Raw genomic sequence first — 72,089 nt, 5'->3', positions numbered from 1 at the left:
CTGCATTTCTAACTTCTTCCATCCCAGGCAACACTTGTTTCTGTGATATATATTTAATCAGTCATTGAATAAAATATGGAGATGAGCACCGAGGTAAGCATCTAAGCATCTCAACACAGATCATTGAGACAAGTACTCTCATCTCTGGGCGACAAGCCCACCCTCTTCCAGTTTTGCTTCCTCTTCAGTCCTTTAGTGGACACTGGCCCGATTGCAACAGAAAAGTGCCAAGTCCAGAGCAGCCTCATGGTCCAGACCTTTAGGAAGTTGGAGACAGATTTGATTCACTGCAGCACCCAGCAAGGTACACGATTTCACAGCGATTGCACATGCTGTAGATGAGGTTTCTTAGCCAGCTGGCTATTACATGGTCAGCAGTAACAGCAACATGACCGAAAAACATAAGTTCTGTTGCAGAATAATTAGAAACATTATTTATGAGACATTATCCCTCAGGATAACGTTCTGGGTTATAGATCCAAGTAGAAAAGAGTATTTCTCTGATGTTCTGTGGGAACTGCATAATCCCTGCAGGGACATAAGTTTCTACACTCTTGCCACTTACATCTCTTAGAGTTACCTTTATGCACCCCCTGCCGTTATTAACAATTCTCTAGACCTATATCTGTTTCTAACCACAAATCACATTTGCATCTGATGCAAATCACATTTGTATCATAGAGCTGCTTTTGTTGGCCCTCTGCGATAGTGTCATGGAAATGCACAGGAAGTCTTCAAAATCCCACCAGCAGTAGTTTTGGATGAGTTACAATAGGAGTCTCGGAGTCTTCCCAACTGTAGAAGTAGGTGAAATAATAACCTTACCTTAACTGGTATAAAGAGCACTAGAATTGCAAGATCTTTTAGTACTGAGAGTACTTCTAAATCTAGCCAATTCAATATCAAAGTAATATAATTGAATGCATTGTAGAACTTGCCAGATAGTAAGCACACACTCACTTTAAAAAGCCCACACTCTATTGCCTTTGACCCTTTAAAAATAAGTAAATAAATTTCAGGCACAGATGCAGACATAAATTCAAGAGACCAATGACACTAAACTTTCACAGCATCAAAAAGAGAGAAGGGGTAAATTGAATTCAGATATCCTCTGAATGGAAAGAAAAAAATGTTCTCATTCAGGGCATATCTGCATTCAGTATTTTTTCAGAATAAAAACCCTAGCTAAGCATCATCATAAATAAAATAACAAAATATTCTAAAATAAACTGAACAGAAAGATCTCAGCACCAAAGGGGAGACACTTTTGATGCAATATTTGCAGAAAAATCCATAGTGTAGGAAAGGATTCAGTAAATTAATTATGTTTATATTTCATTTAGTTTTTCCCTTGACAAAGAGGCAAAAATGCAACTGTTGTGTGGTCATTAGACAAAACCAGCTAGTGCACATGAACACCTAGTTCATGCAGAGAACAAGACCTTCAGTTGCAGCAGGCATGGCAGTAAGATGCACATCACATTGCTATTCTAGGAACTATTACGATATAGCCTTCATGCCCTCCTTTGAAAGGAAATCAAGATGCGTAAAGACATGGTGCCCATGTAGCTCTCTTAACAGAATACTCCAGGAATAGTGCTAATGTATTTTTCTTGGCAGTCCAGCTTTGATATTCAGCATAGACTGCAAAGAATTTTTCAAAGAAAAGCATCAAAGAGAAATAACTGCCCAAGGTCAGTGGGCAATCAAATGGCAAAGCTTTCAGTACAACCCTGGGCTCCTAGCTCCACCTAATCAACAAATTTTGGGCCACTCTACTCTCCTTACATACTTGCTTCATGTGGATCATTTATCTTCTTGTCTCTCTTCTCAAACACCAAGCTGTTCAGTAGATGCTCATTTACTTTTCTGGCAGCTCATATGTTGCTCACACTTTTCCGTTGGAGTCATTCATCACTCCTTGCCTCCAGAGCAGAGCCAAGGACCTAACACGGCTTCAGCTAAAACAAACGGCAAAACCCATCCTGATCTTTGCCAGAATAGGAGCTGGATGCAAATTAGCAGACAGCTATTCTTCTGCTATAGTTCATCCCAAAGAAACTACATGAAAAATGGTACTGAACAGAAAAGAAACTAGGTCTTATAATACTGCTGTACTCTCAAGAGCGTAGTAAGGCACTCATGAATCAGAAGACGACCGATTGTAGCTATTTTTCTTTTCTCCTATCCCTCACAGACATCTTCTATCTATCCTTATAGCTGTTCACGAGGCTGAGGTGTAGAGTGCGGATTGGTGCCAAGGGTTAAGCAGGACACATAAGGTGGCACCTCTGAATCATCTCCAGGCTGTGCTTCATTAGCTCCTTAGCAGCACTGACAGCTGCCTTTGTATGCTGCTGCAAGTTCCCATGTTTCTTTTTCAAGTCCTTATTTACAGACAATTTTTCAGTCAATCAACTCAAGGAATGAAAGCTGTGAGAAGCATGTCACTTCAGCTGTAACAGCAGCATACTGTGCTATTTGTTTCCATTGGCCAACAATGACAGGGATAGAAATGAATTTAAATTTGGCTTATTTCTTAAACTACAAAAAGGTATTTTATTGTTGCTTCCACTTTAATTCGAAGTTTCCAAATCCTGCTTCCAGTATTTGTTGTTAGTTGTTTCTCTAACAAATCTTACACACCAAATTTCTGCAAGTAGTTGTGTTTGCACAGATTCCCACCCCACAAACTAAACACAAGTGATCATCTTTGCTGTTGAAATAAAGGCCAGTTCTAACAATGACTTTCATAACTTGTAGCCGTAGCATGGCAGAAACAGGATGAACAGCCACCATCATTTCATCACCTTGAAGGAAAAGAACTTCATGAAAGCATTCTTCAACTCCTCTTCTATCTTCAAACCAGGAAACTTTATCAATTATTTATACAACTGTGTATGGTTGCCATAGTTGGCAGTTTAGCGTGACTTCATTTGCATTTGTTACCAAATACTAAATATTATTTTTCGTGCTCTGTACTTTGACTCATTGCTCTTTTTCACTGCCTTCTGTTCCTCTCTAATTATGTATCTGTGGAAACAGACACCAGAAATGCAGCTCCCGTTTGATCCTGCGTTATTCTGTATTTAGCCTGTAGTGTGTGGCTTCAAATGCAAGACACAAAACCTTTTCTTTAAATACCACTGTGTCTTCTGAAATCTTGTATCTTGAATATGAAAGGGGCCAAAACCACTGCCAAAGCAATCAGTGATGGCTAAAAGTCTAAGGTACTGTTATCTTGACTGGACATATAAATGGATAGGTGCTAAACCAGCAAAGCAATTTTTTTTCAGAAATTTTGAAAGATTGTAGGTTCTACTACAAGTCCTTTAAAAATCACGATAATTTCTTATCAACTAAAATTATTTTTAATTCACTACACATTTAAAAATTTTACACCTAAAAAAGTGGTTTTATTTTAATTTCCTGCCATTTTCTGTGGATTAAATTAAGAACATCTTAAAGCCCTACAAATTCAGTGTCAAGCTTTTCATGGTCCAGAAATTAAGGTGGTTTAGTTTTCTTTCATGGTCTTTGTTTAGAGCAAACAGAAGTAAAAAACTAGACTTTGTAAAGCAATAGAGATAGAAATTGATTCAGACACAGATCTCATCCTCGGTATTTTATGCCTTTCATGTTAGTGTACGGAGAAGTGGAGAGAGGGCTGAGGAGAGAGAAAAGAATCGTAAAAGAATCAGTTCAAATACATTTTCTAAAAGCATTGCCACCAGCTTACATCAACCTGGAAAACACAGATCTTTCTGTCTAGTCTCCCAGTTGTATTCTAACACGAGGCTGTTCCAGGCAGCAATGGCAGAGGAAAGGTGAGCAAGGGGAAGTCAACTCTTTCGAACTGTCAAAAAAAAAGCCTATGTTGCTGGTTGAGCTGAGTACAAATAAGACAGAAAATGGCTTCAAAGGTAGTATCAAGACATATTTAGAAAACGGAGCTAAAAAGTTATTTAGGCTCAGGCTTGGATTTACCACAGAAAGTAGAGTATGAATTCAACCTCTGACTCACAGCCAGCAACTGCCTCTATGACAAAGCGTGCCAGTGACACCAAGTCAGAGGAGTGACTTCAGGCAAGCATGACGGTTGTTAGCACGTGCGCACAGAGACTCTTCCCTCTGCCCACAGCTCCCTGTGCCACACACCTGTACCTTCTGTTCAGTCCTGCAAGCCCAACAGCAATGCCCTGGGTGCTCACTGGTACTGTTGTGCTTGAGTGCAACAGGCAGCTGAGCATTCTATGCCAACACCATGAAGGGAAAAGACAGCTAGTGCTCTTGAAACACAAGCCTAAACCACAAACATTTTGCACGGTTTTGCCACACGGCTTAATTAATGCTACTTAACTTTCCTGTTTATGAATGCTAAAAAATGCTGGAGCTAAGAGACATCGGATTGCTGGCACGTTTATAAAGGAAAATGACTGTGTCTACTAAGAAAAGAGAAACAAATTACATAGCACAGTGATATATAGCAAACATCAATACAAAGTTGCTCTACATAACAGACAGGTAAAGTCAGAGAAGCACTCTGCTAGCTTTTAGTAGAACAAATACAGGAGATGTGAACACAGCAGTTTTGCACTTGCTGGTGACATCCATCAGAAAGCAACACATTACAAAATCTTCTTTGAAATACTATCTTCTGTAATGCAACACTGCGCTTACAACGCTTATTTAAGATTCTCAAACACTGTGGATGTGGGGTGATACGGAAAAATACATAAACAAGTAATGCCCAAGTGGGCTTATACTATCAATATCTGCTCCAGGCAGTGCGAATAAAATGTTTTAAGAACTTCGTATTTTCCTCTTTGCTAAAGTCAGTTACCTCAAATATTTCTCCATCCTTGTCCATTTTCAGTCACTCACCTCCTTCACTGAGAAAAGTTTTGGAGTATTAGTGTTTGAATTCCAACATATCTTAAAGGTTTCTTAAACCATGATGCTTAAGATGGTTCTGTGTTACAACCTGCTCTGTACTATTACAACAACTGGCGGAAGAGACAAGAAACAAAGCTCTGTTAGAGTACGTTTCCAAGGTAGTGAATATTTCTCACAACAGGAACAGCTGAGAAACGGGATTATACAGCCTCCATGTGCTATCCTTGAAACAGAGCTGAAAATGTAGAAAGGTAAGCAATTGTAACCAAAATTTGCAAATTGCAGGGATTTCTATTCACAGTCTGCCGAGAGGAGATGGCAGTCAAAGCTATTATTTCAGTACTCTGAAACAACCATGTGAACTAGCTGAAGAATTTACCTTTGAGTTCAGGGAGGACATGTTGTCCCCCCTAAGCTATTTATCTCTCCTCGAAAGACTGGGCTTTCAGCTTTATTTCCAAGCCAAGAATATTTTTTGCACCTTTTGAGCAAATAATACCTATAGGACTGGCTATTATACATAAAGAAAAAAGGCATGGCACTCCCATTAGAGTCTCTGTATATAATTATAATGTTGGGAAAGAATGTTTTCCTCCCTAAGTGACATGGAAAAGTCAACTACTTTGGCCTACTCATTAGCCTAGAGGAAATCCATCCTATCAAAAGCATTTTGGGAGCTGGACTGGGTCCATAACTGAGACAGATTATTATTGTTCTTAATACAATGAGTCATGTGTAATAATAATAGTGAGCATTTTCACAGTGTTTCTACTTACATTTTCCAAAAAGCTTTATAAACATTAGCTATTTAATTCACAAAACAACCATGCAAAGGGAGTGATTATCACGTAAATGCCTAAAGAACACAACCCAGAGATATTTTCTTTAACCTTGTCTCATGCTTTGATTTGCACATACTTCTAACATAAATCTCTGCTGGAAAATCATTTGGATAATTACTGTGAATTATTGTTTGCGAGTTTGTTTTTCTACTTCAGCTGCAGAAGTGAACCATTTAAAAGATAGCCTGTCTTACCGTATTTGAAAAGATCTCACTATAAACTAAGGTCTTTGCATTCAAACAGCATCAAAGGACAAGCAATGAGTGACCTTGTGAAAGGTGGCTATTCTTCATTCTGAATGCTGTTGCTGTCCTAGCTGGCCTGTACATTTCTGAGCACAGCCAATTAGACACCATGCTAGACCTTATTAACAGCAAATGAGCTGTTTCTGCTCTATGTTTCTCTCTGCTCTCAGCCAGCTAAATATCTTCATATCATTGTATTTGGGGAAAAAGATATTGCCAGTTTTTTCAAAAGGGAATAACCAGCTTGAATAACATTTAATAAAAGCTTAGTTTGACTAGTATAAATAAGAGCTTGTTGGGGGGGGGGGGGAGTCCTTCTTTGAAATTAATTCTGCTGCTTTTACAGAGGCTTGCTTTAGTGCACAGTACCTACACAGTGAGCTCTGCCCTTTGTGCTTCTATATATCCACTAGCTGCTTCTTCCTCAAGCCAAGCGCCTTTACATTTTCTCAGCTCTCCTCCTTCTCTTTAATTAGCACCAATCTTTCAGGTTTCTGCGAGGAGCTGAAGGTGCCTCCTTCAGCAAGGAGGCACCACACACAAGTCTTTATAAGAGCAATGATGAACCCTCTCAGACTGCACAACTTATTCATGGACTTCCATATCAGAGGGAGTCCAACAGCTCTGAAAGGAAGGACTGGGGTGTATTTCCCCAAGGCATAAAAACAGACTAACAAAACCAAAACATTTAATCGCCAAAAATGCAGCATTCTCTTCCAAGAAGTCCAATTCTGTACCTCAGTTTAGATGTTTTTGAGATTATTTGAATGACTGTCATCAAGTAACTGCTAATAATTTTGCTTTACTCCAGGCTCAGATGTGAACATCAGCTCCTAAGGAGTTCCTTACGCGGTTTTGTTAGCTTCCACTGGACTAGCTGGGCTGATAAAGGGATCACAGTTCTGCATCGGCCGCTCTAAATCAAAATTCAGACCCAAATGCCTTAAATGAATGCCATTATTGAACTGCAAATACTTTCATTCTCCTGAATGATAGTGTATGTGCTTAACTAAAAATCAAACCACTAACTCTTATTAATGTTTGCAAGTACGTAATTTCCTTTCTTCAATGTTTTCCATTGACTCCCACAACACCTCTTGCAAAATGTCAGCATTCTTCTTCTTCAGTGACAGTACGTATTTTGTTACAGTGTTTGATGTCTTATTGTTATACCATTTAATTTATTGTTTTCTAAAAAAGAAACTGTATTGACCTTTAAGAATTAGGTATGACAGACATAAATGTAAACAGCCTCCTGCCTTTCGGAAACAAATGCTAGTTTTCTCCCATGTCATTTAGGCTGTCTTCAGTTTTCTCTAATGTCAGTGTAATTCTCAGATGTTTTATCCCAAGAGAATGACATTCAGTTATGCAATCAAGGTGTTTCTGGCACAGACTTTGTTTTTCAGATACAAAGCAGATTAGAAGATCAAATTAATCAACAAGCTTGATTATGCCTAATGAGGGATTAAGTATATGTTCTGTCTCTTTTTTGATGCTAAATTTGCCAGATAAAAGGTACATTTATCCATTTCTAATCCATAGTCCTACCTGTTTGGAGATTTATTACTTAAAGCTCTTATTTGCTTTTCATCTACCATACTGCATATTCCTTATAGAGAGAATCTGTGCATTTTACGCATGATGATCATCTCCCTCTGGAAACTTTAAACCTACCAACATTATTCAATAGTTCTGCTCTACATTTCATGGGTTTTATAATTCTGAAAGGCACTGCTAAAAACTGTAGCTAAAGCCTACAAATAATTTCATTTAAAAATTCAAAATACCATCCCAACCAGAAAAATCATACAGGATTCAGAAGAAATCAACTCATTTTTATATGATGTAAAAAACAGGTAGCATGTAAAAGGGAATAGTATTTTTCTACAGGTTTTGAGAGTCTGTTGCTGTTCCAATTTATATTTTTTAAAAAGCCCCATAGGAATGCTTATATTTTCTCTTAACACTCCAGGAAAATATAAACAGGTAAAGTCATATTACTGCCTCAGATATAAATGCTTAACTCCTTGTACAATAAAAACCTGCCCCTTCAGATCTCATTAGCTGACACAAAGATAATTCTAAGCGAAATTCATTGACAGAAGCCCCAGCTTTCTTCCACCAGAGCAATACCCGTGTCTCATTTATTCTAATCTATGCCTTCCCCCACGGGGTGGCTGCTTCAAAAATTTCTATAGCCAGCCTGTCCTATCATTTATCTCTGGCCACCCATCCCTTCCAATTCTCTAACACGAGAACAGTCATCTCAAGGATCCAAAAATTAGGATTCTGTTCTCAGAAGGCAAAGCAGTCCACTGAAAATCCTCAGCTTGGGGGAGGAAGGCTCAAAATCTTCTGGGCCTTCTCATTTGCCTTCTGGTTTCTCAGGGTGTGTAATTTTTCAAATTCCCTTCTGCAACTAAGGGTTAGAGATTTTTTTAATTGAAGAAACTTAAAATCCTGTAATAACAACACTGCATGCATACAAAGATCTTTTACTACCGAATTAGTCAGTATTGACTCTCATGGAATAAAGAGCTTTTACTACATACCCCTGTGGCTATGGGCCCACCATGTTAGACTTTAACGGGCTGTCTTCACCCACAGAAAATATGGCAGAATCAATGTAGATATTCTCAGAAAGCATTGGCTCAGTAACAGCCAAAATTCAAATAGGATGTTATGAACGGTTAGAAAGGGTATAAAGAACAAAACACAATTGTACCACAGTATGAATCTATAATGCAGCTACAAACATTCAGAAAAAAAGATACAGGTAACTAGAAGTTTTGCAGAGAAAGGCAACGATATTTAACAGAAATGAGAGATATGCTGTAGTTTACACGAGAGGGTTTAAAAATCCTCTGCTTGCAAAAGAAACACATCTAATACATCATCACTGATTTGGAGAAATGAATAGAGAATAGTTATTTCTTGACTTTTAGAAATAAAGATATCAGAGAAAGTCCAAAGAAATTATCAGGCCACAAATTTAAGAGACAAGACAAAATACTTTTTGGCACAGGGTATTGTTTACTTGTGGATCATACAGCCAGATGACACATATACCAAAAGTATAAATAAAATCACTTTTCCTAGGTCTCAGAGTGGCTATTAAACATGCTACCCTAAATCTGATCTCCTCAGTAAGTTCCCAGGACATCACATAAAAAATAGTTGGATGGCACACCAGGGGAAAGACCATATTATACTTCTCTGGTTCTTTATGTTTCTGTCGTAGAAAGCTGCAGCTGATCATAGTCACGTAGGGGATTCAGCTTTATCCATCCTTGTACTGGAAAAGACCTGGTGCCCAGGTCTTCACCCAGAAGCTCATCTTTACAGAGTCGTTGCAGAGTCATCCTGTACTTACCTAGAACTACTGGGGCCTCTCTCATCAGATGAAAAAAATAGTAGGGGCATCATTCTTTATGCAAAACTCTCAGCAGCTGTTGAAAAACATTTCCATTGCAGTGGGAATTTGGGAGAGTAATTTACTTCACTGAGCTTCCTTTCTCTTAAAAGTTGAAGACTTTTATCTCTAAATCTAGTTTCACAGATTCTGTACTAACCAGGAAATACTCTGTGTAGACCTTAGAGTTAGAGCTTTTGGATCTGTGTGCTTTTCAAGACTTAACATCACAGGACTGAAGGAGGGATTTCCACTGGGCCGATTGCCCAGTGAAGTCAATGGTAAAGATAGACAAGCTTTAAAAAATATATGTGTGTAGTGGCACCTTTCCGTGGGATTTGGAGCTAGTGCTAGTAATGATTTATAATGCTAAAATGCATTCTAGATCTATCTAACAGCATATGATTCCACCATAGACAAAAGATGCAGAATGCATACAGCAGAAAAGATTATTTCAGTTTTCTGTGATGGGAAATAATTCCTGGGATTAATTGCATTAGCAAAGAGTCTTGCAAAAAACAAAGCCTGTAGGACGCAGAACATTCTGACAGGAAAGAGCTCAGCACAAAGGTGACAACATGCATTGATTAGCATATCAATATGGATTTGTCAGTCATATAAACCTGGAATGCCAGCTTGCACTTCACTTTAAAAAAAGAACAGTTTGCTCTTCTCAGATAAGTGACAGCAGTGAAAAACACAGTTGATTGCTGCAGACTGATGGCAGTTGGGGTAAGGGAGATGCAACTGGATAAGGAAAATCTTTAAGTGAAACATACTATTTTCTGTCCACAGTATCAAACCACTATTTTCTGACCTTAAGGCTTTGGGCTGCCTTTAAAAAGAGATGGCAGGAGCTGGATAGTATGCATAAAAGACAGCCTCCAGTGTACAGCCACGAGAAAATTCAATATGTATTTTGGTCCTGAATCAAGACAAAAAAATCAGCATAGAGCTTGAGATTAATTTTTTGCCAAGTGGAAATTCTCAAAAGTTTAGGTTTAGAAAAAAAAATACCGAATAAAATGCCTTGCCATGTTTCACAAAAGAAATAATTTCAACAGTCCACAAGTCAAACACTTTCATCTGAGGTTTGGAGACATGAGTAGCATCTAGACTCTGTGGTAATGGAGGCTGGATAAAATCCTGCCAATGAAAGACAGGGGTCTAAACAAAGCTGCTCTGTGTTGACAGATAAAACTGCAATATTTTTAGGTCTCACAATAGATGCCTGACAAAATGTATCATTGGACAAACATTAATATAACCACAGACCAAACAGTGTGTTTTTCAGTCTTCCTCCTCCTCCCCGCCCCAAACAACTTGGTTCAACTTCCAGTCCTCTTCAGTGTTCTCTTTCCAATCTTCTGTTTCCCTGCTACTTATTGATTTGTCTTTTTCCCTTTTGTCCTTCCTCTGGGTTTTTTCTCTTCAGTTTTCTGTCTTTTTATTCTGAATGGAAGTTGGTTTTAATGGCTGTTGTCCACTGCCCCAGCTCCGGACTCCAATTACCCTTTACTTTGCCTTCTTGGGCACCCCATGCACTACCTCAGTAAGAAACAAGAACATGAGGCAAAAACACTGCTCAGCAGCAGGGAACACTAGTTCATCTTTCTGGGATGAAATGATGTTTCATTAGGGCAATGCTAGAATTCACTCGAAGTGCACATGCCAGTCCCAGATTTCCCTGTCTCTATCATCCATAAAAGAAAATGTGTGCTGAAGGGCCCTTTCTCCGCCAGATTAATCTGGAAATAAATCCATTAGATAACACTCTGAACACATTAAGTCAGGCACAAGAAATTAGTTTCTTCAGCCTAGAAATGCTACCTCTACGCATATTCCTACCACTACAAATCCTACTTGACAAAATTAAATTATGTGAACAATTCAGTGAGACAACAAACATTTTATCAACACCCACCATCTGTATTGGTTTTAAAAGAGCAAAAGATTTATAAAACAGCTTCAATCCCAAGTGCTTGCTACATCTATGAGAACAAATTATTTTCAGACAATAGCCTGGAGGGAATATGGGATATTTAATCAAAAGACTTTTTTTTTCCTGCCTGCCTCAGGAAAGCTAAGGAAGACTCACATTTTAATTTTAAAAATACCAGATCTCTGAACTCTTTTTATAGTCCTTTTTGCAGATACTCTCTTATAAAAGCCATTTTATTGGGGAAGGGTAGTTGCCTCTGTTTTTTTCACAGTAAGGCTTAGTTTGTAAGTTCGTAATACCGCAGAACTCATTTTCATTTGTCACTTGTTGGAGTAATGATTCAACTACAAGGTACAACAATTGACTTTAGGACATCCATGTTTGTATCTGTTTATGTCTGTGAACCGAGGGGGGTGTGTGTGTGAAAATAATTCAGGCTGTGAGCCATTTCCTTTGTTGTTTACATAGACAGGAAAGGGTTTTCACTGTTATTTAAATAAAAAGTCCAGTAAAGCTAGAAGGCATTTTTAGCATGAGATCACTACCTGGTGCCAACCCTAAATGAATGGTATCCTTTAAAAAGAACAATGTTGTTGACAGATTAATATGGTTAGAGAAATTGCCAGATGATCAGCTATCATCATTGTGGATGCAATAACACATTACGGGTGTAGACACAGTGTCCATCCACCTGCATTGATTCTGTGATCAGGAAAGGCATAGCAGTGCTATCTACTCAGTTCTTTATCATTTCCACATAAAAGTTGTTTTCTTGTTCCAAAACCAGCAACAAGGATCAGAAGTGGTTTACTAGCTGCCAATTATGGAGCTGGCATAGCCCTTTCATCATTAAACTTGCCACAGTGTTTCAGTTTTGCTTCGGACTACCCTCTGTCCTAGGAAAAACAAGCTATCCAACAAATAGATTAGTCATAAGGCCAACTTAGGTCTACAAAAGTTGAAGTCAATTAGTTAAGGGAACTTAAATTATTGAGATCTGCAGTTGGGGGAAAACATCTCTAAGCCTGTGGCAGGGAAAAAAGTGATCTTGCATCAATTTACTGATTACTAAACTTGTTAAACTCCCAATTAACTGTAAATTCCTGAAGATGACTGGGATTTTAGGGCACATCTCTGTTCTCAACATCAGTCTCAGAGCAGAGATAGCCCTCATATGAAAAAAATCTCTTCTCTGAAATCTCCTTTTCTTGGCAATAGAATATCAAACCATATTAAGATATGGTTTTTGTGTTTTTTCAGTTTTCAAAAAATACAGCCTTTCTTTACTACTTAGTTTTATTGTACAGAATGGGAATATTTTAAACATTAATTTGAAAACCTACTTGCTGGATAAGAGTTTCTTTTCAAAAGACAAATGACATATACTTGCTCTTTATAAAGCAAAAAAACCCCTTTCATACCAGTATTTGAAACATTAAAAAAAAAAAAAGACAGTGACATTACTTTTCACAACTTGTTTTCTGGGGGAGTAACATCACTCATGCTAGCAAGACACAAGAAGCCAGATGCATCCACAGGTATGTGTTGGAAGGGAGGGATTGACAGATACTCTACTTTTTTGCAACTCACAATTTCTTGTGGGCAAGAAAGTAGCAGCAGGCTTCTTTTTTTGCCAAGAACACGCTTTTTACGATTGCTAGCCCCATCGTCATCAGAGAATGAAAGGACATATAATTTTATCTTCACATATTTTATTTTAAAAGAAAGGCAATCCCCTCCCCATCTTTCTTAAACTGTATCATCTAATTTTCTAGTCTTTTTAACACAGATGGCTATTGCCAGTGGTTAGAATATCTTCTTGATAGTAACTACTCATACTACAATACCAGAGATGAAAGGGAACAGTTCACAGAAAACAGTAAAAGTAATATCCCTGGGTGTCCCAAGATGCTTTTACTGAAACCTGAACACCCTTACTGAAAACTGGATCTGTTTATTGAAAATTAGATTTCTCTGACTAAATACATTCAAATTGCATAAAACTCAGGTCACTGCTGAATTATTTCTAATTTTTTTCAGATAAGCAGGAATGGGGGGTTTGTCAAAGCAGCAAGAAAGAAAAACCTCATATCATAAAGTGTAATGAGGAAATTCTCCAAATTTGGATTTCCCACTTCATTGGCTGTCTAGAGCTTGCCTAATCCCCTGCTTGCTTAATTTAAAGAATCAGTGACAAAACCAATAATCAATAATTGAATTACGTTTTGGGAAAACATTTTGGGAATGCATAGAAATGCAACAATGAAAATTTTCAGGGTCTTGACCATCTATCTTGGTATTCAGATTCTACCCAGTTGCCCAGATCACTTGCTACCCAGCTGTTTCTAAGCCATCTTGAAGAGAAATAGGAGAAATAAAGTGAACACTTTAGAGAAGATTGCACCATTATATCATAGCATTAAATGGATGGTATCATCTCCAAAATTTTATTTTCATCTTGAAAAACAGAAGATACTATGGAGATATTTGCAAACCTACCCAAGACAATTACTCCCATTGGGTTTTGATTGCCTGACTCCCATGGTCAGTATTTTGAAACTCCTGCTTTCTGCTATAAGAACCATTTATCTCTTGAAGACCTCTGTGTCCTTTCTTCATCTAAGGCCACGGAGATGGAACATCTCAGTGAAAAAATTCCTCATCTGCAATTGAGTTAAGAGACTTCCAAAAGGACTGTGAAAGGGTGTGTCTACGAGTGTAAGTCCTATCTTGGAAAATGTATGCAAACAAAAACTCACATGGGAGGATATTAAAAAAAAATATTTTTAGGATCCTGTGGATAGAGGTCAGTACTGGTTTTGGCTGGGGTAGAGTTAAATTTCTTCACAGTAGCTTGTATGGGGCTTTGTTTTGGATTAGCAATGAAAACAGTCTTGGTGATAACACAGATATGTTTTAGTTATTGCTGAGCAGTGCTTGCACAGTGCTTTTCTGCTTCTCAGACTGCCCTGACAGCAAGTAGGCTGGGGGTGTACAAGAAGTTAGGAGGGGACACGGCTGGGACAGCTGACCCCAACCCCAATATCCCAAAGGGCTATTCCACACCATGTGATGTCATGCTCAGCAATAAAAGCTGGGGGAAGAAGAAGGAAGTGAGGGACATGCAGAGTTACAGCATTTGTTTTCCCAAGTAACCATTACCATGATGGAGCCCTGCTTTCCTGGAGATGGCTGAACACCTGCCTGCCTGGGAAACAGTGAATGAATTCCCTATTTTGCTTTGCTTATACACGTAGCTTTTGCTTTACCTATTAAACTGTCTTTATTTGAACCTGTGAGTTTTCTCACTTTTTTCCTTTCAATTCTCTCCCCCACTGGGGGGGAGTGAGCAAGCAGCTGTATGGTGCTTAGCTGCCTATAGGGGTTAAACCACAACAAGCTCATAACTGGATGCTTATAAGGATCAGGTAACCTAGAGGAAAGAATAAATGCCAAGTATCCTCATGAAAAATTGCAGTTCATCTTTTCCAGGAATTCACGTCCAAAAAAAAAGAGAAGGCAAGCATGAAAACCTCTCCCAGATGATGGACAACAAATAAGAGACAAATGAGAGAATAGAGACATTGCTACTCAAGTAGTATGCAAGAAGCGGCGAGGCACAGGCAGCTCTACAGGCTGGAACGTGATACCCTGCAGGAGCTGCATTAGTAGCCAGTCGCCACAGTCCTTCCTCAGATGTAACCTTCCACTTAAACACATTAGACAACTTTCCTACCAACAGTATATTCAATTAATGTTCTATGTGTATGTGTGTGTTTTGTGTATGTGTATAACATTTATTACACACACACATGAACGCACAAAATTTATGGCAGAATGCTTTTCTGTTATGCCCTGAAGCCAGGCACTACAGAAGTGAGAAACTAGGAGCAAGGTGTATTTTTAATCCTTGTGGAGAGTTGTAACTGAAATAAATAGAAGAGCAAACAAATATTTTAAGGCAACTTACCACCCTATGCTGTCCCAAAAGCAACAGAAAAGTTGATGTTCTGAGGGGATCCAGCTTAGTATCTGCGAGTCCTTCCTTGAATTCTTGCTAATAGTCTAAAGCAAGTGAAACCTTTAAAGTAAGAATCTCTAGGTCCTGGCCTGGTACACTGATAAATTGATAGCAGCTTCTTAGTTGAGTTAATCCATCAGCTATGAGCATAACTAGTCATGCTCCTTAAAGATTTAAGAAGAGAAACCTGCTTTGACAGGAGAGTAGATCAGAGTCCACCTATGAAATGTGTGAGGTCACTCATTGAAAAATACATATAAACAAACAATTATGCATTTCAAAAGTGTAACTGAATTAATAAGCAATAGAAACTCTGTTACTATAAGAGACCAGTCAAAATATTAGTTTGAGACAGTTTGACAGAAATAGACATTCTAAGTGAGCAACTTTCATGTTTTTGTGGGAAATTTACACTGAAAATTTCAACTTTTTGCTAAGAAAAAAATTCAATTTTCAAGGGTTTTTTTACAAAATGAAGAGGGGAAAAAAAAGCAAATTTGTATAAAGGCAATTTTTCCACAGGAAAAAAATCTTCCTATTACTACAGAAAATAACAAAAGTTGTCTGACCAAATCATGCTCACACTCATGAAAATAATACAAGAAAGCATTTGCCATGCACAGTTTCTACTTTGCATTGTAATTTATGCCTACAAGCCCAGCCACTGAACATCAGTCAGTAACCTGGACAGGGTAAATGGAGAAATCAACCAGTGGTTAAGCAATATGGTAAGTACACCTCTCATAAATGAAAGATGATAGTTCCTCTAGAAAGAGCAGACAAGGAAAGTAATTTTGCCATCAACTCCTGTCAATATTAGCTATAGTATAGTACTGTATAGTACAGCATAGTTTAGTATATAGTACAGTACAGCAGAGCATACCACAGCTAAAGACCATGCAAGATCTGTCTTCACATAAAATAAACTGAGATTGAGTCTAGATCAGAAAAAAATATATGCCACATTGTTACTTGAGAATTGATTTTTTTAAAAAAAAGGACACAATGATAAAAATCTAAGTACCTTCCACAAAGTTCCAAAATAATTAGTCACCAAATGTGAATGCTAATGTTTAGAGCTTGTCTAAATAAATAAGATGCATTCTTTACAAATTATATTTAGTTATTACCTTTTGCTTTCCTGCTTCTTCCTCCCTCTTTGCTACTGGTTGTTCAAAACTCATCTGGTGATATATGTTGTATCCACAAAAAAGAAATTAGTCTAAATCATTTCACCTCAGAAAATTAACTGCCTTCCTCTCTGTTGTCTTCACAATGCCTCTGGAACGTGCTGAATTATTGAGAAAGGTCAGCTCATTTGCCACAAGATTCTTTTTCTGCCAGATAAGCCTGTCTGACACTAGAAATAGGAGAAAGGTTTTGTGATTTAGTACATAAAAAAGCAATCCAATTTTTTGCAAGGAGTGGCAAACACAGAAAAGCTTGGGACAAAATTGCTGCCATTTAGTTTCTAACCTTAACAGCAACACTTCATTGATGTAACTGGTAACCTCAGAGCACTTTACAAAGCAGATTAGGAGGACGGGAATTTTGAAATTGAGAGAGGAACTGATTTCTCTAAGTTGATTTGTGCCACAGCCAAACTAGAACGCAGGTCTCCACAAACCCAATTCAATGCTTTTAACACTCAGCAACCGATCTCCTTTTGCCTGCCACTGCTTTAGGAAAAACCATAAGATTAACTAAGAAAATGCTTTTCCTTACTTATTTTTTCAAGTAAATATAGCTCATTCCACATGTTCAAAACTAAAAACTGCTGGTTTTCAGCAGTGTCAAGAATACTGAACAGGGCTGATGTAGCACAAAAACATGTAGCAGCCAGGTGATTTAACAGGTCAGCTCAATTAAAAGAAAAGGCAATAGGAACACTATCCCATGCTAAGACAAAACTAGTACAACTTGGCTCTCTTTCTACAATTTACAGAATATGTCACCTGAAGGATCTGTGGCACTGCAGATCAGGCACAGACTAAGCAGTACCAGCATACATAAAATACTGTGTGCTAAAAGAAGCAAAAAGTGAGAAATACCCTCACTTTCCTCCTCTCCACAGCACAACTAAGGCTTATACAAAGCAGAAAAATTAAATATTTTCACCAAAAGCCCAAAACAAAACACTCAGGAAATAGTTTTGAAAATAATTTCTAATTAGAAGCTATTTTAGTCAATCTTCTACTCATTAGTTGCATGTTAGAAGCACAGAAGCTACTAAGAAAACACTTTCTTGAACTCTGCTAATCCTCTAGTAATACTTCATAAATGAGAGAACAACTTAGCCCAGAAAATACTTTTCTCTAGCGTATAGGAAGAGGAATCACTGCGAATAAGAGTTTGATAGATCAGACCCCCATAAGGGAGCTAGCACATCCTATTACATAAGAGGATCAAAGCAAGGAAAATCTATTCAGCACTACAAATTATTCCTAGAATTATGATGAAATCTGGGCCTGATTCGTATCTAAATTATACCTGCTCTTCCTGGATTATCTCCACCACAACTCATTTTTGGTGGGGAACTTTTAAGTATTTTAAATGATGGCTAAGATAAAAAGAGAAACTAAAACCTTACTTTTGGATGCAGAGTTAAAAGCTGACTTTGCTCTTTAGTTAGAAAGGCAGAAATTCAGAGCAACTCCCCAGAAATCAGAGTAATTCTGGGTCAACATCAGTGTAAGTGAGATCAGAAACTGTCATGAATACCTAACCTAGCATCAGCATGCCCTGTCATTCTTCCTTACAGCGACTTCTATGAAGAGTTTAGGCTGTACTGCTTTTTAAAGTAAAGATATTTTCTGTAATAATCCACTGTGCTATAGTACTTTTTAGTTTTATTATTACTACTACTTGTAATGTTCAATTCTTCCTGATTCCTTAATCTGCTGTGGTTAATCTGTTTGTTTCACAGAGGTTATGGATATTAAATGTGATGATTTTCTAAAAGCCTCAAAATGCAATTATTCTGCTTTTCCTTAAACTCTAAGCAATTTAAAAAAATGAGTGTAGCAGGAAGCTTCTTTGGCCTTGTGAATAAAGCTAGAATGTTTTAAAAATACAGTTTACTGAGCAGGCAGAAACAGAGTAGCAATTTACAGAACCATTTGCAGAAAACTTGTGGGAAAAAATATTTGTTGTCTGGAAGGCTTGGAGGAGGGAAATTACAATTATCATATTTCTAGAAAATCTGCCTTTAGAAAAACTAACAGAATTACCCTCTTTATTGCTCATCCTCTTTTTTTGCTTTTACTATCACAGCTTTTCGGGAGTCATAATGACCTAAAAAATTTCAAGTCAATTTGTAATCAATCAGTCGTATTTTCTCACATTTTTTGCACTCTAATGCAGCTTGCTGAATGTCAACCAAGTATGTGATCTTCAGCAGTCAATAAACAATTGGCCAGGCAACTTCAGAGTGTCATTCCTTGGGCTGGCTGCAGGAATGAGTCCTCTCATGCTGAAAAATTCTAATTCTGAATGATGAAAGACAAATGCCAAGTACTCTTGTTCTTACATAAATAATCTTCTTTCAACATGAATATAGGAAATCAAATTAATAAGAACTTTTTTGTAAATATATATCATAGCAGAAATAAGATGGTCCAATGGTTGCAGAAAAGGTGCAAGAGATTGACTGACTTCTTGAAGCCACAAATTGAATTTTGCTGATATGGTCATAGTTGTTTTTCCTTTCATTCCAGTTCCAAAGAAAGGAGAAAGATCACACAGCAGAGACCCAGAAACCAAGCATCAGGGAGAAGAGACAGGAAAAGAAAAAAAATTACGTTTGGCAACAGTGATTAACTTTCATTGAAAAATAATAGTTCTCAAGACATGATTATTTCAATAATGGGTTCCATAAAACTCTGCATAGGCAGATCATATTTTGGAACTTTGGAAAAAGAAATTAAATTATTATTTCTGCTGAAAACCAACTAACTAGCAGACCTTTTGGCTTAAGAAACTCTATACTTTAGAAATAGAATGTTTGTGATAAAATGTCATAAAAATACAATGATCCTTATGCATCAGTTTTGACAGTTGTTTCTTTTCCACTGACAGACACATAGGCAAACGCACAAAATATGACAAGGCATTGTCAGCATGTAGGCCATGGCAGTGGTTTACGCGGTGGAAAAGCCAAGTTCAGATCCCCTCTCCACCTGCACCTGAAGTATCTCAGATGAAAAACTGGATTCTGAAGCAGGCAGGGCACGAATCTTAGATTCCAAAATGCAGAACAGGAGAAAGCAAATATTTTCCCACATTTGAGAGAGAAGCTGAGAATGTTTTCTTTTTTATCTTTTACTTCCAATGCAAAAAGATACATTTCAAGACACAAAATTTGCTATGTTGCCAAAAGGCTCCCTCCTGTATTTGCTACACAATTTGCAGATACAGCTTTTCTACTAAGTTATTATATACTTCCCACATAAGCAATTACAAAATTCACTTGACTCTGATCTTGCTCTAGCACTCAGAATTTAAAATAATTTTTGGACAAAAGTCATAAGAACGTAGTAATATAATGTGTAGATTTACACCTTTTTTTTTTTTTTTACTTTTTTCCTTGTACAACAAAGACAAGAGTAACAAACTATTTCTATGCTGCCAGTATATGGTCTCATATAAGCATTCCAATTAGACAGTCTTCTAAAATGGATGAGATTATACTATTTTTTTAGAAATACTCTGTAGATAGTATTCTAAATCTGTGAATTGACTGGAATGCTTTATGAAGAACAACCCATAAAAATTATTTTTTAATGAAGGAAGAAAATAACATTGAATATTCTCTTGATACGACAGTGATAGCAAGATAATACGGAAACTGCTCATCAGATCAAGTCTGAAATTTTCATTCTTTCTTTAAAATGAACACCAGTAATACCTATTGAAGGCAAATTGATTCAGTCAGAGAACATTCTAACATCAGCATTATATAAGTCTTATGAAATTTCTATTTATCTCTTGCTTTTTTCCAAAACATTATTTCATATTGTAATTGATTTATGCTTTACCAAAATTCAAGAATGAAAAGGCAACTTTAGAGACCCCTATATATATACATCCCTGTTACAGCCATACTCAGAGCGCCACAGCTGGACAATTGAAATAAAAATAACACTTCATGCCAAATACTCTATGATTCAGCAGATTAAAGTGATTTCATTCTTTACATATAGAAGTGATCCTTACACCTTCTGATGCCATAGTGAATTTGTAGATTTTCCTATTGGTGTGAATACTTCTATGGACCTATGATAATAGCTTGGGAGCATCTCCTGTTATTAAAGAGCAAAGTCAAGAAGCCTCCTTGTTTTATTTTTCAGGTAACAGTGAAACACAGATGCATCACCAATGCTCTATGAATAACATGGATAAAGCTACCTGAAAATCTTATTTCCTAATTTCACTCAGCACCGAGTTACAATGATTCCATTCACGCCTCCTCACCTTGCTCAACACCTTAAAATATGCAGTTTATTATGTATGAAAATGTATGTATGTACATTTTATTATATCTAACATATATTCAGTAACTCCAGGAGACAGAAAAGTCACCAATAAAATCCCCCTTAATTTGGATGTTTGGAAGGAAACAAATTGCTGGAAAGAGCCCTGTAGGAGACAGAGGAAATTGTGTTGCCAGTAGGTGTCTTCTCTAGTGACTTTAGTGGACTTACAAACAGTCCTGCAGGATTTTCAGGTGGCAACAGCAGCTACCCATTAGTTTCAAGACTGTAGGTTCACAACCTGCAAGATCTAATAAAACACATTATTTTCATCTCTGTTTTATGTGACCTTATAATTCTGTTGTTAAATGTAACTTAAAAAAAAATTATTATTAAAGCAATTTAAAAGAAAAGAAGAATATGGGGAAACATGTATGAGTGCACGCATATATGTAAGTTGCTAGTTCATCTCACCTATGACATTAGACAGGCACTTGAGCAGTTGGAGACAGATGAAAAGGTAGAGGTGCCTGGAATTACAATTCCAAATAATTTGTCTCCCACTGGAGAAAATAAAGAATGTACAACGGTTAGAAGAAAAACATTTTAATTCAGTGAAGGTTTCACACTAATTTGTGTCAGGGACTGCAACAAAGAATGTAAAGAGGAAAAGAATAATAGCAGGAAAGAAGACTAACCACAATAGCCCCAGAAATGTTTATTATACCACGTCCCATTTCACTCTGCCTTTCCCTCCTCTCCAGATATGCTGCTGTCAGGTTGAAGAACCACTTGAATCAATCCACTTAATTTTTTCCAAAAAATTGCTAGTATCGCACTTTGTATAATGTATTTTCCTCTCAAAGCCCTAGCTGACCAGGAAAGCAAATGAATAAGAATTATTTTTCACAGAACAACTGTGCCCTACAAATTACATTTTGACACAGGCACCTCACTGTACCAGCTATTCAGCTCCTTCAGTCATGTCCTATGTGCAGCAGCTAAAAACCAGAGGGCTAAGCTATGCTGGTGACAACAGAAACGAAGTGTATTTAGCCTTTCAGGAGGATGAGAAGATCAAACTCTCAGTAGCTGAAGAAATCCTGCTGCTTCTTTCTTCATCAAAGAGGAATAAAAGTTTTCTCATATGAAATAATTTATGATTATCTATAATTCAGAATAGTCTTAATTTCTATTTAGTGTTAGTTAATTTCCCGTAACTCATCCCTAGACCTGCTGAGTTTTACTTTATTCTGAAAGTAGTTTCAGTGACATTGTACCTCAGCGTCATATTCCAGAAGAAAACTTGTCTCTAATCAGTTCTTTGGCTCTGACTGTCCCCACCCTTCTGGCCCCCTCTAGCTATGATGAAGAGCCCATACAATACTTCTGGTTTTGGCCTACCCCTTTGCTGCAACATCCTTACTCACATGCTTGTGGAGTTGCCCGATATCCTACTGAGTCATTTTCAGTTGGTGCCAGGAAGAAGACTTTTGCATTCATAAGCAATAATCAGAAACCAATTTCAAACTGAGTTTTCCAGCTGTGTTTTAAGCTACACAAATAAAAGCAAACTGTTCAAAATCTAGGTAGGCTGACATTGTCATGACAGCAGCACAATGCTAACAAGTAGCCATAATAAATAGGACAGTGTTGAGCATCCTTAAATTGCAAAAATTCTCCTGCCGTAGCTAAAGCTTTTCATGACTGACTGATGAACAGGAGATATCAAAGCTGAAGAAGAAATTTGGACCACCAAAGCTGCTGCTGAAGGATCATCTCTTCTAGGTGGGTGCTGGAGGAAGGAGGCAGGGAATTAAGTCATTAGGCTAAGCCTAATCAAGCAAGCAAATCCAAAACCAAAAGCAAATTTAGCAATGCCCTCAGTGCTACATACAAAAGAAAGGAACCACAGAGGACAAGTCTTGTGCAACAGAACTGCGGTATTTAACAATGATGCAGTTAGCACTCATGCTAAATAGATATGCTGTGCAGGCTGCTGTTTTGCTACAAATCCCTACTTGTGCACTACTGCTGATATTCTCTGCCTCTCTTTCCCATAGCGCACAGATGAATTTAGTGGAAGACTGACTTCAGATGAAAACTTCAAGTACACCAGAAGACCTGTAGAAGATTAAATCATAGTCTCATAAATAGCAAAGAAGAGAATAATTTCTAAATCTACCTTGTAGTCAAGATGCTAAGTCAAGATCTTGTCTTCCACTCTGGGCTCAGTAGGAAAGGTTTTGCTGGAACTGTGAAAAAATAGCTTCAAGCTATATAACACAAAGGAAGAACTACAAACAATTGCTGCTCCTTTCCTGATCACACTTCGGATATTTCTTTCACATTTCTAAGTATTTCTGTGAGGCTGGGAATGGGGAACTGCTAATAGCCGCAAGTTTAACCACAGCTGACTGTACAAGCACAAAGTAGTTAGCAGTGGAAGGGCAAAAGAGAACAGCAAATAGCAGATGACCAGAACGCAGTCATTCTAAGATTGAGTACAGTCATACCTAGAGGAAAATGAAACCTTCCCACTGTGAATATGCATAAGCTGGAATGGGCAAAAGTTAACATAAGAAATCATGTACCTGTAACAGTTTTAGGAGAAAACGCCAGAATGCTTACCCTCTACAACCACCTTATTTTTCTACAAGAGACTGAGAAAAACCACAGCTCCTTGTCTTTTGTACTGCTCCTTTGCATAAGTTTCACCACAGTCGGGCAGATTTTGCTACACGGAAGTTATTAATACAAATGTTTTCACCAAAGTTGCTGTGGAACTTATTTGAGAAACTGAATGCTGGTGACCTTCAGCTGACCAAATTTCAATCAGTACATGTACAATCAACACAAATTTTGATGGAGAAGCACAGCTGACCTTACTGTCCAAGTGCATTTCCTCTCTAGGCAAGAGCCAATTAGTGGCTGCCTACCCTCTTTCCTGAATTAGTTAAATAAAATGCTAGCAAGACAGGTGCTAAAGGGCAGGTCAACCTCCTTCTTTGCTGTAGTCTTTGGGATGTAGGAGGACCTAGTTTTGCTCCAATTGATTGTACCAGACTGCTCCTCTAGGGTTTCAATAAGAATGAAAGCTAGAGCACAGAGGAATTTATTCTAGCAAACTTTTACAGTCATCTCCGAAAGGAGTTGTAAATGTTCCCCGTGGGAGGCTGATCCAGTTGCCCAACATTTGCCTGTGCTGTTCAGTGTTCGGTTTCTCAAAACAAAACAGCTCCAGATACTCAGCCACCTCTTCTGCCAGATTTGGATACCTGCTGCCACACAACAGATAACATCCAGCTTACTGAGCAAGCGACTAATGACAAATGTAGGTTGTCCATTATGGAACTACGCTAATGGTACACCACAGTTTCTCTTCTCCTCATGCGTGGAGAAGAGGGGATGGGGAAGAGCACAGTGTATAAAAAGTTCCCTACAGGAGTGGCATATTTCCTCAGTTTCCTCAGGGTACCCCTGAAGAGGAAGGCAGGAATCAATGATACTTTCATTTCTGCACTCCAAAGCTGACACTTTTCTTCACATACGGTGTTGGTGGTCTGGCTGACATTTCACAAACACAGAATACAAACAGCTTCCTGATTTTTGTTTATAGTACGTCTCAAGGACTCAATTTACTGATCGCTTTGGTTGCATAATGAGGTGTTGATTTGTACTAACTTCTCACACCGTGACTAGGAATGTGTTGAGGGGAACAATTTCCCTCGGGGGCACTGTAGAGGCTTAGGGAAATACGTATGAGAATGGTCTCTCCAGAACAGGTGGTATGCAATGGCAAGCAATTTTCCAAGACAGAGAGCTAGAACAAGCTTCATTCCTGTGAGAAAAGAGGAACAAGAAATTAGACTCCTGCTCTCAAAGTCAAAATACAGCCCCTAGTTTGCAGCATTGGTGCAGAACTACTGCATATTGCACATTTTTTAGGGGAATTCACCACTGAGACAGAATTTGCACACAAGACCAGAATGTGACTCCATGAACTATGCAGAGCAAATAGTTCAAACTCAGATCCTTTATGTTTCTATACAGGGGAAGTTATTGCAGGCGCTATACTGCATGTTGTTCCTATAGGTTTGCACTCTGCTGCACGCCTAGCAGTACTGTGTGCAAGAAGTAAGGTCCCTGTGTCTCTGCTGAAACTGAGGAAAAGGAGTAATAGAGCTGAGGCTGGGAGAGCTGGGTGGAAGCAACAGAAGCACGTGGGACACAAGGACTTGGGCAGCTGGTGTGGGCCTATGGAAAACACATCAGCTTAGTAAAAGGATACAGTCTGGAGTTCCTAGTTTGGGCATAAAGGTGGAAAGGTATAAGGCACAGGGCTGGGCTTGTGCTTTCTGGCTTATAGCCATATGAAAATCTCGAGTGAAGCTTCTAGAGTTGAGTGTCCAAGTCTCTGCTATAACTAGTCAGTCCAGTATTCCTTGTTCATTGGAACCACCATTTGAATTCTTTCAACACTCAGACTCACAGAGATTTTCTTTACCATAGTTAATTCAATTTCTTACTTGGATTTTGCCTATGACAGATCATCTATTGCAAGTCAGATTTCTTTGTCCAGGTATGGGATTCTCTCAGCCTATCCCACTGGCCTATTTTGGACAATGATACAACAAGGAGCCCTAGCTACTAACGCTGTGGCCAGCACCCCACTGATTTTACCAGGCGAGTGCACCCGAATTACTCAACTGCTTGTTCTTCACTGCCTTCCCAAAGTCCCCTCTATACATGCCCAAAATGCAGAGAAATATATCCTACAGGTCACTGTAGTTTAAGCTAACTTAAAGAGTGGTTCAACCTGCTCAGCACTACTACAGTCTCTGCTGACTGTGCTTCTTACCACAGGATCTCTTGAGAACACCGCACAAAGCATACTGGGGAGACAGCATGTGAACTACTATTCCCTTCTTCAGACTCACCTCCAGGGAGAGGATGAAAGACGATGCGGAAGATGTGGGACTTGAAATGGAACTGTGGGATTAATTCCAGTGGTTTTCCTGTGATGAGGACCCACAGCATATGAGTAGGTTCTAGACATGCTGTAGCAAAGGGTGGTTTTCAGCAGAGCTTCTAAGCCTGGGGTGGGCTGCTGCTTGGGATTGTGTCAGCTGGTAAGACCTGAGAAGCCTATAGAAATGGCCACAATTGCAGTCATTCAAATTAAAACTGCAATGAAGACCTGACAATTAAAGTGCAGACACTACTTCCACTGGGTAAATACAGCAGGGAGGAAGTGGCACACAGGAATCTTTGATTTTTATATAAAGCTTTTGTTTAAAAAAGTGTAGAATGTGTCATTGCTGATAGGGGCATTGAATAGCTCCCACTACTGTGATACAGTTGAAATCTCTGCTGATGACAAGTAGTAGCTCTAAACTGTTGAAGCATGGAGCAGATCAGCACTAAAACACATTTTCTCCCTGAAGACTGCAGCCTATTGAATAACAAAGGTTTGTTAGTTGAAGTCCCTTGCAATGAACCCTTGCACAAAGCATGCATTCCCAATGCCAGCTGTTGTTAACATATTAACAAGAAAACTGATTTCTTGCTTGTGAAAACATCAGGTGTTAAATTTCCTCATTTACCCTTTTCTACCAGTATAGAAATCACTGCATATAAAAATATTGTTTGCTCAAAATAATAATAGTACTAAGTGTAGAATAAATGCAAATAAGTAAAAAGAACTAAAAAAATTTTTTTCAAAGATATAAAGAAAACAAACCCCTACCATTTCACCCATATTTAAGGACATCTGTCTTTAGGGCTGCATAGTGTTTCAACAAAAATCAGTGTCTGGTGAACATGCAAATGGCTTTACAGGCACCAAAGTTAGTGCTGTAAGAAAAAGATAGTCACATTTTAATTTTATCAATGTTTCTTGATGTCAATTACATATTACAGATTGAAGAGTGAAATTAGGGAGCAGCAGGATGTATTTCTTCATCTGAAAGAGGTCACGATTCCAAATCTGTAGTTAACAGAATGGTTAAAAGGAAAGCGTGTACTAAATGAAAAGACAGCAGCAAAAAAGCAGATCTGAATTCATCTGGAATAAATTCATAAATTCATCTGGAAACAGCTTTAATAAATAGCAGTCTCAGTCCTGGGATGTTCAAGTAAGCCAGCTAATTAGTCCTGCAAAGACAGGGCAAAAAGACTATTTAAAAAGGAAGCGCAATAATGAAACTTAAAGAAAGGCAATATAAAACAAATCCCTCGACAAAAACAAGACAATAATTCATTTTCCCGGTGGGGCTCTCCACAGCTCCTGAAAGTGCCTGCTGCTGGCAATGAATGAAATGAAAGGGGAGGAGGGAGAACAGAGAGAAGGAGGTGTTATCTTACCGCTCCACTCCCTTCATGACGCTGGGAACTCACAAGCCTATAAAACGTGCCTTGGCTCCCAGTCCCCTTCTCCTTCAGCAAAACCAAAATCAAGAGGTGGCCGTACAGAGGAGGAATGGGATGCTGTTCTACCCAGAGGTAGCTCTCCTGACTCAGCCAGTACAGCATTTGTAACAGTTTGAACACCGTAGCCAAAGCTTTTTCTGACAGATCTCTCCTTCCCAGTACCTGCTGTGCTGCCTTATTTCCTTTTTTCTTTCTTTCCTCTTCTTATCTGTTAGTGGGGATTTTGGAGGGCTGGGAGAGGGAGGTGGGAGAGGCACATCATTCCTGGAAGAGAGGAGAGGAACATCCGAGATGACTTCTGTCCCCACAGCCAACTGGAACGTGAGCATGAGCAGCAGGTGGAACATGAGCCTTGCTGCAGCGGGCGATCCCTGGGGACAGGTGCTGGGAGCACCAGCTGGAAATGCTTCTCCCCCTGTAGCATCCTCAGCCACCAACTTCTCCAATCAGTTTGTGCAACCCTCTTGGCGCATTGCCCTGTGGTCTCTGGCTTATGGTGGTGTGGTGGCAGTGGCCATTTTTGGAAATCTCATTGTCATCTGGATTATCCTGGCTCACAAGCGCATGAGGACGGTGACCAATTACTTCCTGGTGAACCTGGCCTTCTCCGATGCCTCCATGGCTGCTTTCAATACTCTCATCAACTTCATCTACGCGCTGCACAGTGAGTGGTACTTTGGAGAGGCTTACTGCCGCTTCCACAACTTCTTCCCAATCACAGCTGTCTTCGCCAGCATCTACTCCATGACAGCGATAGCTGTGGACAGGTGAGAAAAGAGAGGAAAAATTCAGGGGTGAGAGATTGAGATCAGATTCTCTGCTGAAATAAAAATACAGAGATAACAATGGTTAAGTGATGAGAGGCAGAGCCCTCAATAGTTCATCGATTGTGCTCCTCTGTACTTCTTTAAGATCTCTCACTAACACACGTTTTCTCCCTGTCTTTGGTCTTTCTCCTTCAGCCTTTCATTGGTTTTACTCTCCTGCTTTCTTTTACAACAAACACTTCCTCTCTCTGTTTGACTTCAGCTGCCCTCTGTGCTCCATCTTTTAATACTAATCCTGTAACAGCAGCCATTGCTCAGGGTTTTGCTTCCCCACCTGTGAAAACAGTATCTGTCCCTCAGTCAATGTCATCTAATTCATACTGATAAGGAGTTGTAGAGATTGTGTGTGAAGGGAGAGGATTTCAAATTTCCCTCCTCTTTGTATTTCTGCAGCTGGCAGAGGCATTTTCCGCCTCCTCAGAAATCACTTCAGACTCTGTTTTTAATGGCTCTTCTCACAGACAGCTCTGAGCTGCTTGGTTCCTCCTGATTTTAACTAATGAGACTATTTACATTGCCATCTGTGCATATCCAGAGGTCTGGTAAGAACATGGTTTCAAAGTGCTTGATTTTTTTCTGATTACTGGCAGCAAAATAAATCTTTGTGACTGTGAAAGAAAACAGGACAGGGAAAAACTTTACCTTTGTGCTCTTGACAACAATGGAATAGGACAGCTGCAGTCTCCATAGAGTAAAGGGGAGATGTAGTTGTCAGATTTCCAACAGCAATGCTTTGACAGACCATCTTTCTCAGAAGGTGCTGTGAGTCTCCCCTAGGAAATATTCCTTTCTTTATCATAATTTTCACATTTGCTGTGCTGGAGAGATAACTTACCCGATGCTTTAGAAATCCAATAAATTCCTGAATTTTCCTTCAGAAAAACAGATTGCTTTGTACTTCAGATCTTTTATTCCTTTTAGCAATGCACTGACATTATTCACAAAACTCCTTTCTACATATTCAAATCATGTTATGCATCCTGCCTGAATTGACTTGGCAGAACTGCAGCACTTTCTGGTGATGGTAGTTAAGACTTTATAAGGTTTAATCCATCTTCTGAAACATTATTTGTCATTTCCAGGTGCAAAGATTGGGAAACATGTTGTTGTACCTTTTGTCTGTGCTGTGGACAAGTTCATAATAATGCTTTTCTGTTGTTGCAAATTTTAGGTGGCATTCTCAGCCAGATGCATTTCTGTTCCATAAAGCTAAAAATGAAAGAGAAAATTAGATTCTTAGCAACTCTTCTACCTCTCTGCTCCGAGGATGGGTGAAGACAGGAGGAAATCAGTACACTTTCCTCCTGGCAGTGATGCGATTGTGATTTGGGAACAATCTTGTTCCCAACTGTTACTTCTCATTAATAATGGAGGAGATAGTTTAAAGCCAGTGATACTATCTTTAACCAGGCAAAGATTTCTTCCATTGTCAATTTGGGTTTAGCTTAAGATTCTCATCTATCTTGAGGTTTTCAGAAAGATAAAATGTTTTTAGTTGATGCTGAGGATTTAACTTGTATTGCTGCAGATGATCATGTCATTAGCGGAGCAGTTACTAGGATGGTCTGAGTAAGGTTTTTCATTTTTCTGACAAAAACATCCACAGATATGTAGTACCTACTACCTTGAAAGTTCCTAAATTTATGCTAGGAAACTGGAAACGAAGGTGAATACAGTTCCTTGGGAATCCAAAGGGTTTTGGATTTCTGCAGTGAGTAAAGAATAGCTCTGCTCCACACGGACTGAAGTGCAATGGTCAGATACAAATATACTGGAAATGTTTTCCTTCGTTTAGCAGTGTGAGACACCGGTGTCAGAAGTGAGTCAATTACTACTGTTATTCACTCTGATCTATTTCTTGTCTGAAAACCCCCTGAAGAAATCACAATTTCCACCCCACCACATCTTCCAAGCTCTCCTGCCCCCAAAGACAAATAAAAATCTTCCCTTGGGGGGAGCACAGTGAACAATGCCACAGCTGTGTTTAGGTGAGCTCTCTGTAGTACCAAGAAGCATCATGTAAAACAAACAGAAGAGCAGTCTATCCCTCCTTCCCCATTCACACTGCTATTCCTTTTCCTTTTACACCACATCACACCTGATGCGTTCAGTACCTTTAACCATTTCCTGGCTACCTCTGCAGAACACTTCTGCAGAGTCAAGAGGAAAACTGAGGGTCAAAGTGAATCCCAAGGAACGTCCTTGGATCTGCAGACTGCCCTATTCCAGGGCACAGGAATAGGGCCCTGGGTGGACATAGTTTAAAACTTTGGTTCCCATTTGCCTTCTGTAAAAGTTCAGCCAGTGCTTCAGACAAGACACTCTGCTTTAGTTTTGCCCCAGTAAGCTCATCCTTACACATTCATGTTCATTAAAAAATTAAACCAAAAAAAGCTACAAATTAGGATAAAGCTACTGAGGGAACTGAAATGATGGGATCGTATCAGATGATTTTCCAGTAGAAATTGTTAACATCCCAAAATACTGAAAGGTCATGGGTTGCAACTCACTAAAAAGTATGTCGTGATATGTTCCATTGATCATTTTAGAACATCCAAATATTCACAGAGTATGAATTGTTGTGTGCACCGTGAAATTATTGGACTGACACAGACTTCTGTGGAGCAGGCAGTTCCTGCAGTGGGGTGTGAGCATGAAAGTATCCAAGACTGCTGTATGACCACCTGGTCATTAAACACAGACTCAAATTTATGTGGGTTTATTCACACTTCTGGCCACCCCTTCCAGGTGGTCTTCTTCTCCCGTTTTGTGCTTCTTTTCCAACAGGCTGTTTGCAGTCCACTGCAGAGATGCCACCAGTAGCTTTGATCAAGCCAGCTCAAGTATCAGAAGCAGCACAGATTTTACCCTGTACTGCTTCACAGGCATTCATTCATTTGTTATTCTGTAGCTCACGCCGCACAGTACCACAGTTACATTGCTTCCAGTGCAATAGTTCCTCTAGCTACCTTAGGGGGTTAAACATTTAAAATAGCCTAAGATAAACTGAATAGGGGATAGTTCTGGAGCCAATATGTCCTTGCCACTGGCTAGTGCATGATCCTAAAGGGTCATGTGTCTTAACTCCATCTGTGACTACTGGCTGTGGTACAGTTCTTGGGCAAAATTAAAGACAGTAACTTAGGCAGAATTTAAGCCATCTGGCCCTGGCCACTGAAGACCCACTGTCCCTTCCTACTAGCTCTTAGCATGCAAAAGAGGTGGTTCATGTATGCTGGCAATTAATTTCCAATCCCAAGATCGCTTCATTATACAACCAGTTCTGTGTGTAGGCCTAGAAATTCTCTGCAGATATCTGATGGTGAAAGTGAAAGTTTGGAGATGTAGCAATATAGCATAAAATAACATGCCTTCAATGAGCACTTAGTATATTTTTATGCATTTTTTCCTGTTATTAGCACATCTACAGTATGACTTTCTCAGTTATTGTTCTCTCAGCAATTCCATAATGATTTCCTCATTTCAACAAGTTTAAGTCTTTGTAAAAGCAACTGCTCTGGAATGAAACAAGGTATTCTAACAGTGACAGTGAGTAGTTGCTGATCCTACTCACATCTTACTATTTCTTTTATTCCTAGTATGCAAGCAAACTTGTGGTGTTTGAAGAGCTATTACATATATATTCGATTTCTTTATATGCAAAAGTAATTGAAAAGAATGACATACATATGCCAATATTTCATACAAATGTAAATAAAATTATATTTATGATACACCAAAGTTCTGCATTACTGCAAAATAGCCTACAAGGCTTACTGCTGCTCAACATGGGTCAACATAATAGCATCAAAAATACCTACGTAACTTTTTTTAACAAATTATTAGGAAAGAGAAAAACTATGGATTTGACCTAATGCTTTCTAAAGAGCAGGTTCTGCCAAATGTTACCCATCTGTCCTAGCCTGATACTCTGCAAAAATCCCAGCCTATTTTTCAGTTCAGCTTACTTGCAGATCAAAGGTATTGCAATAGGAGAATGACAAAATAAAGCCCAATGTTAAAGAGAATTCCACTTTCACGCACTTTTTTTAAATCACAAAACTTTCCTCACATGTTTTGTTGATGTAAACTCTGGAGCTGTTACAATTTGCTGCCTCAGTGAGCCATTAATAATGAAAGTCCAATAATTAACTTCAAATCAGGAGATTATCAAAGTAAATCACCATTTTTAAAACTTAAAACTTGATCATGTCCCAAAGTCCCATTATGATTTCAATAACAGCTTCATCTTTTCCCCCTTTTTTGGTCCTTCTGATAGAATGAAATGACCTTTTTTTTGACCTACAGGCAGATACAGAACTTTATTCTATATTTGTCTAGTCCAACAGAGCTGTTATGAAACTTCCTATTTGTATTTATTCCACAGAACTGTATCTGTGACTCTATTTTTAGAAGGAATAAGGCTATTAAAATTAGAGCTAAAAGACAGGTATATTACCACTCTTACCTCTGGCACCCCAGACAGCTCACTTAAGTATGACTACACAGCATCATGTTGTTGACATGGATAACATGTTGACATCAGAATGGATGTTTTTAAAAATTTGACTGAAAAATCAAATAATCAAACAATTTGCAGCAGAATGAGAATTAGAATGCAAGAGCCATGGGCCCAGCTTTCTCTTTCCCAACACGCCTACCCTCACTTTGCTGAACACCAGACTCAAAATCAAATTAATCTTCACTAATAAAATATTAGATAATTAGAGAAGCTCCATGTTTCAGAATATGATTGATTCTTGTTATTAGCAGTCTCTGTTTCCTTTTGGTTGCCCTTCTCATTTCTTTTTAATATGCTTCCTCAAGTTTTTATTGTCCTCCTGTCTTAAATGAAAGACTACCATAGCAGCTTTTTTGGGCTTTTATTGTTTCTGCAGAGATGTTAAAACCAGACATGCTCTAGACACTATTCAAAGAATAATAACATTTAAGCCTGACCATAGACACTGTTCAAGACCAACTCAAGAGCTCCTTGTTTACTTTGGGCTTCTCCTCGTAGATGCTTCATAGAGTAGTCATTAATGTTGACCAAGAATTTATCTTATGTCTGCACAGATGTTACTTATATCTTCTATTATAATTGTGTAGTAATAATAATTATTATTACTACTATCACAACCTTTCTAATTTCTTTTGGGATGTCACCATGTGACATTATTACTGTGAATTAGCTGAGTGTATTATCCTGAAGTTCATTTTTTCAGAGTCATGCTTGGAGTTTCAAACCACAAAATTCTATATTATTCATGAATACATTTGTTTTACTTGACTTGATTTTAAACTATATTTAACATTCAGTTTTATCCTCCTCTTGCACAATCTCCTCTTTTTTATGAAGCTTAGTATTACAGTGTTACATTCCTCCTACCTAGTTTCTAGTATTACACCTATTACACCAATATCCTTATTCAAAACTTGTCATTCTAGTCTCCCACCTTATTTCTTAGACTTCTAATATGTCTACAGAAGCACACATATACTGGGTCAGTTTTCTGCTTTTCTGTGACATTGTTCAGTTACTGATGGCTGTTAATAATCCCTCTATACAGTCATTAAACTCCAGCATAAGTAATATGACACAAGCTTGTAACAGAAGACAGTTACAAGGCATAAACACGATTCAATTTATCAAATGAAGCCTAAATTCATCACATGTACACACTCAGATCCTCAAAATATCACTTAGGCTCTTCATTCTCTTCAAGTGCATGCTGTAAGAGCAGTTATTATTGTCACAAAGTAATACCACAAGCCCTATAAATGAATCTGTTACTGAAATTCTGAAGTAGGCAGTTGGCACATTGAAAAATGTATTATCTTTCCAGTAGAATATATTTTGGTATCTGTCTCTGCATGAGTTTCTGTTCCTGGGACAAATTGCTTAAGGCCTTCATGTGCCATAAACATTTTAAACTGATACTCCTGCCAAACTATAAACGACCATCTTTGATGTAGAATAACATTATCTGAATTGGGAGTTAAGTATCTGCTACCTGTCCTGTGTGCTCAGAAACACTGAAGTATAGGGAAATGTGTATGTGAAAAAATGATCTCAAATATGTCTAACAGGTTAGGATATGGAGTGTACAGGGCAAGACCCTATGTTGTGGTCATATGGTAGTGGCGTCAGCAAAAGATGCACACCAAGATGTATCCTGGTACTTGCATTCTTGTACATGTGCTTGGTACCAAGTGTTTTGTGCTTGGCTCACCAGTGAATAGAGGAGGTTGAAGGAATGGCAGGCAGGAAACCTGCATTGCCCAGCCAGCTGCCGTCCCCTGCACAGAGCACAGCCCAAACAGAATTGCAGCCTTTCGCCCTTCTCTCACTCTCCTTCCCTCAAGTTCTGTTGTCTCAAAGTAAATGGTTTCTGTGTAAAAGAAGAGAGAATTTGCACTGAAGACGGGGGAGAGAGAGATGAACATAGGAACAAGAAGAACAAAAAGCTAGATGGATTTCTTTTCAGGTTTCTTGTGCTTTGCAGGCTATTTTCCCCAGAGAGATCTCCCCCTCAAACCTAAGAATGTTTTCATCTAAAGAAATGGATGAAGGGAAGTATCTGTAAACTCACTGTGCTGTTTTTTTCGCAAGATGCCATTTTATTGTTAGTTAGCTTTACCTGCCTGTGGTGTCACGTAACTACACAAAACACTACCTGCCCTACCCCCAAACTAAAGTTCAATACAGCTTTTTTTCCAAACTTCATAATGAATTCATAATCATGACTTCATGAATCAGCCTTGGTCACTGCATATCATGAAGGGAAGAATGCCAGATATGCTTTTAAAATTATCACTATTATTAGTATTATTACTTTGCCAGTCAAACTATAGAACTCAAATAGGAAATGCCTTCCCCATTTCTCTGTGTTTCCCAATTTGTATTTTAAAATGAAGCACATCATATTTCTGGATTCCAGTATCTAGGCTGCCCTCTTAAAAATACCAGTCCCCAGAACTGGAGATAAAAAGCCGAACAGGAGAGCATTAAGGGTTCAAAAATCAAGAGGTGAAACATAAAGGACTCTTTATGATTTTGGGGCCTAAAATGATTTTCTGGGTTTGACAATTCTCCTTCTTTCTTTCTGAGAAAAGAGGTGAAATAGTTTCTGCAGAATATCCTGGTGCAATGGCTACAAGATTCAGACTGTCAGAGACACAGAAAAAATAATCCATTTCTTGCTATGGTGCAAACTCATAATGATCAGGCAAAAAGACAGGATCTTTTCATCAAAATTCACATCAGAGTTATGTTATTGATAAGATACTGAGACAGTTTGGGAATAAATATAGGCATAACAGCTATTTTTTTCTTCTTTGTTTTGCATTGAGTAAATATTCTGTTTAAGAAGCTGCCTTCAAAAGATGCAGTGAAAAAAATGAGGTTGATACGCCAATATCCTGAGGCGTATAAGCAACATTTACAACAGTGACTAGCCCCAAGTCTTCTTGTTCCAGGCAGGAAACAACATCTGACAAGTTCGAACCATATGTTCACATGAGAAGTTCATTTTAGACAGTCTTAGCCTTAAATACATTTTCTCAGTGCCCTTATTTATAGGTTAATGAAAACTATTAAAAGATTTATCTGTGGTTTACTATGTAATGTGGCCTGCAGTACTTTTCAAAGATAGTCAAGGATTGGGGGGTTTTTGTCTTTTTTTTTTTTTTTTCTTGAATATTATTGCCTATATGCATGTATTTCTGACTGGTTTACCAACCAGGAGAGAAATTTGTATCATCCACATATTTGTGTTTACCTAAAATAAAATTATTTCAAAATAACTGCAGAAACAAGAAAGAAGCCCTTCAGATGACAGTGTCAGAAATGTAGGCAATAACAGAGTGGGTTGTAGTCTGTGCAGATGGAGCTGTTTTTACAGACTGCATTGGTATTGGTCCTTGATAGCCCAGGTAGATCGTATTCAAGGAACAGGAGAAACAGAAGCCCTTCTGCCAGGGGCAGTCAGTAGAGTCCATCATTTTATAAGACAGACCAAAGGGAAGTGTTATCCCTTTTCTATCAATATGCATAGGTATAGAATACATTGTGTAAAATCAATTACATACTTATAAAAATCTAGCCCATTGCTAGTTACCAAACTGTTCCTCAAATAGAAAGCATTGCCCTGTTTATGAGAACACAGCTATACTGAAGAATTTCAATATTCCTGTTTTAAGGTTTCTGTTAAGAGGTACCCAAAAGCAAGGCATTGGACGCTAGTCCTGATTTCAGAAGAACTGCAGTGTTACCCCCTGCCCAAAGCACGACAGCCATTCACCAAGAGCAGCACGTGTGCCTCTGGGTAAATCAAGGCCAAGTTATCCCTCTGGGATATTGCCCACTGATCTCTCAAATGTACAATGTGTTTGTTTATCTATCATGCTGTCATACACTCTTTCTTTATGCTGTTAGCTTTCAGGTGATCACCGCGTAACAGTAACATTGTTCACTGGAGATCCTTCTGGCCACCAAAACCAGTCTTACTCAACAGTCAGAGACAGTCCTACAAAAACACCCATAGCCACTCTTCCTGCAGAGAAAGTCAGTCTAAATGAATGAATACAGACCACTCCCACAAGAAAAGACAGAGCCTTGCACTAGTAGGTAGAAAATAAAGATTAAAGAATGCAAAAGTTAAAGATTTGGTTTTGATCATACAAAAAATGCCTCTAAAATCTCATGGTTCATTCCATCCCTTTTAGTCTACTGTTTCTACCTTACAGAAGTATCTACCTTTTGTAGGATTTTCCACAACAATGTTTTAAATAAGGGCAGGGAATCATAGCAATTTCCCTGTTTAATTAAGTTTCTTAATTACCAGTTGATTCCAAATACAAAGTTTCAAAACCAGCTTCTGTTCTGAGGGAATAACAGCATCTGTGCATTCGCGAAGGAAGTACACTCGGCTGTCTGCTGTTGATGAGCTACTTATATGTAAGCATTATGATTTTCTGTCAGTCTCTTCCTTTGTCAAGTCCCAATTTCCTGTTACAGTCTGGGGCTGAATTGATTACTTTTCCCCCCATTTGAGTTTATAAACACACTGTAAACAGGTGAAACAAATCACTTAGGATAATTAAAGGGTTCCAACTGTGTCTCCAGATGGGTATTTGTAGGATCCAATTTTGAACATAATTTTGTTTTAAAAAATGTCATGTATTTTTGCTACAATTTTCTAAATAATGTGTTAAAGAAGGAAGATTTTCCTGCCTGTATTAGTCAGTGTACGCTGTTTTACAAAAAGATAAATTGGGATTATTTTTTTACCTTTTCTACTGTCAGGACTGTAATACACATACTTCAGAATCTTTTATTGTACTTACCAGCTATTTGTCTCGTGTTATTTGCAAACTGTAACAGAGCTACATGATTATGCTGTCATTATAACCACTAGCTTAAAGAGTTTATCAATGTTATTCAAATGAGGACTGTCTCTATTATAGTTTCAGAGAAAACAGGTTTTCTTGATTTAATGAACCCAAGAAACAAGTACCGAACAATAAATTGTAGACTCCAGACAAACTGAGTAGTTCTGAAGGAACCTAGATCTATTCTGATCCCAGCAGATAAGAAAACAGTCTTGAAGCAAGCTGCAGCAAGCACACCATGAAGCACCAGCCATTATATCTTGCAGCCTGACTGATTTTTCATTAAGTTCAATGGAAAGCCTCTTGCTGACTTCAGTAGTAATTAGCTAGGGACACAGACTAACACAATCCAAAGCTGGAAGAGAAGTGATGACAGTGGGATATAGCATGATTGCAGCAAACAAAATCATGTGCTAATGATTCTAGTGATGAAACTAAAGTGCTACCTAAAAATGCTTTAGGGCAATACATAGAACATGGTACAGATGTTGAATAATGCACATTCTTGCAAGTGTTGGCTTGAGTTTCTACCTGCGCATATTTACAACTCTAAATTTCTAAATGTGCATATTCCATCTTATAATTATCTTCCAAGTGTTAGTGTTTATGTTGGATGGGGTAATAATGGGTTCTGCTTGTTGTGGTAAATGAGCATAATGAGTTAATTATTTTCAGTTGATGTGTACTTTAGGTTCAGCATCCCCGCTTTATTGTGTGGAACAAGTTATCTGTGGCGTTATCAGCAGCTCCCACTGGAGTGAGAAAGCATTAGAAGTCCGATCCTGAAATCAAATTACCTCAGTGAGAGTTCAGAGCCCTTTGTTTGGCAGGGGGTTCCATTGCTCCAGCCTGGTGACTGACAGAACAGTAAATGTCCAAAGACTGCAAAGCAAATTGGCACAGCACCCCACTGAATAATGTTTGTGTGGCTACAGAATGCTTTTCAGCAGTGTAACAAGCCTTTAGTTGCTTGTAGCCATTATAAATCCTCCTTCAGCTCAAATGCCTACCACCTTTTAGTGTCCTTGGAGACAGAGGTGTGGGGAGGACCAAGGTCTGTGTATAAATATCACAGACCACCGTGGACCTATGAGGGCCTCAGCGCTCGCCACTTCCACTGACTTGAGAAGGACTGCATAAGTTCAGGACACTTGAAAGAACAGCAGAGAAGCAGAACAGTCATTAAGACAGATGACATCGGAGCATCAAAGAAGTCCCCCTGTTCCCCTTGCACGCAGTTTATGGTTGGCTGATCACAGAGAGAACAACTCTTTGGGAGTTCTCTCCCATACACCTGCAGAGGCGAAAGGGCTTGCCACCAGAGAGCCCTACTGTCAAAACATTGTGCTTTTCTACCAGTTCTACTTACCTTGGAATCTCCGGTCCACTAGGGCTGAATTTTCTCATATGTCTTTTGCCTTTACATCACCCCAGTTTCCTTTCTTATTCTCTCCTCTCTCAACCCAATTTCTATCTGCTATTATTCTACAATTCTCCTTTCTTTGCTTCTCCTCCTAGTAGTTTCTCGTTATTCTTGTTTCATTTCTACTCCTATTTTTGCATTCAGCAAACTGTTCCCCAGTCTCAGTTCTTTTGCTTTTTGCTCCAGATCCCATATCTCATCATTCTCCCTTTCATTCCTGGCCTACTCACACAATCCTCTTTTTTCTACACCATGTTCAGCACCATTCAGTGCACAATTCAGACAGCATGCCTGCAGCTCCCCCCTGTAACTGGCACTTTGCCATACAAAATATATGTAAGGGTATCAAACAGAGTAAGGAAATGAGCCCTAATGACAGAGCTACACCATGAAAGATGACAGGCAGTTGTCAGCTGTGGGTAATTGGAACATATAGGGGGAATATCTTGCATGATACATACACATTATTCCATACTTAGCCTCCTCACTTCACTAATTTTCTGAGCAACACCTAAGCATGGAACCTCTAGCCTGTGCTAGCAGGAGCTTTCATTCCTCATGGAAACACCCTGGCCAAAATGGACAGAGATCAAGGGCAAGGGCCAACTGAAAAATTAGCCACTGCTCCTTCATGTTGAGGCTAAAGAGATAGACAAACAACTTACCACCCTTAGGTACCAGTAATGGCAAGATGACCTTTCCAGCAAACAGAATTATAGGCAGGAATGGCTAAGCCTCCTTTGCACATGACAGCTAACAGTGCAGGAAGGACTCCGTTCTCTTCTGGGCTTCTTTTGGCTACAGCAATTAACATCCAGAGACAGCTCAGCTAAGGAGGTGGTTTTTAACCTGCAACTGAGAGTCATTCCACATTTTCCACTATACTTAATTATGGCAATGATGGCTTCTCTAGGAAAATGCTAGCAAACTTATATGACAAATTTCAGCAAGTGTAACAACTGCAGCTATAAAGCAATAACTCACTGTGTTAATTAAGCAATTTTGTTTCTAAGAAAAGCCACTTAGGGAACAAGTTAGATACTTCATTGTAATTGTTAGTGTACTGGTAAATTAGAATAAATTAGATTTGTTATCAAAGGCTCAGTAGTAGAGAGCTGTCAACACTCTCTGGTCAGCTAAGCCCTTCCTGCACAAAGACTTTATTGAGGGAATGGTCAAAGCTCCTTCACCTCCTCCCCATCTTGTTTGTTAGAATGACTGCCTGCTACATTTTTGTAATCTATCTTGTGCAAAAGCTAGGCTGTTGGCTTATCACTCAAATTTCAACAAGAAAGACAATTAGCCTGCTTTTCATCTGATCCTTGTCCTTTGACTTACCTCACTCAGCCAGCCAATAGTTAAAATTTCCATCATTACAGCTGTATGAGTCATTTCACACAAACAATCCACATCTTTAAAGGGCAGTCACCAGACAGGGAGATAAAGCAACAGAATTTTATCTTAGACAAAGAGAATTACTGCTGGTACCTATTTGGAATAAGAATAATATAACTGGGAATAAGAATAATGTGAATGTAATAGAAATCTGACAATAGCATATAAAATAATGTCAACGTGCAATCTGAAGAAACCTAGCAATTGAAAGGAATGATTCCAGGCTAGGAGGAGATGCCTCAAGAGTCCCACAAGCATGTGAAAATGATGACTTGTTTATGGGTTATCACCTACTACAGGTAAAGATCATCAAGCATTTTGGACAGTATCTGGCTCAAACTAGCTCAATTTGAAAGACAGGACTCATGACTACAAACTTATCTTCATTACCAAGTTGTACTTACTCTTTGGAGGAGAAGGGAACTAGGGGGCAGAGGGCAGCAATCCAACTGATGTATATTTTCATGAGATCTGCTGCTCTCTCAGGGCAAGACACCCAGCACTTGCATAAAGCTATTTCATAGTTAGTATGCAATACCAAAGCACCAGTTTAGCTGAAAAAAAACCAAAAAGCAGGTAAAGGAGAAGGGAACTAATTACCCTCTGAGAAGAACTATGTAAGTGCAGTAAAAACAATGCAAAATGAATAGGCTTGAAATTCTAGATATGGAAGTTGATGATTCAGAACTCAAGTTGTTTTAGATCCTCTCTGTTTCTGACAGCATTTAGATGCTTTATGGTATTAGCACAGTTATGTCTACTAGAGGCTGAGTACCACTATGATGGCAGATGTTGGATTTATCACATATTTGATGGTTAACTACAAACGGAGTTATTTTTGCTAAAACAAATACCTATTCTGTAATTACCCATCTCTCAAGTATGAAATTTCCAAAAAGTAGGAATATCTTGAATGAAATTTTTTTGCTGTAGCAGGTAAATATGGATGCAGAAGATTACTTGCACAAATTCTTATCAAGAGCATTATCTTATGAATATTATTATTATTGTCTTGTAGCTAATATCTGTACTTAAAAATCTTGGGCACATCTGCCTAGAACCTAGGTGTGTACTGTAATAATTAGGACATGTTGCACCTTCCTTCATTTTAAATGAGTGCTACTCTTCTAATTGCAGTAGAACAGAACTTATTCATCCAAAAAATGATTGATTCAAATCAATAGCAGCTTATCCATTGATTTCGATGGATTTCAATTCAAATCCTGCCTGGATTTGGAAGCACAGACCCAAGCAGTTACCTAACAGTATAAGAAGGGTTCTCATGATCTAAAGCCGAGGCAGAATATGGGAACACAAAAAGTAAACATCATGAATGGCTTTGAAATTTTTTTATCTATGAATGTTGAAAGGACAAACATAGACAAGAAAAATAACAATAATCGCATATTAGTGTCACTTTGGAATAGGATCTACTAATTTATGCTTGCTTACCTACAAAATAATTAATTCTCTGTAAGTGTAAAGTAAACTGATTTTATAACTTCTAAGCCCCACAGCAACACCTAAAATCTCAACAATAGCACAAAAGCTACAAATGCTGATGAGACAAAGTGATTTTTTTTCCACAGTCCTGCTATACAATGTCTATTACTGCCTATGTAACTTTCCATACAGAAAATAGTCTCTGAATCTATCCCAATCCGTCTTTATATGAGGTAGAAATGTAGAGAAAGAGTAGATGAAGAGCCATAGTACATCTTTTACTTATTGCAATTCCTTTAGAAGGTATAAATGACATAAGGAGGGAAGCAATACTGGAAAGTTCTGACAATATTTGCTCTACACATGTAGGCTGGAATAAGTGTGGTTTGACTTTCTAACTGTATTTAAAACCTGAAACAGGCAGGGATAAGGGCAGTAACCAGGCATGAAGGCTGGAGACCTACAACGGAAACAAAGAGGACCTTTAGGAAACCACTGATATACTCCAATTATCTTGTCAAAGATGATCAGATAACTGGACATGTGTACTGTGAAAGAGAGTGAAAGTATATGGGCCATAATTATTCTTTGGCAATGAGTTTGCTTCTTCCAGAATTAGTACTAGTCCCTGTGGCTGATGACAAGCTGTTAAAACTGATCCAGACATTCTCCTAGAAATTTGGAAAACTCTCATTAGTAAAACATTCAAGCTGGTTTTCATATTCATCCCAGTTTTCTATTTGCTTCAGGTGTTTTCATATAATATAAAAATAAAAAAACACAAGGAAACACAGAAAAGAATATTTTAATGTTGTTAGTTTCCTTTTTACTTGCCCTGGTTATTCCTGAGGAGCTTCTAAATCATTGCTGTTCTAATTCTGATTTCAGAAAAGCAATGGTTTGGGAAACACAGTGTAGAATGTCAATGCTACCAATGGCTGCAGAAGGGCAGATGTTCAGTTTGCTGAATAAGCATAGATACACTGAATACTTCCATGGAAATTTCTTGATTTACGTTGCTGATCCATTAACTCCTACATTAACTCACAAACAGCATTGTGTTTCAATCATGAATAAAAGGATTTTTTAATGTACTTTGGGAACCCTCTGGATCTGAAGCAAAATATTAATGTAAAAACCATTTTCTTATGTTGTTTTGGAAAACATTAGGATGTCAGATTAAAGAACATGTAGTTAGTTATTCAGTATGCTATATTGGTAACATAATAGGGACATACATATAGCCAGTTATCTCCCTGGTTTTACAGAAGTACAAAAATTTCTTTAAATGTGATGCTGGCTGATACGTATCAGCATTCCCCCTAATAGTGGAAGAAATTTTGAACAGTGTTCCTATTTAATTAATACAAGTAATGATTTTGCAAGTCATTATTTGGTCATTGTTAAATGAAACAAAATAGTGTGATCAGGGAAGTTGGTGGAAAATACGTTAATTCAGGGTTTAGCCCAGAAATCAAAGCAGTAGTCATGCTAAGAAAAATGTGAAAAACACATGAGTATGTGATATGGAGTATATAAAATACAAAATTTCTGTCTCCTTTCTTGCATCTGTAACAGAGATCAAAAGACAGAAAACAAGACTTGGTTTTCTTTTACTGTCTGCCTTGATGCCTTCCTGTTGCTCTTTTTTCCTAAGCTTTTAAATTGTAATTACTTAGAGTAAACTTTTAAATTATTTTTTGCATGTTCTTCTGAAGTTATCAGCATACATGGATTGCCAATACAATTATAGGGCAGCAAGAAGAATGCTATCCTACCTGAGAACACAGGGACTGAGAAAGCAAATGAGATGTTTTCATGCTTTATGCATCTATTTCTCTTGGTGTTTTTATCACTCCTACATTGCCCAAGGAAATGCTTATATGGCTCCTCTCAATCTCGAACCAGTTGCAGTCTGGGGCTTTTTGGCAGATGATCCGAAGTCAGTCTATGTCTACTGAAATAAATGCATGTGGAGTTATCAGGTTCCTGTAGCTTTTGGACAGATGACTAATAATCCTGACAGCTTGGCTGTTAATATTTTAATTAGAGATAAACCCTGTATTATGTAGCAGAGTAGCAGAGGATCCAGCTGCATTGTTGCTTTTCAATCAGGTTGTGCAGTAACAGGATTAACTAACTCTCTGAGAAATAGTTGCTCTACTGGTATACATATGGTTAACCGGGTGTCCCACAGCTTTAAAATAATATTCAATGAACGTTCTTTTTCTTCCAGCACTGCCTTCATGGGGGCTGAATCACCCAAAGAGAACAATGCCATCAGAACTCCAGGAAGACAAATATCTCTGTTTTTATCCTTCTCCCAACCCTAAGCTTTGGTTGATTCTAGGTACATCCTAATGTCTGAAGGTTTCTTACGCACAGGTTTTTGCTTTCTTTTACAGATACATGGCCATTATTGATCCCTTGAAACCTAGGCTCTCTGCAACTGCTACCAAAGTGGTCATTGGGAGCATATGGATTTTGGCTTTCCTCTTGGCCTTTCCCCAGTGCCTATACTCCATAACCAAGGTGATGCCTGGGAGAACTCTTTGCTATGTAGCGTGGCCAGGTGGTCCAAAACAGCATTTTACGTAAGCTTTTGTTCTTTTAAACTTGTGCATGGTGGTGTCTACACTTGCAATGGACTTGGCAAAAGCTGTAGAGTATCATGCAGATACTCTACATGCAGAATAACTAACAGCATTGATCACTGAGAAATGTAAAGCAAGTTTTCTAAGCTAGGAAGATAGACCATTTTAAGTGATAAGTGGAACACATTTATTCTCTTCTTCTATGAGTGTTCTCCATCCCATGCTGCATGTTTACCATCATTGCTTCACTTAAGATGGCTACTTCTATACAGACAGAGATGGTCAGAAATGGGGACAGAACATGCAATTCAAAGCAAGCTTCCTTTTCATCCTAACCAGGAAAACAAGTATTTCCAGCCTCTCCTGTCCTAATCAGATTTTTTCCTCTGGATCTCTTCATGAGAGGGTTGGATTTTCCCAGTTCATTCTGTTACATTATCACAATTACTTATCTCAGATATCAGTCCAAATAAGAAAACTGTAAAACCTATAACTGGTTTGAGTTTCTGCAAGTGTAGAATAACAGTCAGTTAAATTGAATATATCCTATTTGTCCCTCTGGCAGAATTACGAATAAGTGGTTACCTAGCCGTAGAAACATTATCTGCCCTTTCATGTCTTCACTGGCATTTAAGATGAAATCTGTGTTCAAGGCTGAAAGCCTGTGTACCCATCCAGCATCAAAGCTGACCTTCTGCTCTCTTTCAGGCAGGTGAAAGAGGCCCTGGTCATATATAATTTTTATCACTTTAGGAGCCATGCACAGATATTTCTCTTCAGGGCAGTAAGGTCAGTCTCAGTGACAGCTGGGGATTCTTCACTGATCATTCACTGGGATTTTATCTGAAGATGGCATTTAACCAGGTACTAACAGGAGGCAAAAGAAGTTATCTTTTTTTTCCCGGTGCTTACGTCAGCAGCTATGACTATGTTGCACGTAGGCAACAGATCTGTGTTGCCTATGTGCAACAGATCTGCCATATGAAGTACGTTGTGTAACACAGAACACTTATCAGGGCCTTTGTATAAATATACCATTTAAATACTTATTTCCCTCTTTCTTTTATGGTCCAGACTAGAGCTCAAAATGCCTAACTTGCCCTTAGGATACTTGGCTGTGCAATAATTGAATCAATTCAGATAGGTATGGACAAACATACCTTATTCTGCAGTCACTGATCATGATAACTATAGAGTCATTCTTAATTTATGCTAGTGCAAGTTCAGAATCAGAAGTAGAAACCCCATAAAGCACTTGCATTAAAATGTAAATAAATTTGCAGTGCAATTCAAGACTTTCAAAAAGACAGTGAAAACATCAAGGACTAGCCAGTCAACATAAAACATGCTTTGTGCTACAGTAGCATTCTTGACTTCTAGCAGCCCATTCCATTGGTATAGCTCCTCTGAAAGCACTTATCAGCTTAACACTTTTTCATTGCAGGTATCATGTCATTGTGATTGTGCTGGTCTACTGTTTTCCACTGCTTGTCATGGGCATCACTTATTCCATAGTGGGAATTACCCTCTGGGGAGGAGAAATACCAGGCGACACGTCCAACAAATATCACGAGCAGCTCAAAGCTAAGAGAAAGGTACTGTTCCATTAAATCTCACTAAGTGAATCCTGATATCATCTGCAATTGTGTTGCAAAGTATCGCAGTATAATCCTTCAGAAACACTAATTCACTTGAAATAACAGTAATGAGAGATCTACTTCAATAAAAAATTTGATTAAGTTTGACGAGTCTTCTATGCTCACTACCTGTTCTTTTTGTAACTTTACTGTTTGTCATTAAATAAAGGTAACATTTGGATTTTAACTTCTTATTCCACATGTATCAGCATATACTGTGTCTGATATGTGGAAACTAAGCCCAAATGTTTAGCCTTTACAGAGCTAATATATTGAGTTTTGAACAAAATGGGCTAGCAAACCATGAGCTCCTTTTAAGCCAGATTCTCATCCTACTGAAAGAAAAGTGAATCTTGCTGTAATTTTCAGTAGATTAAGGCCCATGCATCTTTGAGATGAGTGCTGATCGGCCTGTTCATATTCAATAATTTAGGTTTTAAATCAATAGCTTTGGGTGAGAAATACGAACTATTTTTTCCCCAGTTATTTTCTTTCAATCTTTTTCACTGTAAGTATTGCCTAATTTAACAAGACTGTGGATTGCTTATGAACTGATTATTTGACTATTTCCAGTTCAGTTTTCATGATGTTGCAGTGCCATGAAAGTTTCTTTCTTATAACATTCTTTTTCTTAACCTAACTTTTCTTCTTTATTAAAGTAGCCTTTCCACTTTTTATTTCTGACATTTTTTTCATACTAAAATGCATTTAACCTTTTGGATTTGAAAAAATGGTACCCAGACATAGACTTCTAACTCACAATGATGAGCACATTTTCAATTGCTTAGTTTGCTTCCTGATACTGTGAATATGTTTGAACAGTGTTATATGCTACCACACTGTAGCAATAGCAGAGTGCAGCACATTGGGTCCTGAGACAATAGGAGATCTTCTGCAAATACTGAAGAACACTGATGTTTCCATTTCTTTCAGGACACTGTCAGGAATATGAAAGTGTTTTTTCCCCACATATTACACAGAAAAAGTTGTTATGGCAGAGAATACATGAAAGGAAAGATTAGGATCATTTTCTCCTTCATACAACTTCAGACTCATAAGAGACAAGTGCAAGCTGGCAAGTTTCAGTTGTCAGAATGGTAGACATGCCTAGACAGCTTTACAATATGATGTGCAATGCCTCAAATGAAACCAAAGGTGTTATTTATTTTTGCTTTTACATAGCTTTTTTAAGAGGGCAAAACACTAGCCTCTCTTAAGGAAGCAAAATGCAGTTTGACTAGCATTATCACTACTATTGCCTTGTAACAGTTCAAAGATTATTTGGAATGTGAATGGAGAGAAAATGATGAAAAATCATCATGGAAAACTAACCAGTATGCTTTGCATATTTGCCCCAAAATGAAATTATTGGACTAACGTCCAGAAATGCTGAAAGCATTTCAAAAGATCAGCATTTCACTCTTTCACATTATCCATAAAAGTCCAACATTACCATTACAGTCTTTGCCATGCATGTTGGCACTTACCCAGAAGTGTACTTTCAAAGTTACAAAATTACCTTTCCTACAGAGCATAAGCAGAAAAAGATTTCACTGGTCAATTAACTGTGCTATTACCAATACTGCCCTTTCAGCCAGTGAAAAAGAGGAAGCAAATACTCAGTGGAGGATGCCTGGGGTCTGATCGTAAAGACAAACCGAGGAATCACTTTCTGTAACAGACACAGTTTGCAAAAGCAAGTGTGGGAAGAAAATTATTAAAAGCTAACTTGGAGAACCAGGAGATCCCAGAACTGCAGCACCTGTTGTCATAATGACTAAGTAAAATAAACATCTTATGTCATAAAAACTAAAGGTCTCTGAAGAGAAAAGCTGGCTTTTACTATATGCTATGAAGGGTCCAATTAAATCTCTTGAAAACTTTAAAAACAGCACCTCTTTAGAACTCTAAATATATGCAAGAGACAAGGAGTAGCATCCTTAATTAAAGGATTTTAAAAGTGAGAGTAGTGGAATGCATGCCTTCAACACATGCAACAAGGGCATTAAATTATGTGCAGATATATTGTAACTGCATCAGTGACTTTATTGGCAGAGCTCCATGACAGCTCTTCAGTTCCACTGTTGTGCTCTCTGGCAGGATTTATGAAGTAAGTGGTATTTGGAAAGATGAATCATAATTGGTCATTCATGGAGATGAACTAATAGACTGGAATCCAAATAAAGCTATCACTCAGCCTGCCTCTGGTAACAGAGCTATTGCTTTTCCTTTATTCAAACAAAGAAATCATCTGTTTTTCTTGCTATTTAGCATGCAGATATCTACACATATGGAAAGTCTGTACTGGCTGCACTAATAATGAAGGAGAAATATAAAATAGCTGACTGCATGTTTCATATTCTGCAATGATACAGTGCAAAGGATGTTAGATTAGGATTGTTCGAAATGGTATTTAATGTTAAGAAGGTAGCAAACAGTTCATGTAAGACCTTTAAAAGAAACGATGTTTGCCAAGAAAATACTTTAAGTTTGGGAAAGTTGTTAGTAGTTTGATAGATAGTCTCGTCACTTCATATGTGTGACTGTGCAATGCACCCTGAATCCTTCTGAAAGCAACATCAAAGAACAAAGGATTCAAAGAATTTCACAGTACGCACTACAGGTCGGGCAACACAAAGTCATGCCTAGTATCTTTAAGGGTCAAAGACTTGAAATTTTTAGAAATTCAGGACTGCATGAGACTACTACCACTACTGGTTTTTTTTGACAGATCAAATGTCTCATGGACTGACCCATTTAAATTTGCTTGACATCAGTCTTTTGAACTTCTGAACATTCACTACATGTGGGGACTTTGCAGGCATTACCCCTTCTTCTTAAAGCTCCTGGCATGGGACTGACTGATGTTCAGCTGAACATCATTTGTTCTCCTGCTATTCCCATTTTCACAAGATGGAATTATAGTTTCAGTACTGTCATGCATAACTGTCATACATAAGTTCATATAGGTGGCTTATAATGTTACTATCAGTTTTACTAGGCCAAAGTGTTCTTTATATTCAACACAAATACTTAGAGACTTGCTCTCAGATGTTGTCTCCACACTCTGTTTTTTCTGTCTAACTTTCTGTTCCAATTCCTCTTCCAACTTTACTTAACCTGTAAGAGGGGATAATCATGTACTATAAATAAAATCAATCAGTTACTGTTGTCTTTGTCAAAAGATGCAGTTCTGATACAACTGTCTTCTGAAAAAACAGTGTTTCTCTCAACAGAAGATGCCATTACCTTGTCCCAATAGGAAGAATACAGAAGAACAGAAAATACTCTCCTTAACTTTTATATCTTTTCTTTACAGTTCCCCTTACCTCTAACTATTAACTTTATGATAATACATCACTCTGCATCTTTTTCAGCAATTTTCATGATTCCTCCATACTTATGCCTCTGCCTGTATTCTTTGCTTCTCCTAACACAGCTTGAGGTGTCATCTCAACTTCTTACTGCAATGAAGATTGAGTAAAAGCCACATTTTTCTAATATCAAAATTGTTTTGCAAATTTGCATGTAAAAACAGAAAAAAACCCCAAATGTTTGCTAGTGACTCACAGTATTACAGGAATCACTAAAGAGATGGCCAGGTTTACCAGCCTAACTACATAAGGAAATTTTTAAAGTTTTATATATATAAATTTTGACAGCAAAAGTAGACATCCCATATCTATTTACAGTCAAATGCATCTATTTAATTAGTTAATACAGTATATGCAACACAGTGGAGGAGAAAATGAAAAAGTAGAAAACTTAAGACTTCCATCTGAAGAGAAAATAATATTCAAAACAATGTGGGACTGTAGGAATAATGATGTCACGGGAACCACTTCTGAATATGAATTTGAAATATTACATGGTGTCAGAAGCCAAATCAAGTAAGACAGCGGGACACACTTTTCCAGGTCAGGGTCAGAACGGTTACATGTCAATTCAAAAATCACTCAAAATTACTGTGTGAAAAGCTTTTACTAGATAAACAGAAATACCCAGGTGAAGTATTAAAGGACTACAAGTAAATATTACAAAAAGGCATCCCAACAATTTTAAATACTTTTCTGAAACACTTACATGAAATATTTCCCCTCTTTCATAGACTACAGAAGTAAGCAACAGGACAGGATCTGAACAAATGCTCTCTGTAAGAACTACTGCATGAACACTTCACATGTAGACACTCACACATATTTCTCTGTTTTGTTCTCTTTTTTTTTTTTTTCCTTTCATGGATTTAGAGAATGTCCAAAGAAGGGCAACTAAAATGATCAAAGGTCTTTTGAAGAGATTAAAATGGCCTGGACTTCTCAGTTCAGAGAGAAGGAAGTCAAGGGATGAGATGATCAAGGTTTACAGAATCACAAAGGTGATAAATAAAGTGACTGACGAACTGTTGATCACGAAATCCTGAAATACAAGAACTAATAGGAGATCACTTTAAAGCAGGTAGAAGAGAGAGTACTTTAAGAGAGGGTAATTTAAGAGTAAAGAGCTTCTGAGGCTCTCTCCTGCCAGATGCTATGACCTCAGAAGGTTCAGAAAGGGATTAGGCAAATTAACAGGCAATAAATTAATAAATAGATACTGAAAGGATGAAGCAGGGATGCACCCCTCTCCAATACAATTTTGGATGCTGGGGCAGTATTAGGAAAATAGAAGATGGAAAATGGCCAGGTTCATGGGATCTCCCTAAACAGCACCTCCTACTGCCACTGTCAGAGACGGAATAGTAGGATAGATGGACAACTGTCTGATCCAGGAGGAATTGTCCTATGTCCTTATGTTCCTTTTTTACATAGCAGTACAGCTATAAAAATATAGTTCAGCATATTATTCCTGACTTCTCACTGACTTTCAGTGCAACTAAAAAGGCAGATTTTCCTTTTTCCTTTGTTTTACCTACATATTTTTACCATTACATATGAATACATGACATGAAATAATGTTAATATACATTTTATACTACATTGCACAAAATAAGAAAAGCACTACTTAGAAATAATCATACTTTTGCTGGCATTAAAAGGTAGCTGACCAGGTCAGAATGAAAGAAAGAAACTGAATTGTTTACTACGGAGTAGTTTATTAAGGGGCAGATTTTGTTAAGTTAAAAAAAAAAAAAAAAAGAAGAAGCAAGAGAGTCAAAGCCCAAAACATTACAGTGTAGCATCAAAACTTGTGGAGCACTGAATTAATTATGAGCACCCACAAAGGCTGACACAGATTTGGAAAAGCAAGACCATACTCGTAATATAAAGCTTATTCATCAAAAATAGGTGATGAGAATATTACACTATGAACTCACATGTCACATGGTAAGCAATCCTGAAATCAAAGATCCTTATTGTTAACAAGCAACCACTAAGTCTAGACAGACAGACTAGTTAGATACTGCCCCATTCATAAAACCTCATGTGAAAGTTTGCATCCAGCCATAAGAAGCAAAATGTTTTGACACTCTGGGTCCAAGGATTTGTCTTGCATGTGACTTCCTATTTCCTGCCAACACCATCTTGAAACTCCACTTTTATCCTAGACATTTGTTCAGACTTCTTCAAGGTTGGAAAATAATTGCTACCCCAGGGGACTGCACAAAGACATGGTAAGTTTAATATCTTCCCAGTTATTTAAGCAATGCATCTTCTCCTAGCTTTTCCCAGCATGAGGACCAGCATTCCAATCTCCAGTAACTTATATGTTATATTCCATTTTCGAGATGGCATAAGGAAGTCAAACAGTTTAATATAACAGTTCAATATAACTTGATTATCCTAAATTCCATTAAAAACACCAGCTGCAATCAACTACTCTACACAGCTTTGTACTACAGACTTCAAGGGATAGCCAAATCTTCACAGCTGACATCTTAGTCTATACAGAATCATCACCTATGAATGTTTTTTAAAAGTCAGACAGTAATAACCACAGATTTTTTTTGCCTTTATTCAGGTAATGACCTACCAAGGCTGCACATGTGTCTAAATATTCACTTCTCCACGTTAAGTATGCAAAGAGAACCAAATTCTGGAGCACACAGATACAGGGGGAAGGCATCTGGGTTACAGCTCATCCAGACTGGCTGTGTAACAGCAGACTGTAGAAGAGACTTGTATTGCCACCACACCTTTCCCACCACTTATTTATTCATGGGGCATGAATGTTTCCACCTTGTAGATCCATTTGTGCTTGTGCTTCATGGACAGAAAGGACTGCCATGGTGATGCAGGAGCACTTTGCTTACATATTGACAAGGTGCCTACTCCAGAACTGTGCAAACATACACAAAGTGGCACATGCACTTCCCCCCGGGAAGGTACCCCTTCCCTTTGGTTGATTTTACATTTCTGAGAGTGATAAGTGAAACAACCTACACATTCTATCATGGGGTAATGAGGTGCAGAAATTCAACTTGTTATGAATAATATATACCTCCTGCCAAAAATAGGTGCCTGTGTCATTTTTTTGGTCCATCAGTAATCCTCTTCTGTAAATGGGTCTGCTCTTTGACTTTGCAGAGACTGACAATTAAAATAAAATGGAGAAGAAAAGATAGGGGTACGCTAGAACAGAAACGACAGAGAAAAGGAAGCTGGAGAATTAAACCCTATTTTAAGAACAGGTGGTCTCAGTGATCTAACAGACAATAGCACTATGGCTTATATTGTGTGGATGGCTATATTGCTCGACTATCTGAAATTTCATACAGTTACAGTTGAATTATCATTTATCCAAAATGCTGATGCATTATGAGAGCCTTGTAGCCCAAAGCTTTATCGTGGTGGAAAACCACAGCTGTACTTCAGTGCAGCCATTCATAAATTTAGCAAGCATTGTTCAGCACATTCAAAAAGCAAAAAGACTAAGTAATATCAGGGTGAAGGACAATTTACCCCAGCTAGCACCAGTTCTGTACATTCCACTGCTTTGTTGTCAGTCAACAAACAAAAAAAACAGAGATGCTTTTTAAGTATTCCAGTCCTTACATAGAAATGTCCACTGATTTATTCCTTAGGCACCTGAAGGTGTGACAAAAATACCACCCACAGTGGCAGCTTGTTATGCTCATACAATGTCTTTCCTCTACATGAAATACAAAGAATTGAACTAAAAGTTTCTGAAGTGATTAGCTCTGAATCTCTCTTTGTTTTCCCTATCATAAAACTAGTCTAACTTTATGATTTCATACTTTTAAGTCAGTCTCCTCTGAAGTTAGGCTCACCTAGTCATATATCTTAAATTTTATGAAACTACTCTAGAATTAAATCCATTTGAAGATTTTCATATCAATGAGACATGGCAAGTTTTAAACATCAGTTTTATCTGTGGTTGTGTTTGACGCTGTCACATTTCTTGCTTAAAGTAAAGAAAAAACAACCCAGGAAGAAGGAATTCTCAGGAGCTTTTAAAGGCTCTTCCAAAAGCAAACTCATCCCTTGTTTGCCAGACACTGGAAGATGTTGAACTGTGTCCAGAGCTTTCTCCACTTATTCCTTGAGTGTCAGTTTGTCTCTTTCAATATTAAAATGTTAAATGAAAACAGGACAGGAACCAGGCTCAGGGCCCAAGACCTGTCATCACAGGCAACCCTAACAGAATTCCTCTGATATAATCTTAAATCTCCATCTTAAAACCATTTTGCCTTCTGGATCACTACATCTAATGGAAAGTGTTCGAAAAATCTCACCACTCCTAGAGTTCCAGTTTCCAGGCTAAATCTATTTATGGACAGCTCTATTTATGCCATTATTTTCTGTTAGCTTAATTAATTACTTATTATCCCTCACTGGTGCCACATCTACAGATGTTTTTATAGCCATATCCTCTCTCAGCTGTTATTTACATTCATTGCATAAATGAAACGAGTGCTTCCCATCTTCTTTTATATAACAACTTCTGTATGCAACAAGTGACCAAAACCAGACAAGGAATGCCAGCAATGAAGTCTCACCATGGTCCTACACAGTGGTAATAACACCTTCCTGTCTCCATTGAAAATGCCTCATCTGGAACATCCTAATATCTCATTTATTCCTTTCATTAAACTGATGACCTGCTCATGCTGTAATGAATCAGTATATCTGTCTCCTCCTCATTTGTTCACAACAGTTCATTCCATAACTCACAGCAGAAAATTTTATTAGTCCTTAATTCAGCAGATCCCAGAATTTTTCCAAATATGATCCTACCTATGGATGAACAGTGTAAAACAATCCCCAAAACTAGCACAGTACCAATCCAGCAGTTTCTATCTGCTCTGTGACCCCATGTCACTGCCATGACCCCACTTAGAGACACAATCACTACAGGGACCACACTAGGTACATGATTAGCACTTGGAAGTTGCATTTCTCCTCCTGCAGTTCTTCAACACCCAAGTTCTTCCTCTGCGATGCCTCTGTAGCAGCAAAGCTGCACAAAAGTGTGTTTTCACCAAACTTACTTGGCACACTCTTTTTCTTCTGTGGTAAACTGCTCAGTAAATACATTAAAAGAGGCCGATCTCAAGACTGGCACTTACAGAATATATCCTGGTTTGGAGGGAGGTTAGTATTAAATATTTTCTAATAAAAAATGTTTCTCTCCACTACCTTTCCAGTGGAAAGTGTTTCCCAAATCGTGCTCGGTACTGAAATGCAACAGGTAAAAGTTACTTGCAAAAATTAATAACTAAAGATAGGTTTCCTCTGATTCTGCTTCAGGGGACCTCTTACTATGATATCCTTAACTCTGACAAGTTATGGCAAGTATGAAATATCCTTGTTAACAGGGTAAATGCAAACCAATCCTAATAAAGCTAGAGCCTGACTTCACAAACTGTTACACGTGCCTAAAACTGGTTTTGTAACACTGTAGATGAAGTTATACACATAGCATGCTTCTTAGCGTGCTTCCTATGAAGCACTAATGGTAATTCTGTCTGTTGTTCTTCTCTATGGCTCTGCATGGGTGAGTCAGCACTGGTCATGAAGTGGACTATTGGACCAGACCGTAAATGTTCGTGTTCCACTAACGTTTTGAACAGTTGTCCTATACCCATAAAGACAGATACCCTGTCAGGCTCACCAGATTGCTAGTAACACAATAGTAAAAGTCACTACTTGCAAGTAATTGCTATTACAGTTAAAAGCTTGCAGAATAGGGATTTTTTTTTACCTTATTTTCTCATAAGCTTAACAAAAGCTTGTAAAGGGTAATAAGGGCCAGGATATCATATGAATATCTGTCTGGTGAAAATACCAGCAGAAGAAGACATCTTTTCCTATTTGGATCAGTAATACATTCCCATAGCTATTATAATTCTCAACCAGAATACAGAGTATTGACAGGAAAACTCGATTTGGGCATTTTTATTTACCATTAATTAAATTCTTAAATGCTTGCACAATCAACACATTAATGACAATGTATGACCCCCTCCCTAAACACATACACACACAGAGGCTTTTTTCCAGCAATACGAGGCAGCATAAACAATACTCTGAGAAAACTTTTTTTTAAAAAACGTTTTAAATAGTTCTGTGTCGTGGTTTAACCCCAGCCAGCAACTAAGCTCCACCCAGCCGCTCGCTCACTCCCCCCCAGTGGGATGGGGGAGAGAATCGGAAGAGTAAAAGTGAGAAGACTCATGGGTTGAGATAAAGACAGTTTAATAGGGAAAGCAAAAGCTGTGCATGCAAGCAAAGCAAAACAAGGAATTCATTCCCTACTTCCCACGGGCAGGCAGGTGTTCAGCCATCTCCAGGAAAGCAGGGCTCCATCACGCATAGCGGGTACTTGGGAAGACAAACGCCATCACTCCAAATGTCCCCCCCTTCCTTCTTCTTCCCCAGCTTTACATGCTGAGCATGGCATCGTATGGTGTGGAATAGCCCTTTGGCCAGTGGGGGTCAGCTGTCCCAGCCGTGTCCCCTCCCAGCTTCTTGCGCGCCTGGCAGAGCATGGGAAGCTGAAAAGTCCTTGATTTAGTGTAAGCACTACTTAGCAACAACTAAAACGTCCCTGTATTATCAACACTGTTCCCAGCACAAATCCAAAACACAGCCCCATACTAGCTACTGTGAAGAAAATTAACTCCATCTCAGCTGAAACCAGGACATTCTGTTAAACCCTTTCCATTCTGTTAAACCCTTTCTGTTAAACCCTTTCCGAGTATATGTACTGAATACCTACTGAAAATGTAGGGAATGAGCAAAATAATTCTTAACGTTGTGTATCATAATTTTAATTTTATAGTCTCACTCGTCACATGCTTAGCAGTTGCCTAGGGAAAGACCGGCACAGGAGGCACTAGAGAATTATTTTCGTTGCATGTTAAAACCAAAATATTCTTCACAGAGCTATTTTATGGGCTTAGAACTTTGGAAAAACAGGGTTCATATTTTCTCCTTTTCAGGATTTTTTTTTCCCGGGAATTTGTTCTCTTTTTAATAATTTGCCCACATTTTGAACAAGTTTTCTTACTGAGGTAAAAATAAAGTCAGACCTCCTGATCATTTTCTGAACAGCGTTAAAACACTGAAATATAATGAAATTACTGGAAGCTTCCCTGCTCTGCTCTCTATCTACCGAGTACCAGCTTCCATTCATTGTCTCAAGTTTTCCTAAAACTCAGCTATGAACTGTGAACACATCACTCCACACTCATCATCCGTGCTTCAAGCAGCAACCACAGGGGAGTAAAAGAACTGTAAATTCTAAAAATGGCTTTATACTGTGCATAAACCTTGCACAGTGCATTTGCTGACAGACTGATGCAAGTTTTCTGGTTAAAACTTTCTTACAGAAGAGCTGGCAACAACTCCAGGTCAGGGGCAGAGTTAACAGACTGGTTCTGCATGATCAGTGAGTAGGCTCAGGATTGTGCACTTAGAATTTCTATGACGTTCCTCCTCTCTATTTCTATATTTCTGATCACTTGTGGCAGAAAATTCATGTGAAATGTTAAGTCTAGTCACAGTCCTAGGGCAAAAATTTTTGTTTAGTAATGCCTCATATTTGTAAGAATGGAAGTAACACTGGATTAAACAGACCAAAAATTTCAACAAAGCACTCCAATTGTTAGTTAACTCAGTGTGGTTTTAAATGTATTGCTGAATTGAACTATACATGTTCCTTAATAATAAAACCAAGATACCTACCGGAAAGACAAATTAAAACCAAATCTGTCTCTTTTTCAAAATTTAAATTTTAAGCATGGAGATTATGATCTCCATGTTTAAAACTATGGAGTTGAGTTTTTTTAAGACAGCCTTCATTTCCTCTGTGCAGTTCTCCCCAAGTTCAAGTTTGGGACAGATAACCTTAATATTCCACGTTCAGGACAAAGTATCTTCTTTAAGTTCTAAGCAAATTCTTTCACCAGCATACAAACAAACCTTGAAAACCTCAGAAGGTCTTTTGTTGTCTCTGAATGTGTGTCATGTAATCTGCAAAGTTATCCCATTACATATATTAAATTGTGACCACATGTATAGCCCTGTGTGTGTGTGTGTGTGTATAGAGAGAGACAGACACACACAGATGAGAGAGAGCTCATAAGAAGCCCCTTCCTCATTGACTCCCTGTAAGGAAGTCATGAACAAATTAATTTTAGCATGAGTTTTGAGTCTGTTGAGCTTTCTGGAATGGTGCCCAGTGCCTGTGTAGTGAAAAGTCCAGGGAACCTGGCACAGATCAGTCATTTTGAAGGACTGCAGTGTCGAGAGCTGTATATTCAGCACAGCAGAACTGCAGTTCCAGTATTGCACTTACACACTTTTACATTCATTACCTGTTGCTATTCATGTAAAAGAAAGACATAATTTCAGCACGTCTTTTTCTGAGTTAAAGTGGAAGGAATGTGGCTACTTCCTTAAGACTTAGCGTGACAGACCTCACTAAACTCCTGCTACAGCATAAACTTACAAAGAGGAAACCAGATGAAACAGCCCAGAGACATCACAAATGGTGGCAGGAGCTGAACTGCAGAGAACCTTCAATACTCCAAAAGTGCTTTTTAGAAGCAGGTGAAAATGATCACCTACACACAGAGGGGTGTCTGTGTTATGGCTGTTGATACCTCCACTTAACAAATTTAATCCTTTAACTCAAGTACTTCATGCTTTAAAAGTTTCTGTACTGCAACATTGTAAACAACCTATTCAAAGCATCTTTATGTCATTACTCATTTTCTGTGGTGGATAGAAAGAGTTTATTTGATTTCTACAGGCTTTGGAGCAGGTTTCCGAGGAAACAGTTTCAGCCACCCTGGCATGGGTCAGCTCAGACCTTATTCCACAGGAGTATCAAACCAGTGCAGTAATGATCAGTGTGTTGACCATTATGGCCAAGTAGCGTAGTACTTTAATACTTGAAGAAATGCTAAAATGTCTATACAAAAGCAGAAATAGCAGATGCTGTCAGGACAACGACACTTCTGACACTTTTTAGCAAGAATAATTGACCAGAGCATATACCACCTTTTTACTGACCAAACATTTCCAAAATGTTCTGTATGTGAGTTACAAGTCTACTTCTCCTAACAAATTCATAACCTTGCACAGTCATTTGTGGAATAACAAAAATAAACTAAGTGCATCAAATGCAAAATATGCTTCAGGCATCACTGACATTAGCAGTTTCCTTTCAACTCAATTTAAATTAAAATAGGACTGAGGGGCATTATTTTTTTAGTTTGTTTTTTTCTTAGGTCGTAATAAACACTTTTGCTTCGACCTTTGAAAGGAAAGATGTTACTACCATTGCAAATGCATAATTATTATGGCAATAAAAGAACAGCTTTAACTGTTTTTTTTCTGAACAGAATTTTGCCATGCATTTTAAACAAGTGCAGTCCAGGAATAATTCATTTCATGTTCAGGCAACACAATTTTATTCCTATCAACAGAAAAGAGAAGAAAGAGGTTTTTCAAACTATATATTAAATAATCTGCATTCTTTCCCATGATGTTCTTGTGCCAAAATTATAGAGAAATATGGTAAACATGAAAAGGTTTCTAATGATATAAATAACTTATTTAATTCCCCTAAGTGAACAAGCTGAAAATAAAACAATCCAAAAGACTGTACGCTTTCCATATGAAATAAGAGCCTGTGCTCCTGTTTTGAAGATAACCAAAGGTACTCATCTCATTTTAGGTTCAAGAGGGCAGTTTCCATTGATAGGAGCCCACATAAAGCAGACCACGTTTAGGGATACTTTTGCATAATTCATTGGCATAATTCAGCACGGCCTTTGTTTATTGCACTGTTCAATATAAGGTCTAGTTTTCAAGAGAAAAAAATTCACGTGTCAATTCTTCTGAAGTCTTATATGGAAAATTCAAGTGAATCTTAAAACATTGGCAAGGCTCTGAGAGAGCTTTCAATGAGGATTAAAGGTCCTAGAACATTTTCAGAATTGTGGCAGAAAGTAGACTTAGGAACCAACTACTCCTATTGGGAAAACAAAAGAAGAAATGATTATTTTCATTCCCCCACACAAAATCTCATCTCTGCTTGGAAGCACAGAAGTGAAGTGTGCCCCACTACTCATTCCAAGTCATATCTACAGAAGGAAACTATTGTAAAATAAGTGATGGTGTGAATTTTAACTACAAAAGCACTAGATCAGCTTTTTCACTTTTTTTCAGCACTAGATCTCAGGTGGATAACCATATCCAGTAATGCCAACCCCACAACAGCCACTCAGTCATTTTCTAAAGAATATAAACTTCTTATGCTACTCCATGCTGAAGACCAAGGCGATGATACAAGGACACCTACCTTTACTTTTCATCTAGGTTACAGAAAAAATCTCTTTTAGTTTGAGCCACAGACATTAGCATATTGTCTCATATCTAACAATCTCCTGTGAGAAATGAAGACATCTCTTTTAGATAAAGTAATGTAAGACTTGTGGCAACTTTTCCTCCCTGCCCCCAATCAGATGCTTGTAAAATCATGCCTTCTCAAGGGAAAAAGCCTGAGCAAAAGATTTACCCCTTTTCTTCAGTGGAATAGATATTTCTTGACATGTTGAGAGAATCTTAAAGTCACTGTCAAAGCTGTTTTCTATGCAACATTAGAAAAGTATCATTTAAAAATGGCAGTAGCTAAGACCGTTCATGAAAATGTCAGAATTGCTTTGATTTGGGGGGGACCCCACATTTTAGCATTTGTAAGACAAGCAATCTGATTCAAAGCTACTTCGTACTAGAACAGAATATCTTTTTCAACTTTACAGCTTAAATTAAGTGATTGTGAACTCTGTCTGCAGCAAGGGATTATGCAAACTGAAATGAAAAGTAGTTTCTTTATTTCAAGCAACTGAGAAAAAATGGATGGAAAGTATAAGTCAGAAGAATAAAATTATTTGTTGAGCACTGGAATTGACTTACCTGACTGAAAGAATTCCAAGCTCTCAGATTCTTTCTCCTTCTAAATGTGCATCTCCTTCAGCTATTAAGGATCTATCCTTTCTATGGGCTAAAAGCGCATAGAAAATCCCTGAGCTTGTCAAAATTATATGAAAACCCACAGCACTTGGTATCTTAGAAATAAGTCCTATCACTGTACTAATACCAGTAGCATTACCTTTGAATCTTAATTTTCTTGCAAAAGACAGATAGTTTACTCCAGCTAAGCATTGTTGAGAAGCAAGAGACATAATGGTGTTCCCTTCTGTCTGGTGCTTAGTGCACAAGTGCCACGTTTGTCCCCAGGATTGGGAAGTGGATTTACTGATTGCATCCTAACACATTGGGAGAAATACTTTGTGCAGTGTTCATTTGGTACTTTACTTCTTCCAAAAGAGCACGGAGCAGAGAGAGAAACACCTTATGACTCCCTGAGATGATTTGTGAACTGTGTTTAAGTTGTATTCACATGGACAAATAATATCCATGAGTGGGTAAACCAAGACATTCTTATACTGTATGGGGTCTCAAAGTATTTGCTCTGCTTCTCATTTACATCTGCATAACACCTAGAAGTAAAAGTTCTGAAACTCATGAAGTTATAGTGTGTGATATTGGTGCAAATGAAATCAGAAGCCAAATTCCTGACCTTGTAGAAGCAGCAATATCAAAGATGACTTAGAAAGGCAATAAGGAGCTGCAGAGCAGATTGAAAAGGAAACAATTCCCTGGCCTAAGTCTTACATATTGACGGCAAATCAATGCCTTGCAATGTGAATTGCTATAGCCCCTCCAGCATCAACTGAGTCTCTCATAAAAGTATATTTTATTCCTAATCTTTCAAGAGCTGTTCTCAATGATACATCTAAATCAGACTCATTTTTCTAGCTACTTTTCACGCAAAATAAAAACAGGAGGAAAAAAAAATGCATTTGCTGCTCTTTGCGAGTGTAGCAGAATCTGTTAGCTGCTTTTCACTTTTACTGCTTCAAATGTTTCACAACAAAAACAAACCTGCAAACTCCAACTCCAATGAACTTATGTCTGTTTGGTTCCTTTAAATACATTTTTTTCTCATTGCATATAATTCATTAATGAAAGAATGTTTCCTACTCAGAGAGGAAGAATTTAAAGGAACAGGCAAGACTACAAAGCACATAAATTAACTTTTTTTATAGACATAGTTTTTCTTAGACATATACAGAAGTACATCAACATCAGCAGAACACGTTGATGAAAATCAAAATATAAAATACTTCGATTTTGCATCATATTCCAAATCTAGCCTCAAGACTTGCCTAAAGGTTGCACAACTGAGAGATTCAGTACAACTCATTTTAACAAAAGTCCTGGAACAGAAAAAAACCCCCTTTCCTCCGGCTATGCTGCCCGCAATACACAAAGGGAGATTGAACAGAACACCAGGGCAAAACGGTGCCACTGGTACACAAGTTGGTGATGTTCACTGCAATCACACATTTTGGAAAGCTCCGTGGTGAAATGGTGGCAGGAACAGAGATAGACATTAAGCACAAATGAATTCAGTAATTTTCTGGATTGCTTGCTTCAGAAATGCTTCCTAACACATAAGAGCAAACCCTTATTAATGAATGTTATGCAACCCAGAACAGAGGAGAAAGCAACTGAAAAAATGGTAATATCTCAAAAAAATAAAGCAGAACAGGCATATTAAAAAGAAGCAAAATAAAAGAATTTTATATTGCCAGAGCCACAGGTCTAAGTACTCCAAACAATAAAATTCATTGAGGGTCTCTTTTATACTCTTCAGTTGAACCTGCAAAGTGTCATTGGAAATTTTTTCGTGAAACATCACAGTGTACTGGGAGGAGACAATCAGGCTTTTGCGGCAAATTCATACTTGGCCTGTTTCACTTATTTTCCCTGTGCCCTAATTGAGCTTAACAGTTTACTGGCACTCATTCATCAGGATTTATACCAAGTAAAATCAAGGTGCCCTGGCTTTATAGACCTTGAAGGCAGTTTCTGTTCACAGTTATTGATATCATCAAGAAATGAAACTTAACGCTGGAAAGACCAAGGAAATGGACAAGAACCACAGCCATAAACTGTAAGGTATGGCCTTGCACGCTGTGTGTGCCTGTCTCTGAAAGAGGAAAGAAAATTGGGAATCATCTCCCTCCTTTCTAGTTTCCTCTTATTATTCTTTTCCTCCATTTCTGCCAGCATATAGATATTCTTAGGTGATGAAATGAAGACAGAATAGTGCTTTTTGATTCCTCTCATAAATTCTGTGGTTGACTTCAAATTCAACTGTAACTGCCCTGTGTTTCAAACAATTTTATGCCACGCAGACTTGCAACATCTCACTTGTCTTCTCCTTAGGAAATATGTCAATGAGTGCATTGTACTATATAAATACTCAAAAGAATGACGACTCAACCTTGACTTTTCTTAAACGTCCCTTTTTGCTGGAAAAATTAGCACTTTTTTGTTCCAGGAAAAAATACTTTACACATTAATAAGGAAACCTCATTGCATGTCTCCCCCTAAATATGCATATATCAGTATATTACCATTCACTTCAGTGAAACTCAGACTGATATAGCCTTATCTGAGAGGAAAATGATACTTCAAATTTTTAGGTAATTTTTGCTATTTAGGAAAAATGGCTGCAAACCTGAATGATTAAGAACGTAGCATGCTTCACTGTCTGTCATTCCAGTGACCTGTTACTTCACAAATTAAATCAAACACTAATGGCCATCTAAAATCATCTTTTGCTTGTCTAGTTTAACTACTTGCTTCAGAAATTTCTGCTTTCATTATGATGATGTCTTAGTATTTAATCATGGATTTCCAGACAGAAACAGCAAGAAGAAAATTTTATGCTGATTTCATTGTTTTTAAAGATGAGTGTTTTGTTTTAAACAAAACAGTAACCTTGCAGGAAAGATATGATTTTCTGGGGGTGATCTGGCATTTTTCATTTAAAAACTTAAAAAACCAAAAAGTTAAAAGGTTTAAAATAAGAATCAAATTGCCTGAAATTGTGACAAAAAAATTTCAGTTGAGGATTTTCTTTGGTTAAATAGTTATTATACTTAATTATAGTAAATAGTTATTAATACCATCAATAGTTATTTTTGGAATTCTCTTTCCCTGAAGAAAACCTGAAATATTACATTTGGGTTAAAACAAAACTTAATTCATTTTGTGTTAATTTTTGAGTGCAGCAGTTGAAATCAAAAAGCTATTATTTGTACAGCCTGTGAATGTTTATTAGCTTTAAGAGACCTTTAAGTAGACTCTTGAAGTACTGCTTGCCTTGCCCTTTGATATAACACAGAAAACTGGCCAATAAGAATTTGGATGTCAGAAAAAAGACAAACAACTTTCTTTTGAAAATGTTGCTAACACAATTTAGTATGCCAAACTGGCAACCTGCACTCTTACTGTGATTTCTAGCAGCTCTGGGGCATGAGTGACACAGTGTTCAACCAGATTAAACTACATTTATTGCTGGAAAGCTCCACTGTTTCAGTTCTTAAGCACTGTACGATGAAATTTTCAGTATAAATACGGATTTGCCTGATTACACTTTGAAAATACAACATATTTTTACGGCATCCTTTCAGATATATAATTTAGTCCAGAAATGTCTATTCACATAGTCACAACCTCCTCCCTCCCCCAAAAAACATCTCATATACAGCCCCATATACATTTACACATGCCTAGATATAGACATACAGATGTACACTCACCAGAGGTGAAAGTGATATGTTTTGGTGTGTTGCCTTCCCTAATAACACTGATCTTCCTTCTGCAATGATTTACAGTTAACTGATGAAAAGTGCTTTAGAAGAACCAAATATTCATTATGTTGTTGTATGTGTGGACAGATGCCCCTTTTGGATCTTTAAATGATGACTGGTATATGTATCAGTAATAATAAGCATTCTCATAAGCAAAACGTTGTACAGCCAGCAGGAAAGCCTGTAAACTTCTGCCAGATACTAAATGAAAAATTGCTTTATGTTTCCCACAGGAAGATGTAATATGAGTTAAGGATGGCACCATGACATTTATATGTAAAATGATTTAATTACGCTAGATGAAATTTTATCAAAATATCAACCTAAGACATGTAGGTATGGGAAATTTCAGCTCTTTTTTTTTTCCTGGCAAAACCACAAACAGTAGGAAACAGCACCTTGTACAGAGAAATGAAAGGAACTGTTGATAGCAATCCCTATTATTCCTCAGTATGCACAGTACAAATGAACAAGAGACCTCCCAGCACAGACCTATCATGTCTGGTTTCATTTTACCTACAAAAAGAAAATCTGTTGTGTAAGCATGTGACATATTTTGTTGAAAATGGTAGCTGGGCTAGTATTTAACATAGCCGAAGAGGGAAAGACAGAAGTGAAAATTTTACATAGCTCATAACTTTTCATCTTGCATTTCAAGCACAAAGCAGAGCTCCTCTTCATTTGTGCTTAATGGAAACTATGGAAGCTAACAGGTGTTACGATGCCTGCAGAAAACAACAAATAACGATCACCAGCCAAGGAAATTGTTAGCCTCTGAAGCTAAACAGGATACTGCAGTTGCTCATTTCCTACAACCTAGTGTTTACTCAAATCACATCTAATAACTGGGGACAAGGAATATCCTTGCGGACCACAACAGAAAAAGACACCAGGGTCAATAAAGGCCAAAATGACGTGTCCAAATAAATCACCCTGTAACCATATTCCATTATTAGGTATACAGAAAAGAGTAATATTTTAGATAGCCAAATATAAGTAAGCAAATACATTTCTTGGAAGAATCAATACAAATAAAGTTAGAGAATATTTTCATGTTATTTTCCTTAGGAAAAGGAGGATCTCCAGCCAAGGGCGGGGGGGGAGAGAGAGAGACAAAAAATAAACACAAATTTAGGAAAGTCAGATTAAAAGGACAATTATATAAAGGCATATTTATCTTTGCTTTGACTAGCTTTAATAATCAAATGCAAGAAAATTATTAATGGATGTTGAAATGCTAGTCCAAATGAAAAAGGCTAAGGTATAAAATAGTATTATTACTTCCTTCTTTCAGGTGGTAAAAATGATGATTGTGGTTGTGCTCACATTTGCCATCTGCTGGCTGCCCTACCACATTTACTTCATAGTTACTGGGATCTATCAACAATTAAATCGGTGGAAATACATTCAGCAAATCTATTTGGCCAGCTTTTGGCTTGCCATGAGCTCTACAATGTACAATCCCATTATCTACTGCTGTCTTAATAAGAGGTAAGAGCTGGTTATGAAACAGTTGGTATGCATAACTTCAGTGAGAATATAAATGGTTTAAATGGAATAAAAGACAAAGAATTTTCACTTGAATAGTTTTCAGTTAGTGGGAAAGAAAACAAAACAACAAAAAACCCCTTCCTTTAGGTTTGTACTTGAAATTAATCCCAAAAAACCAAATGTGCACTTCCAGTACATACTTTGGTCTACTTAAAATTTCAGACCAAAATTCAGTATTCAGGAACCAACCCTTCCCGTTTCCATATGCACAATTTAAAATGTATAGCAGTTTAATATTTTTTGGCTTGCAAAACATTAAAATAAAGAAGTAAAGCCAGTCATTAGTGATATACAGTGCAATCTGTATGCTCACTAACTAATTGTAGCCACAAATTTGTTTTGCAGTGCTGGAAGGATATAATATAAAATGTGATTTACTGTGTATTTTGTACCTCACCATCAGATTTCTACTGAGCTCTGTAGCAGGCTGATAAAACAAATATTTATATTCTCATTACTCAATAGTAAATTACAGTACTGTTTGACAGCAACGCATTATGCTCTGAATTTCAAAGGCACTGCACTTGTTGAGTTTGGTGAGATTTTACGGATATTTGGCAGTTTGAGACTACTGGATTGCAGAATGAACTCATGTTTTTCATTTCAGCTTGTAGGACCAGGATCTAAACAAACATCATCCTGGCCATCCTATTTTTCAGTATTTCTTCTAGTATTACTGGATAAAGATCACCAAGAACAATGAATTAGTTTACAAACTCAGTCAGTATGAATCAGTATTGAATAAGTAATCTTAAATACTATTTGAAATCTCTTTTGAATGAGCAGCCAGTGTCAAGTTTAATTGCTGACAAGCTTTATAGCAACTTTGTTAAATATTTATAAAACCCCAGTAAAGATCATGCAATACCTGCCAAAAGGAGTCTAACAAAAAATGAAGTGACCAAATCCTGCTGAGTTTTTCTTGATGTAAAAACACCGGAGCCTGCCTCCTTGATGAGGATAGCTTATGATGCTTAACATTCATAGTCTTTTAAAACATCAAGGTAATGCCTGATTTCCTACAGCCTTCTGCTGCTTTTGATCATTCACAACTGTTTAAAGAAGAGGTAAAGTTTTAGTATGCCAGAACAAAATCCTAACTCAAATGGCACATTTCCCATTAATTTCAACAGAAACCAGATTTCACTGGGTGTCCAGTGTCTGCAAAATCAAAGGCGAGGAAGAACCAGGCCTCATATTTTCTCAATTACTACCATAAACCCTCTAAAACATTGCCATTTTCTTCAAAAACTTTTCATGGCAGAATTACAAAAGACATTATTCATAAAAAATTAATATCTCTGATGTGGCTTATGCTGACACTTGTACCTTGTAAAATTAAATATCTGGATTAAAGAATACAAATCAACAAAAATTTCATAATTTTGAGACACACTAAAAGTCACCTTCTTCAGAATTCAATGCAAGAATGAAATATTGGTGAAAGTTTTCATATAATTAAGTTCCATATTGAAATCAAGAAGCCTGAATGTCTGCTTCCTTTTCATGCGGTAGGAAAATACAGCCTGTTGCTGGGAGTCAGATCAATTAATCCAGTATTGTTACCTCTGATGGATCTGGTATCAGAGTGAGTTACACCACCTATCCCCAGCCTCATCTTCCAGGCTAATTAGGATATTACTTATGTATCTATATAAAGAGAGCGTTATTTCAAGAGGAAGAAAAAACATGCCCTAAATGAGAAAGAGGATAGAAGGCAAGACAAAAAATAATACAGTTTAAAGATGTTTAGGTTTTACAGCTTCCTTCACTAAATCCATTTCCATCAGAGGTTCCTTCTATATTTTTCATAATGTGGACTGCATCTAAACAGAGGAATGCTGAATAGCAAGCTACCTGCTCATTTGTCATCATGTGACAGCTGTGGCAAACTTAAAAAATTGAGGAGGAAAGAAAGTTATTCTGTAAGATCCGTCAACTTTCACTGAAAACTTAATCTAAATTTTTATCTGTAGTCATCACTGTGGCAGCTGAACCATTGCTCCAGAAAGCTTACAGACAAAATAAACACAGCTGATTGTTAAAACAAAAACAAGAGAAGCAAGACAAGTGAGAAAGTCTGGTAAGTTTTAGGTCTAGGTGAAAAGGTGTTCTTTTTCAGGTTATACATAAATATACACTGAATTGGTTTTTTCTAATATATTTAACCTCTATTTCTGGAAACACATACACACAAAAAGTAATAATAGTCTTTATAGTAAAACTCTGCCTCTGAATTGAAATAAAAAGAACCCTGTATGAATATTGCAAGCACTAATGTGCTAAAGCTTCAGAATTCCTATTTATACATTGTTCACATTCAATGTTTAACTTTCTAGGATCTTCTTTAATTATTACAAATTATTTTCCAAATATTTTATATGAACAATTATTGGTCATTACATCATTCTCATTTTAGCATCTCTGTTAGAGAGGGAAACACAGTACAAGTATTGGAATCTGGAAGCTGGGGTGATATTTTAGAGAAAAGAATGCTACAAAATTTCTTGCCGAGTGAAGACGAAAATATAGGTGCAGATTCCATCATAGGTCAAATCAAAACAATTTCTGTGAAGACAGTGCTATGAAACCTGGTGTTTGTTTATTTAGGCATGGGCAAAGGAAGGGAAATGGAGTATCAGGGAAATACCAATGTAAAAATGCAGGGAAAGTATGTAGAAAATCAGAAACAGAAATGAGCAGTTAGCACTGTTTTTTTACCCTACTCGGACTTTAGTCAAGCAAACTTCCACTAACTTCACCACAAACAGGATTAGGGGCAAGATAATTAGCTGAGCCAGTGTCCTGTATATGTTTTCAGCATGGTATATGTTTTCAGATGAAGGCCTGTGGCTGGCTCTCTCAAGCACAGGCTTTCACCAAGCATCCTTCTTCCCAGGTTCCGAGCTGGCTTCAAGCGAGCTTTCCGCTGGTGCCCCTTCATTGAGGTGTCCAGCTATGATGAGCTAGAGCTCAAGGCAGCCAGGTTCCATCCCACCCGGCAAAGTAGCCTATACGCTGTGTCCAGAATGGAGTCCAGCATGACAGTGGTGTTCGACACTAATGATGGAGACAACACCCATGCCAGCCGTAAGAAAAGAGCAGCTCCAAGGGACACGAGTTTCAACGGCTGTTCACGGAGGAATTCCAAGAATGGCTCCACAGCCTCAAGTCTCATCGGTTCACTGCACACATCCGTAAATGATTATTCCTAAGCATTTCATGGTGACAGTTGCTAGAAGGGCAGCACTGGACAATGCTCTCCTACTTTGGGGCTAGATACTCCTACCACAGGAAAGCAAACACAATTCCACTGATGAACCCTAGCTATAAATATTGTGAGACTTTTAGGCATCGCTTACTTTTCTGCTTTGGAGAGAAGGAGGAATTTAAAGACATACGTATGCATCAGTCCGAAAGCACAGTCGCACCTTATACATGGCAATGGTTGTAGGGATTATCTAAAATAAGCCAACGGCACGAAAAACATTGTTTCAGCTGTATTTGACCTGTGGCATTTATGTTTCACTTACTGAAATATAACAGGCTCCTTTACTTATTGAAGTTGAAATGTACGATGCTTTCTACTATGAGTGTATTAATTTTACATTAAGAAAATTACATAAGATCTGATTAAAAAATTCTTTATAATGAAGGCCTAATGAGCCCCAAGTCTATTCAGTTGTTTTACAATTTATACCTATTCCCAGGCAAATAGACAAAATTAAGTTCACGTGAATGAAGTTCAGCTCTGTCTGCAGCAGTACAATTTTTCAAATATGTATGAAAAATGGTTTTTTAAAATGGAGAAAATCTCTAAGAGACTAAGTTAAATTCTACCAAAGTTTCTATATTAGTGAACATTAGACTCCAATGGAATGTGTACTTCTAGGAGGATGTATTGCTTAGATGAATGTCCTATAGCTTTGTATCTTAGTGCTAAATGCTTAGTGCTAATCTTCCTCCAGTGACCCTAACAGGAGCTTTGTGATTGACTTTAGAAAGGTCAAAAGATTTTAAACTGGAGATTCACATATAAGAAAAATACCACTGTGGCAATGAACTCTTCTCTGCAGAAGAGACAGTAACATGTTTCACTATGAAACACCTTCACCAGGAAAAAATATTGGGCTATTTTCCCAAATTTTCCATAGCTAGATGCATGTAAAAACACTCCTCTGTCTGCATCTGAAAACGTTAGGCACTATTACACAGACACTTTCCCACCCAATTCAAAATCCACTGACCCTCACTGTTGCAAAGAAAGCTGAACTTAATAGAAAAGGGACCAGAGGGCAGCCTTTGTTTTAGATAAATGGCTATATCAGTTGCATGGATCAGCTGGTTGTGTGAACGTTTGTTGTCAAACAGTTAATCAAAACTTAAGCAAAAGAGTCTGAATGTCTTCCTGAGTTAGCCAGACCAGCAAAGGGGAGTGTATACATGGCTCAACTCAACACAGTACCAAAACTGAGCAAGGAACAGAGAGAAGTTCAAAGAGAGAAAGGCTTGAGCTGGCTTTAGTCCACATTCCTTCCAAGCAACTGGGGACGCCCAGCATTGTGACAGTGAGCATACCATAAGAGACTAGTAATGAGAATCATGTTTGTATTGTGACTCATCTGTATAGTCAATTGTTATATTCTGCTAAGTGTAATTTGTATTTGTACTGTGATTTCAGTGCATTGCTGTATCACTCTGCTAAATCAAAATCCTGCATAAGGTCAAATATCCTCAAACAAGTAAATCTGGTATTTAACGTTAAACCCTCCACATGTGGAAAAACTGAAGAACCTGGTCACAGAGTATTGCACTCTGATAAAAATGTATCACAATTCCAGACTCACACTTTTCCTATCAAATCCTGATCTTAAACCCACTGAAGCAAAGAGCTCTGTTCATTAATGGCTTTTCTTTTAAATGCCAGTCCATGCTTTTCAACAGTCTCCATTTCTGAAAAAACAGCTCTGTTTTCCATCATGCCATAGTTGTAGTCTTACTTTTCCTTTAAAAAAAACGTGTATAGTAATCCAGCAAGTGTCATGCAATGCCTATAAAAATATTTTTCTATTTTTTCCCCTGAAAAACTCTGTTTTAAGAATTTAAAATCTTCACAGGTGTTTAACAACTCTGCTGAGAAGATGCAGGATAGCCGCATACACACAAAAAAATGAACCTAAGCATATTAACCTGATGGTGATATATTACAAACAAATACTGTAAAGTTCTCTCTCTGTTCATGTACAACTTTTGAGGAACATACATACATAAAATGTATAGTTGTTAAATAAACTGTCTTTTCTAACTATGTCTATTACAAAATCAGTGTTGATAAACATCAATACACGAATGTAAGTTTGAACAATATGGTTGTAGTGAGATTAATTCATTGTTTTTAAATGTAGAGTATAAATCTTAAAAAGCTGGATATAAAAATACAGCATCACAAATGTACAAAACATCATCCTCATATAACTTTTATGATCCTTGGTTGACAAATATTGAGAAAGCAATGGTGGCTTCCTCACACAAGAGTGAAACAAGTTCACTTTACTAAGTGTTTTAGGATATGACATTCTGGACAAGTAATTAATTGATAATCTCACTATATTTTGGTGGGGTACGGGTGTCAAAAACACCCTCATCGTTCCTGTAGTTCTCCTCTGAAGTTACAGGATATTCCTGTAGAACAAATGAAGAAATCTGTGCTTTTAATCACAGCATTGCTGTAACAGAACATTACAACGATACATGGTGCAAATCCATCTCTCTGTGTCAGCCTCAAAAAACACGAAGGGTTACACAGTTAAACAAGTAGTATAGCAAAAGCTGTGACTGACAGCAGGTTGCATTTGAATGACTATTTCTGAACAAGTAATTGTTCACACACTTTTCAGTAAGTGTCCTGGTCACTATAAAATTAATTATAGGCCTCCTGACACCCCTCACTGAAGGCCGAGGAAATCAGGTCATCCTCAGTTTGTGCCAATAAGATTGCTCAAAGTCGTAGCCTGCATGCAGTGCACATGCCTCTGTGTGATTGCTGGTGCAGCACTGTAGCAGTCTCACATTTGCGCTGCAACGTTCAATCCACACTCTTTACTTTTGCTGAGAGGTGAGTTAAGGAAAACAGACAGATACAGAGCTAGCTTCCTACTGAGGGGGCATAATAATACTCTGAAACAGCTACAATTCAACAGAATCAGGAAAGATCTTCTGATCTTGAAGATCTTCTAAGACATAAGTCTTTCTCATGTATAAGAGTTTGCACTACTTCAGCTCAAGCTCCTACTGGAGTCTGCCTCAAAAATGTTTATCTGATGAAAAGACTTCATTGCTCCCTGAACTGCCACTTTGCAG

General features: G+C 37.9%; 1 protein-coding gene across 1 annotated transcript; it reads left to right on the top strand.

The window, feature by feature from the left end:
- The first annotated feature begins 27,555 nt into the window (after positions 1-27,555).
- On the top strand, positions 27,556-68,944 carry TACR3 (tachykinin receptor 3). Its single transcript, XM_072862274.1, has 5 exons — positions 27,556-28,031; positions 44,151-44,339; positions 45,784-45,934; positions 65,473-65,669; positions 68,629-68,944. The coding sequence occupies exons 1-5, from the start codon at positions 27,556-27,558 to the stop codon at positions 68,942-68,944; spliced, it is 1,329 nt and encodes a 442-aa protein (XP_072718375.1).
- Positions 68,945-72,089: the final 3,145 nt, after the last annotated feature.

The sequence above is a fragment of the Ciconia boyciana genome, chromosome 5 (assembly GCF_034638445.1).
Source record: "Ciconia boyciana chromosome 5, ASM3463844v1, whole genome shotgun sequence".
NCBI lineage: Eukaryota > Metazoa > Chordata > Aves > Ciconiiformes > Ciconiidae > Ciconia > Ciconia boyciana.
The sequence above is the reverse complement of the archived record's forward strand: the minus strand, read 5'-3'. Positions and strand labels throughout refer to the sequence as shown.

What these genes read in the sequence shown, in the direction of transcription:
- TACR3 (XM_072862274.1), top strand. Translation starts at nt 27,556, where the DNA reads ATGACTTCTGTCCCCACAGCCAACTGGAACGTGAGCATGAGCAGCAGG. An exon ending in ACAGCGATAGCTGTGGACAG is followed by an intron (nt 28,032 to 44,150) that starts GTGAGAAAAGAG and finishes TTTCTTTTACAG; the next exon opens with ATACATGGCCATTATTGATC. An exon ending in TACTGCTGTCTTAATAAGAG is followed by an intron (nt 65,670 to 68,628) that starts GTAAGAGCTGGT and finishes CCTTCTTCCCAG; the next exon opens with GTTCCGAGCTGGCTTCAAGC.